The sequence below is a fragment of the Euleptes europaea genome, chromosome 9 (genome assembly GCF_029931775.1).
Source record: "Euleptes europaea isolate rEulEur1 chromosome 9, rEulEur1.hap1, whole genome shotgun sequence".
Classification (NCBI taxonomy): Eukaryota; Metazoa; Chordata; class Lepidosauria; order Squamata; family Sphaerodactylidae; genus Euleptes; species Euleptes europaea.
In genome coordinates this window covers 72,228,745-72,300,833 of record NC_079320.1, presented here as the reverse complement: position 1 = coordinate 72,300,833, position 72,089 = coordinate 72,228,745, and the positions used below count along the sequence as shown (strand labels likewise).

General features: G+C 43.1%; 2 protein-coding genes across 2 annotated transcripts; one reads left to right on the top strand and one right to left on the bottom strand.

The window, feature by feature from the left end:
• Positions 1-4,046: 4,046 nt before the first annotated feature.
• LOC130482389 (toll-like receptor 6) lies at positions 4,047-6,395 on the bottom strand. The gene has a single exon (XM_056855097.1). It carries the CDS (start codon positions 6,393-6,395, stop codon positions 4,047-4,049), a length of 2,349 nt encoding a protein of 782 aa, XP_056711075.1.
• An 8,342-nt stretch (positions 6,396-14,737) lies between these two features.
• FAM114A1 (family with sequence similarity 114 member A1) lies at positions 14,738-55,776 on the top strand. The gene is made up of 13 exons (XM_056855543.1): positions 14,738-14,857; positions 20,081-20,167; positions 26,737-26,847; positions 27,478-27,587; positions 29,110-29,244; positions 30,936-31,088; positions 34,272-34,395; positions 35,230-35,324; positions 35,703-35,873; positions 39,371-39,510; positions 41,089-41,161; positions 52,490-52,543; positions 55,650-55,776. Exons 2-13 carry the CDS (start codon positions 20,110-20,112, stop codon positions 55,737-55,739), a joined length of 1,314 nt encoding a protein of 437 aa, XP_056711521.1. The 5' UTR covers positions 14,738-14,857; positions 20,081-20,109; the 3' UTR covers positions 55,740-55,776.
• Positions 55,777-72,089: the final 16,313 nt, after the last annotated feature.

Sequence of the window (72,089 nt, the reverse complement as noted above, 5' to 3'; positions counted from 1 at the left end):
GTTTACAGTCTCTTTGACTGTGCCAATCTGTGTATGTGCATTGTGCATATCTCACAGAGTACAGAGAGTCTCCTTTCCCTTCTCTGGTCTCTTGCTCTGAGGAGGTTCAGAAGTCCCTCTGTTAAGTAGAGGACGTTCTGACACAATCTCAGAGGTCTAGCTATTAGCCCAGTATTCAGGATGCTTCTTAGCATTGGTAAGCCAAATAGGCTTAGTTTGTAAGAATCCATAAATCTGATGGACTCTCAGTGTTCCAATACATGGAAAGATCACTGCACTTAGATTCCTATTCAAAGAATAGGAATTCTAAGGGTCTCTATCCTCTTCTAGGAATAGAGCAGTCTCACAAGAAGACTGTAAGATATGTTGAAATATCCAGATCTTGATACTTCAAGATATCTGAGAACTACTGTCCACGCAAGAACAGAGTTTCAATGTTTTACATCTCAAGCCTTTTGAGATGGAGAAGTGTTACTTCAGACAGCTGCAGTCTGTCAGTCATAACACTCTAAAAGTGCTAGCTGTTCTGCAGCTGTATTTATGCTGTTTCTAGACCCATTAAGAGTGTTCCTTTATCCCCTCTTCCTTATCCTTCAAAAGGGTACCTTTATTCTCTTTAGTGGCATCTGCTCCTGTCCTCTGATATCTTATTGTCCAGATATGGACATCCTTCCCTTTCACTCCTCTGTGCTTAAAGTATAAACCCTCATTTCTGAGGTACATGATCACGTTACATATTTAATTTCTATACCATCCTCTTCGTTAGGACTATACACATTAAATGAGACTACTTAGAAATCTGTAGCACAACGTTTAACTATATAACTCATGAAACACAATTATAGCTGACACTGTCACTTGCAAAGTGTCATTTGTTTACATTTGGCTGCATAGCCTTCAGAAGGCAAGAAAGCATATTACTCTTATCTTTGAGAGAACTTTAATGCCTCAATAGCACAGTTTCAGCTATTGAGACCTTGAAAAGGCCTTTGAGATTCTGACATCTGGCAGCTGAGTCAGAAAGGTGACTTTACGCTGCCCCTTCAAGGGAAGGTGCTCAGCTCTGCCCCTTCAAGGACAAATCAGGGTAACTTTAGTAGTTAGCTTTGATAGAGCTAACCTTGAGCTAGCCTGTCAGCATGACACAGACATTCATTATACATTACACAATCCTCTATAGTGGCTCAGTTTGCATGATGTGTTTAAGCTCTATATGGAATTAATTCTGCACATGTTCACAAAATACCATGATCATGTCAGAGACTGCTACAGTATATTCACCCAAGCCTCTGTACCAAACACTCTTAAATGCTTTAAAGAGGGATTTCTATTGTACAATGCCTTATAGGGAATATTGTTAATGCTGGAGGTCCAAAGTCTATTAATCAAATAACAAGCCACCTTGATGCCTTCCCCCCAGAACCTGGGTTTTAGATTAGCATCCTCTATCAAAGCTTGCAACATTGACTTTAGATAACCAATCCTCCTCTCAGCCACAGCATTCTCCTGAGGAACACAGGGATTAGCCAATCTGTGCTCAATTCCCTTGCTCTCCAACCACTGGGTAAATGCACTAGAGACAAATTCACCGCCTCTGTCAGATTGTATACTGGATACCTTGAGGTCTAGCTGCCTTTCCACCTTTTTAATCCAATACTTGATGGTTTGACATGCCTCACTTTTCTGCTTCAGCAGATACACCCAGCCATAACGAGTAAAATCATCCACAACACATAAAGCGTACCGGTTCTTAGACACACTCTCAGGAAATGGACCACAGAGATCTAAATGAGCAATTTGTAGAGGTCTGGTTGCCACCCTTTGGCTTACCTTAGCGACTGGACTACGTCTGCTCTTAACAGATTTGCAGACAGTGCAATCTAGGGAAGAATTACACTCATTTAACTTAATCCTTCCCTAATACACTCAGGGTCTTCTTTAGAATGGAAAAGGAGGCATGCCCAAAGCGCCTATGTAGAAGGTGTATGCACTCATTATGTGGATTTTTATTCACAGACTCCACTACCATAGAAGATTCTCCTGTTCTTCTATGCGCCACATAGACATCCTTTTGCAAGTGCCCTTCTAATATTACAACCTCCCCCTGGCTTATCTGGCAGGTGTTTCCTTCAAACTGCACCTTAAAGCCAGTCTTAGCCAGCACAGAAACACTTAGCAAACTATGCTGTAACTCAGGCACACAAAGTACATTTTGAAACTTATGATTTAACTCTGGGAAAAACACCTCCCCTTCAGAGTGTACCTTTAAGTGTCTCCCATCTGCCAGACTTACATGAGACTTAGCAGACTGCTTTTGGTTTACTAACATGGAAGCTTTGTTAACAAAACATTTACTTGCCCCACTGTCCAAAAGCCAAATGTCCTCTTTGTCTCCAGCCTCTGCCAGCACAACAGCAGTGTAAGTTCCATTCACTGACTGTCTCTTTGATTGCTTTTTCCTGGCCAACTGGGGACAATTTCTTTTCAAATGTTGTGAGGACCCACAGAGAAAACACTTTCTGACGAACATCACACATTCCTCCTCTTGCTTGTAGCTCTTACTCTTCCGGTCTCCCTCACGTGCTGGCGTCTGAGCCATCTGCGCAGAGTAGAACGCTGCCCTTCTTCCTGGGTTGTATCCCTCCTGGTGGGCTGATGTCATCGGCATTGACTGTGAATTGCCTCTCTGCCTGGGTTGATTTACACCGAACTGCACACCACTTGATTCCCGTGACGACTCTGACGTTCCTCTCGGGTGAACTATAAACTCCTGGGCTGCAGTCATCTGCTTACGTCCTTCCTCCCGTCGTTCCTCGTCCTCCAGAATCCGTCCCGTCACGTATTCATAGGTTAGTTGCCCTGCTGCCAGGCTCTCCAGCGAGGTTACAAAAACATCAAAGCTCGCATCCAGAGAACTCAAAAGCAAATACACCCGGTCCTCCGCAGATATAGCCTTTCCCCTCAACTCCAGCTGTCTAAACAACTCTGCCAGAGTCTTCAAGTGGGCTGCGGCCGGCGTGTGTAGTGATTTATGGCATCTATAAAGCCGCCTCATTAGTGCTAGCAGCGTGCCTGCTGAGTCCGAGATTCACTGCTCGCAGACTATCCCATGCCAACTTTGCATGCTCTTTGCCCACAACAAAAATAAGCTGGTCATCTCCCACCGTCAAGGTGATATTGGCAAGGGCTTTTATGTCCTTGGCAATCTCGGCTGCTGTAGTAGGGAGTCTTTCCACAGCATCCCATAAATCTTCCCTTTTCAGATATTGCTCCAACCTCACAGACCAAACGTGGTAATTCTCTGAGGTGAGTTTATCCACCGGGATAAAAGATTGTTGTGCCATTACTCACACAGCCGTCACTTCTCTAGTGGCTTCTGAAAATCCTGGACTCTGCTTATCTACCACCACACATAAACCTGCGCAGTGTAGCAGAAACACTCCTGTAACGTAGAGGAGCTGGGCCCAGAGCCCTGACGCGGAAGCCAAGCGGATTAGCAGTCTTGTCCAGGATACCCATCAGAAAGTCCATGGCCACATAGAAAAAGTGTAGTTTATTTGTACAGTGCAGAAATATATACAGATACTCCTTTCACGCTCTCCACTCATAACATCCCGCATAGAACTGCGGTTTCACTTCAATTTATACACCTGGTGGTTGCAGCCACCAATCACAGTAGATACCTAATTATCCTGGCATTGCTACTGCATTGCATCAGCCACCTGGCTATAGCTGGATCAGGCCAGCTTTCTCTAGCTCCCCAGGTACTTTCCAGGCTGATTACATCATCCTTAGATCTCACTGATCTATCCTGAACCTGTCAAACTAACTGACAGACTTGTAATCTTGACACTGCCTAAGGATTCCTGAGACTGCATGCAAAGTCTGCAGTAATGCTGGTCAGCTACCTCAGACATGATCTTAGAATGCTGGTCACTGTGTTTGAGGTTGTTTTCCCAACTGGTAGGTGCATATAGGACACCTGCTTGCTTTAATCTTTATATCATTTCATAGAAATCAGAAAAGAACTCTCATATAAAACATATTCATGTCTCTGGAAGCCTAATATGAACAGCAGCCCTAAGATTCGCCCAGAAAAGTCCATGCTTGCTCTTCTCTGCTGGCCACTCCATGTAGGTTCTCTTTGCCATGAGAGCTTTTAGTTTGTAATACTTTGCAGGAATGATGTAGGGTGGGATTGGTTCTAGCAAGAGGAGGATCAGACTACTGGTGTTTTCCCTGAATAGCTTGTGATGGGCAAAGTACAGCTCATAATGACACCATTCACTCTGAACAAAATTGGGAGACAACACAAAGATGGATCGGTAACTTTTCTCAATGCAGTCTATGATATTCTCTACAATGCTCTTGCCCGCAATGAAGTTCCTTTCATGTTGGCAGATCCGTATGGAACCATCCTCCTTCTCCAAGTTTGGAATCAAGACATTCTTCACCCAGTCGGAATCATGCTCACTGTATGAGATAAAGGCATGGAATTCTATATTATCAAGAAAGTCTTCAGGATTATTTTTCCAAATCCGGTGTTTCACTTGAGTCCACTGCCACATCATCTTCAAATACCAAGGGATGTCCAAATAGATGCACAGGAAGCAAACGATAGCCACAAAGACCACTGTAATAACTAGAACGACGGCAACCAAAAGTGTTGAGTTGCAGACAAGTTCAGAGTCATGAAAATCCTCTAACCGGATTCCTCTTACGTCTTCTGGGTATTCACATTGATAAGACTCAGGCCAGCCAACCAATACCACTAATCCTTGTTTTCTAAGATCAATGAACTCTCTTATTTCACAGGAACACCTGAATGGGTTGTGCTCTGCTTTTACTTCTCTGATGCTCGGACAGGTATGGTAGAATTTGGAAGATGGTGTCACTATTGAATTCATTTCTGTATTCAGTAATCTCAGACTTGTAAACTGACCACATCCAGGCAGATCAGTTAGCCTATTAAAAGCCAAATTCAGTTCTTCCAAAGCTTTGAGCTCAACAATCTCTTTGGGGATACTTGAAATTTGGTTGTTTTGAAGATCAAGCTTTTGGATGTTGACTGGCAAACAGTGAAAGACAGAATTGGACAACTGGTTCGATGACAAATTCAGTTCAGCCAGATTTTCACCCCAGTGGCACCCCTTCTCATGGTCTTCGTGTTGCAATAAATTCTGGCTCACGTCCAAATATTTCAGAGACTTCATGTGGCTGGTCATTAAACTCATTTTTATTAGATGTCTAAGCTGATTTCCCGGTAGAATTAGAGTTTCAAGGAGGGTCAAATTATTGCAGCTTTCAAACACTGCATCTGTTAAAAGGTTATAAGAAAAACATAGGTAGGTAAAATGACTGGGTTTGGAAGGGCAAAGCATGTGTATCACCTTTGCACCAGAAATGGTCAATGCTGTGATGTTCATGTCTGAAAATATCCTATACATGTATTGTGGATGAGATTCAACTGAAGTGATTATAGTCTGTTTAATTACTAATGTTTTTAGAGATGTTTCAGTATAATTAAAATTGTTTGCTTCAGTTGTATCCATCGTAGCGGCCTCAGAGATAACTAAATGTTCAACAGTTGTTTCCCGTGCAGCCTGCAGAATGCTGAGTAACTCTTCCCAGGAACACTGCATATTGTTCAGTGTTAGGTTTAGTAATCTTCCACTTCTGCTGAGCAAGAACATTCTCAACTCATTGACTTGCGTATCATGGATGTTGAACAATTCTAAACTTTCTGTAGCGTTGAGTTCTAGATCTGTGAGAATACGGAAATCTTTGTGGGGGTGTAATACAAGCTGAATGGTCTTTGTGTTGAACACTGGAATACTTTTCGCTTTATATTCAGAGAGGTCTTCTAGGCTCAGGAAGAGAGTATCCAGTAGTAAATGAGCAACTGCACTGAAATCTGATCCGAGTATCCTTTTAGCACCGAGACCAAGATATTGCAGTTTCGGCATATCAATCTCCGGGCATATGGGCATGTCTGTGTAGTTATTGAAAGTGAGATTCAGATGCTGGAGACTTAGAGCAGGATGACAGGAGAGAGTCCGTAAAACGTTGTGTGATAAATCCAGGTGTTCTAAGTCTTCATTGTATTGGAAGACACTGAAGTCAAGCTCTTGGATGATATTATGAGACAGGTTTAATACCTGCAATCTCAAAATATACCTAAACTCTGATATCTGTAGCTGAGAGATATTATTGTGTGATAAATCCAGCACTGTTGTCTCTGCTGGAAGGTTCTTAGGAAACTGATTAAGAAATCTGTTTGAATAGATGGCAGAGAATCCACTTTCCTCAAAAGGCTGAGTATTATTCCAGAAGGCTGTTATAAAAATGAAAACAGTACAGGAGTTCCTGGTAACTGGTCTTCTTGCTTTAGCCATAATGCATAAGAGTTCTTTAAATAAGCTTCGTGGTGACTGTGATCTCTCCATATCAGCCACTGTGAACAGAATTTGAATTTGAATATTGTTATAAGCACTTTTAAAGTTTAAGAAGAATCCGCACCTATTACTTCTAAATGCTGTAAACATTTATTTTCTATTTCAGTGGGGGGCTTTTTGCCATCAAATCACATCTGACTTATGGCAATCCCTGGTGAGGTTTTCAAGGAAAGGGATGTTCAGAGGGGGTTTGCCACAACCTGCTCCACGTCAGAACCCTGGTATTCCTTGGAGGTCCCCCATCCAAATACTTGCCAGGGTCAACCCTGCTTAGCTTCTGAGATTTGATGAGACCAGGCTTGCCTGGGCTGAAGGAAATGTTCTTCGAAAAATTATTTTCATTACTCTCATCTTCTAGTGTGTGTGTGGGGGACTTCCTGCCTTTTCAGATGGCAGACAGCAATGATCTGACAGACTGGCAGGCAGAACAAATCACTGTCAATAACATCTGTAGCGTTAAACTTGCAGGCGCCAGTAATGTGGCGGTGGTGTGTGCATAGGGTGGGGAGCCTGTATATGGCATGGCCTCTGGGGAAATAAATGCATATTTGCATTCTGTTTAAAGATCTAGTTTCCGCCTTCTCATGCACCCAGTGGTGGGTGTTGCAGTGATGTTTTGCTTATACTACAGCCTTGTCTACTAGTTGAGAAGCTGAGTGCACAACCTCTGTGGGGGTGGGGGGGAGACATGGAAGACAGAAAACTTCAGTTAATCTTTTAAAATCAGGGTTCGTTATTAGTGAAAGAAACCTGCCTGCCATGTAGGTAAAGGTCCCCTGTGCAAGCACCGGGTCATACCTGACCCATGGGGTGGCACCACATCCCAACGTTTCCTAGGCAGACTTTGTTTAGGGGGGGAGGGGGTTTGCCAGTGCCTTCCCCAGTCATCTTCCCTTTACCCCCAGCAAGCTGGGTGCTCATTTCACCGACCTCGGAAGGATGGAAGGCCAAGTCAACCTTGAGCCAGCTACCTGAAACCGACTTCAGTCGGGATCAAACTAAGGTCGTGAGCAGAGCTTGGGACTGCAGTACTGCAGCTTACCACTCTGCGCCACGGGGCCTCTGTCACGTACATAGCATATATGCAAATAAGGGAGCTAAGTGCACAAGTGTCCATTGTTGAGATCTGAGGATCCGGGTGGGGGGAAATGTGCATCTCGAGAGCGGCAACCCCAAGGCAAAGACTCCCAAGCACAAATGGCCTCGTGGCGCGCCGCTTCCTCCATTTATGCACGGAGAGGTTTTGCTTTGGATTTGCCGCTCTCTAGATGCACATTTGCCCTGACCTGGATGGCCCAGGCTAGCCTGATCTCTTCAGATCTCAGCTGCTAAGCAGGGTCGGCCCTGGTTAGTATTTGGATGGGAGACCACCAAGGAATACCAGGGTTTCTGTGCAGAGGAAGGCACTGGCAAACCACCTCTGTTAGTCTCTTGCCATGAAAACCCCAAAAGGGGTCGCCATAAGTCAGCTGCGACTTGAGGGCACTTTACACACACACACACACACACACACACACACACACACACACACGGATGCACGTTTCCCCCATCCAAATTCTCAAAACTCTGCACGGGGGAGGAGAGGTGGCTTACTGTTGAGTTTTGAGATTTTGCTTTAAAAAAAAAATATTTTCTTCCACTTAAATCGCATTTAGTTTCATCATTCAATTAACATATTCGTACAACATAAACAATCTTTGTCTAATCGCTACAAATAATTCTATCTTATTGACTTCCCCTCTCGCCTCCTCAATCTATATTATATATCTGTGGTTCCCTTTGTAATTAATTTCTAATTCATTATAATAGTTCATATATGAGTTTAACTATATAGCACACTGTCTTATAACCTAAATTATAACAGTAATATTTTTTTTTCCTACTTAGATCATTCGAATCAGACCAAAACACAACCTGTAATACCTCCCAAGTTAAATTCATTAACGCAGTTCTGGGGTCCGTGCCTCCCATTCTCCCACAAATCCGAGTTTTGAGACTCTGGATGAGGGGAAAAGGAGCCTCTGGAGAGCGGCGGAGCCGAAGCAAAACCTCCCCGCGCGTGAACGGCCTTTGTCCCCGGCCATGGGGGACGCGAGGCCCAAAGGTCCTTTCCCCGCGCTTCCCGCCCTTTCCCTCCACCCGCAGCCAAGCCGGCAATAAACACTCACGGGGCGGGCGGGAGGCTGCGCGGCCCGGCCGCTCCGGGCGGGAAGAAGGCCTGAGGCGAGGGGCCGGGCGTGAAGCGCCGGAGCCCGGCCCCCTCTGGCCGCCTCCCTTCCCCGCCCCGCGAGCCCTCTCCCAGCCTGTGCCGACGTGGCCGGGCGGAGAGAGGAGGCGAGCGCCGGGGCCGCGGCGGGGCAGGGGAAGGGGCGCGGGCTCCTCGGCGGTAATGTGGCTGCTGCTTCTTCTTCTTCTTCTTGCGCTTCTTCTTCTTCTCCCTCACGCTTCTGGCCTGCGAGAGCGGCTCTCGCTCCCTTCCCCTGCGGCGCCTCAGCCGGCCAAGAGGGGGCCTTTTTCGCTTGCCCGTCCCAGCCGCCTCAGAGCCGGGCAAAGCTGTTGCTTCCCCCCCCTCCCCCCCTTTTAGGCGTGTCAGCTGAAGTTGGAGTCAGTCACGATAATAATACTTCACAGTGGGTCGCCGTGTTAGTCTGTCTGCAGTGGTAGAAAAGGGCGAGAGTCCAGTAGCACCTTAAAGACTAACAGAAACATTTTCTGTAGTACAAAAGGGCAAGAGTCTAGTAGCACCTTAAAGACTAACAGAAATATTTTCTGTAGTACAAAAGGGCAAGAGTCTAGTAGCACCTTAAAGACTAACAGAAATATTTTCTGTAGTAGAAAAGGGCAAGAGTCTAGTAGCACCTTAAAAGACTAACAGAAATATTTTCTGTAGTAGAAAAGGGTAAGAGTCTAGTAGCACCTTAAAGACTAACAAAAACATTTTCTGTAGTAGAAAAGGGCAAGAGTCTAGTAGCACCTTAAAAGACTAACAGAAATATTTTCTGTAGTAGAAAAGGGTAAGAGTCTAGTAGCACCTTAAAGACTAACAAAAACATTTTCTGTAGTAGAAAAGGGCAAGAGTCTAGTAGCACCTTAAAGACTAACAGAAATATTTTCTGTAGTACAAAAGGGCAAGAGTCCAGTAGCACCTTAAAGACTAACAGAAACATTTTCTGTAGTAGAAAAGGGCAAGAGTCCAGTAGCACCTTAAAGACTAACAGAAACATTTTCTGGCAGGGTAGGAGCTTTCTGAAGAGCTATCTGAAGAAGTGAGCTGTGGCTCACGAAAGCTCCTACCCTGCCAGAAAATATTTCTGTTAGTCTTTAAGGTGCTACTGGACTCTTGCCCTTTTCTACTACTAATGATAATAATAATGATAATTCCGTTTGCTTCCCTTCTCCGGCCGCCTCCTCCAAAAAGGGAAGGGTGTGTGTGTGTGTTCCTAGCTGTTGTTTATGCTGGGGGGGGGGGACATTCCTTGTGGGAGGGTTGGCAGGTCCGCCGTCGGGTTGCAACCCTGGGCAGAATTGTGTATGTAAAGTGCGGTCAAGTCGTAGCCGACTTATGGCGACCCCTTTGGGGGGGGGGGTTTTCATGGCAAGAGACTTAACCGAGGTGGTTTGGCCAGCGCCTTTCTCTGCACAGCAACCCTGGACTTCCTTGGTGGTCTCCCATCCAAATACTAACCAGGGCCGACCAATCCGTGCATAAGAATAATTTGCCAACCGATTGAATAAGGAATGTGCTCCCAGGTTATTTCTGCCTCCCGAGGACGCTTCCCGTGAGACTGAGTCCATTTATGCCCTGGGAGGTTTTGCTTTGGATAAGCTGCTCTACTAGGATTGATAACTGCACACATCGTATATGACAGACATATACAAACCAGTATTACAACTAGAACCAATCTGACCAGATGTTTGAGTAATTGGTAATAGATTTTACAACCTATACACATGCCTGGTTTGATTTGAACTGTTGGTATATGTATTTATTTATTTCTGTGAATGTGTGCAGGCTTAACATGGGTTTTAATTGACCACTGATGAAGGCCCAATAGGCTGAAACGCGTTTGGTATGTGATAAAGATATCAACCCTAGGAAATGCCATTGTGCTATTTTAATGTTTTTAAATATTTTTAACCTTTACATATCGCTTCAAATTTTAAATATATATATTTAAAATATTACACACACACACACACTTTGGGTACCCAGCTTCTGTTTTTAGGTTTGGTTCTATTCCCCTCTTCTTTCTTCCACATCGTCAGAGTTCACCAACTTAAAAGTTCTAACTTGTGAGAGAGGCAGAGAATAATACTTTGAAGAACGTGTGTACTGATGTAGAGGGTTTGCACAGGAGGAATAGGTCTGGGGTCCCTGCCACGTGTATACATTTCTTTTGACCAAGATCACGTTCTCAATGTGTATGTATCGGATATCGCTGTTGAGGAACAGATGAAATTTGGAAGAAATTTATTTTAAGGCCTAGCTGCGTCAGCAGATGTCACTCTAATCCAAGGAGTTGAGTTTATTGATTTACATTTCTTCAGAAATATATGCCCAAAGGTCATGTCTGTAAATATGTTTGGTTTTGTTATTTAACCGTTTTCTTGCTGGAAGATAAGAACAGGATACAATATATGAGTTTTCTTGGTGTCATTTTTTAAAAATTTTGTGAATTGAGGTGGGATGATAAATAATAATAATTTAAAAATAGTATTCGAATGAATATGTCACCAATCTCAAAGACTTCTCTTTTGAAGCATGCAGAATTTAAAATTGCTGTTTAATAACTTTTCTGCCCAAATAATTGCTGTTATCTTTATTCGTGACAGAGCATACAGGATGGCCCAGGCTAGTCTGATCTCGTCAGATCTCAGAAGCTATGCTGGGTCAGCCCTGGTTAGTATTTGGATGGGAGACCACCAAGGAATACCAGGGTTGCTGTGCAGAGGAAGGCACTGGCAAACCACCTCTGTTAGTCTCTTGCCATTAAAACCCAAAAAGGGGTCACCATAAGTTGGCTGCGACTTGACGGCACTTTACACACACGCATACAGGTGGAGTATCCCTTTTCTGGACATTCAATATCCGGACTGATCCGAAAACCAGACCTTTTGAGCCGGCATGCAGGCCTTACTCACAGGCCCTCAGCGGTGTCATCAATGGTTCAATGTACACAAAATTATTAAAAATATTGTTTAAAATTACATTCAAGCTATGTGTATAACATATATATAAAACACAAATGAATGTCATGTTTAGTCTTGAGTCCCATCCCCAAGATATCTCATTATGTATATGCAAAAATTCCAAAATATGGAACGATCCAAAATACTGACCTCTTCTAGTCCCAAGCGGTCCGGATAAGGGATACTCAACCTGTACTAGATAGATGCACTGTATAGAATCTATTTCAGTTTACATCATTTGTGTTCATATTTCTCAAACCTATGCTATGCTATTTTGTTTGCTTGTTTGCTGTTGAAGATAATGAAAACACTAGATACAATGTTCTAACAGGAACATTGAGAAATACAATTAATTTGTCAGGTGACATCATGATCCCCGTGTATGCTTAAAGCTCCTCAGTTATCGTCTGTAACATTTACAGCGCTGATTTTCAAGTCACATTCTGCAACTGTATATAGAAAACTAAATTGATTATTCTAAGCACAGTTGCCTTTTGGTAACTAACCGCTAACTTCCCCTGAATCAGAACAGAAAAGTAGACCAAGTTCTATCGACAGGTCATCTCATTAATAAATATCTGTCAAATGGCTACTGTAACCATGGCCGAAATATCTACACAGGGAAAGGCAAAATTATATGGTGTTTCTGTGGTAATTGACAACTGAATGTGTGAAAAATTAAGCAGGAGTCCAGTCACACCTTAAAAACTAACACAATTTGTTTCAACAAAGAGCTTACTTCATCAGATGCATTTGATGATGTGAGCTTGTACCGGGATAAATTTTGTTAACATTTTAAGGCGCTGCTGGATTCCTGTTTAATTTTGCTGCAATAGAGTAACACAGCTACCTCTCTGACTTTATGAACCACCTCTTTGGAAAAGAGTATTCTATCATGTTAATTCTGTATCGCTGGATGCAATCATCAAATGATAAAAATGCATATGTGAACCAGACCTGTGACAACTCTTTATCTAATTAATACCTAAAGCCTGTGAAATTTCACAGATAAGGAGCAGGTGTAACGTTCTGAGTGAAGAAGACTTTCCCCTATCAAGAACCTTTATCCAGGCTGTAAAAGTAAAGGTAAAGGTCCCCTGTGCAAGCACTGGGTCATTCCTGACCCATGGAGTGACGTCAGATCCCAACATTTACCAGGCAGACTTTACGGGGTGGTTTGCCACTGCCTTCCCCAGTCATCTTCCCTTTACCCCCAGCAAGCTGGGTACTCATTTTACCAACCTCGGAAGGATGGAAGGCTGAGTCAACCTTGAGCCGGCTACCTGAAACCAACTTCCGTCAGGATTGAACTCGGGACGTGAGCAGAGCTTGGACTGCAGTACTGCAGTTTACCACTCTGCGCCACGGGGCTGTACTCTTAATTATTTCCATGCTGTGTGCTGAAAGTAAATAATAAAAGGTTCCTCTGAGCATCAATCCAACAAAGAGGCTGAATGGAACTATTCACAATTCACTACTCTGGCCTTGCCCCCCCTTCTAATCAGACTTCTTTGGTGCTGGAGAAATAATTTGATCATTAAATTAGTGTCAATACAGAGACATGACCAAATTCCCTGAGACTTCCAGTTGTGATTTACAAAACTCTGGTACTTTGGGGATGGGTGTGTGAAAGAGAAGTGTGCATCCAGCGTGGGGAACACTGGCCTGTTCCAGTCTCATCTCTTATTTTATTTATTTATTTGCTGCATTTCTGGGCCTCTTTCTCGCTGAGACTCAGGGCAGTTAACAACTCAAAACAATGCCGTAAGAACTCCCTTTCCTCAGGCCCACATCTTACTGTTCAAGTTCTGAGCATGACAGGATCAGAGAGTGACAAAGAGCCAGTTTTCAACATATGCAGAAGGTGTTATTCCAGGGGTACCCAACCTTTTTGAGCCTGTGGGCACATCTGGAATTTTGACACGGCGTGGTAGGCGCAGCAACAAAATGGCAGCCACGAAATGATTGCCACAGCTTAACTTCAGTATCACAGTGTAGATCCTTGTGCTGTAGCAGCTGCTGCCAAAGCAACATTTAAAAAAAAAAATCTGCACAGCTTATTATATTTCCAATAGTTAAAAGCCCTACCTAGCCCCACCCAACTTTCTAAAAACACTTGGCAGGCGCCAGAAAAGGTGTTGGTGGGCAACATGGCACCCACGGGTACTACATTGGAGACTCCTGTGTTATTCAGTGTAATAATGCAACTTTGTAGCCCTTTTCAGTTGTTAAAGTTTAGGCACTCCTACCTTGCATACCGCCCTGACCTGGATGGCCCAGGCTAGCCTGATCTCGTCAGATCTCAGAAGCTAAGCAGGGTCAGCCCTGGTTAGCATTTGGATGGGAGACCACCAAGGAATGCCAGGGTTGCTGTGCAGAGGAAGGCACTGGCAAACCACCTCTGTTCGTCTCTTGCCATGAAAACCCCAAAAGGGGTCGCCATAAGTCGGTTGTGACTTGAAGGCACTTTACACACACACACACACACACACACCTTGCATACCAAGTGATCCTGTGGATAACAACGTTTGCCATTTTGTGCGAATTGGGAAATGCACGTATTTTCCAGCTTCAGTACACACAATCAGAAACCCAGCTTACTGAGATACACATTCATATGTTCCAAAGTTGGAAAATATACACGTTGCCTCTGTTCACACAAATTGTTAATGTGCATGTTGAGAGGATTGCATGTAGCACACTCTCCTGGTAAGCAAGGCAGGAGCGGCAAAACCATAACAAGTGAAAAGGGTTTGTATGATTTTTGAAATGTTCTCTTTCAGCCTGAGGTAGTAAAGTACAAAGTGGGTTCCAGTAACCTTCAGTCATGAGGGGGGAAATGTTCATCTTCCTATGTTTACAGTTGCATCTTACATTACTTTATTTCTTGTTCTTACACAGAATTAAAAAAAATGTCTGGTGGCACTCATGATGAAGAAAACTCAGAAATATTAGAACCAAGGAGTAACGTTTCAGTCTCTGTCACAGAGATATACAGTGAACCGGTAGAACTTGGACCATCACAGCATGTGAAGGAAGTTTCTGAATGCTCAGGCCACGGGCAAGAAGGGGACCTGGCCACATCAGGCTATCCTTTGAATGAGGAGCATTGTAGCAGAGACCTAGCTGCGATTGTCCCTGGTGAATGCAGTGAGACTGTGAGCCTCAACCCAGAACCTGGATCTGAAATACCGAATGAACCGAGTAGCCCAGTAAGAAACACTCTTCACTTTCTTTCAAATAGATTTCCCCTATTAATTATATGTCTGCTCCATAACATAGTCAAAGGAGTATCTTAAATAGGGTATGTTTGCATATTCCTTAAGGTGATGGCATCGTGTTGAGTTTTTACCCGTACACATTACAGAGGGAGAGAATTTGGCATAGGATTTCTGTTTCCAGCAGCATTTCACATGTAGAAGAAGAAGAGTTGGTTTTTATATGCCGACTTTCTTTGCCACTTAAGGGAGAATCAAACCGGCTTACATTCACCTTCCCTTCCCCTCTCCACAACAGACACCCTGTGAGGTAGGTGAGGCTGAGAGAGAATGACTGGACAAGGTCACCCAGCTGGCTTTGTGTGTGGGAGTGGGGAAACAAATCCAGTTCACCAGATTAGCCTCCACCGCTCATGTGGAGGAGTGGGGAATCAAACCCGGTTCTCCAGTTCAGAGTCCACCGCTCCAAACTACCGTTCTTAACCACTATACCACACTGGCTCTCTAGGGTTGCCAGGTCCCTCTTTGCCACTGGAAGGAGGTTTTTGGGGCGGAGCCTGAGGAGGGTGGGGTTTGGGGAGGGGAGGGACTTCAATGCCATAGAGTCCAATTTCCAAAGCAGCCATTTTCTCCGGGGGAACTGATCTGTATCTGCTGGAGATCAGTTGTAATAGCGGGAGATCTCCAGCTAGTACCTGGAAATTGGCAACTCTAAGTTCCACTCTTATGTATCAGTGCCTGCCTCCGATCTTCTTTGCCTGATGCTCGCAGGATACAGAAAGATGTGCATGCAAAGCATATTACCAGTGTTCCTGTTGAAGTGGGCTCTTCGCCACATATGCTTATGCCACAGTAAATGTTATTCTTTACAGTGCCGCAGACTCCTTGGATTTGCTGTAACACACTTAACATGGCTACTCATTTGGAATATGTTACAGCCCCTCCTCTGACCATTTTTGATGCCTGCACACCCACATCTTTGGGTACAGAAAGGAACAGCACTATATAGCATGTTAAAGGAATGTGCAATGCCATCTTTTAGTGAGAGCGGCATTATTAAAAAAAAGAAGTTCAAATGGAAACAAACTTTGCTTTTGTTCTTACAGTATGTGTTCACATAATATTGCATTCTTCTAAGCGTGGGGTATTGTATGCTTTTGGTTTCTATTCAGAAACAAATGTTTGGGAGTATGCAATAGCTGCTATTTTTGCCTGTCAGCATTCAAGTATTGCTTTGTTAAGGGTGAGGGGAAAATACATCAAAAACTGCCCTTTTTCGTGTTCATTGTCATATGAGTGCAGAACTCAAGGAGACTTTGAGAACCACCCAGGAATGCATTCCCAAAATCTAGACATACACTAGCATACGTTAGTCAAAAAGGGCAAGAGTCCAGTAGCACCTTAAAGACTAACAAAAATATTTTCTGGTAGGGTATGAGCTTTCGTGAGCCACAGCTCACTAGCATACGTTATAACATGAACAGATTCTACTATTATTTGGGTGGCAGGGAGACAGATTAGTCTGAAGCAAAAGCCAAGACCAAACAAAATAGCATATTTTTATTTTGTTTGGTCTTAATAAAAATTGAGAAGGGTGTAACACTGTTTAAGACTGCACTGTTAATCATTTCGAATTCACACCCAACAGACAAATCAATTTCTAAACCTAAGTCTGCTCATCACTGCCAACAGCACAAATATTTTTATAGTAGCAAAGTATGCTCAGGATAACAAGCATGAGGTAAAGATCCCTGAGTACGGAAGTGAGGCACACTTAGCATGCTCTGAACTAGTGATCCCTAATGTGGTACCTGTGGGCATAGTGTCCACCAATGGTTTTCCTGACACAAATTTGTCAACGCAAATGGCCTATCCTGGCTTTCCTCTACCTCCTTATAGCAGGAGGTACTTCAGAAGAACCCAGAATTCTTTGTGTCTGTAACAAACACCCATTCAGAAACGGCTGCCTCCTTTATAGGTTGCTTGGATTGCAGCCTCCCAAAATTTGGCAGTTGGCTCCAGCATTCCATGGCAGCCATTTTGTTAGGGCCTCCTGTGGCAGCCTTTTTGTGGTTGTACCCAGTCCCCATTCCGAACATTGCAAAAGTTGCCCACAGGCTCAACTGGATTGGGGACCCATGCTCCAAACAAAGATCTACATGGACTGTCCTTTCCCATTGGATGGGTCCATTTTACCAGAGACTGCTGCACCAGAGGGAAAAGGCACCTTTCTTTTCCCTCATGATTTGGCATATTCTAGGGGTGGGGAGGGAGAAACCCATTGAAAAGGGAGAGCAGTGCTCTACTGGGGAGAGCAAACATTCTCAGCTGCATCTGCACATCACTGGATATTGTGCTATCATTGTGCTTCCACCGTCATTTGCAACTGGATTGGCAACAGTTGAGTTGTAAATTATTGCCTCAGCCTAACGGTAGCGCAGTATTCTGTGAGATAGGAATGCAGTTCTTACCTTTTGTTGCTGTGATCTGAGGAGGCAGATCAGACAGGAAAGGATGTGGAGGCTTGCTGTTATTTTTGGTGGAGCCAGTGTGTTTCTCTGTACACAAAAATGCACTACCTCTGCCACTCTTGACTGCACAGTTTTTTTGCTTTGTATCTAAATATATATGCCCCCCCGCCCCCGAGAGCAGGTGTGTGGGATACAATTTAAACCAAGAGCAGCCAAAAGATGAAAGGTAAGACTTGGCTTTTATATAGATGATTAAACTGGCCTTGGTGTTAAAAGTTCCATGAGACTTTGAATTTGGCCCCAGGTGAAAGCATATAACTGATACCATCATTATTGCTTGTGCCTATAATAAATAATAAAACCATACTAGCGGTTGCTGCTTTTTTTTACCAGTCAGCAAAATGAAATAAATGTTCAGTAATACTGCATCCAGATAATTCTCCATGTTAGAATGTAAGCTGAAAAGATGCCTGATTGATTTTCAGGCAAAGGAGATATGGGACAATAACTGGAAAAGAAAATGATTTATTCTGTCCCTCTGACAGCAGATGAAGAGAAACATACACATAAATAATTAATTTTTTTCTAATGGGCTGTCTTCAGGACAAAATGCCCAATACATTGTGTAGCTGAGTTCATAAAGTAGATGAAGGTTGAAAAGGGCAGCAGAATTTTTTAACCCAATATATTGGTTTTAATGTCTTAATGCAGCAGTTTCTGGACTTCGTCCCATCAGATAACACTTTCCACATTGATTTGTCTGCCAGGGATTCTTGGTGCATTTCAGGGCTCTCCAAGGAACATGTTTAGTTGACGAAGGCCATCCTCCAAGTCAGCTGGGCCTTACCATTGCCCCACATGTCCTAGATCAGTGATCCCCAGTGTGGTGAACAGCTGAGTGTTTCTTGGTGTCATGTTGCTTTTTCCCCAAAACCATTTCTTCCCCAAAGCAAAAAACCAGTCCTGGCTTACCACCACCTCACTAGAGGAGGTGCTTCATAAGACCTCCCAGGAGGCATCCCCTTTGAGTCTGCAGGGAGCATTCCTTGGGAAACAGCTGCCCCCATCCTTGGAGAGCTAGATTCATGTCTAGTAGCACTAGCTCTTCTACTGCAGACCAACATGGGTATCCATCTGAACCCATCCTTGGAGGATGCTTGGCTTAGAACCTCCCAGCATTTTCTAATTGCCCCCCATGCAGCCATTTATGGGTGGTACTTGTCAAAGCCCCTTGTCCCACAAGCAGGCTTTGGGGTGACGGTCAAGAAGAAAAGACAGTACTGGAGAGTGAGAGACCATCTCCAGTCCTGTGTGTGTTAAGTGTCATCAAGTTGCTTCTGACTCATGGTGACCATATGAATCAGTATCCTCCAAAATGTCCTATCATTAACAGCCTTGCTCAGGTCTTGCAAACTGAGGGCCATGGCTTTCTTTATCCATCTCATATTGGGTCTTCCTCTTTTCCTGATGCCATTGACTTTTCCTAGCATGATTGTCTTTTCCAGTGACTCTTGTCTTCTCATAATGTAACCAAAGTGCGATAGCCTCAGTTTACTCATTTTAGCTTCTAGGGACAGTTCAGGCTTGATTTGATCTAGAACCCATTTATTTGTCTTTTTGGTAGTCCATGGTATCCATAAAACTCCTCCAACACCACATTCTGAAGGAATTGACTTTCTTCCTGTCAGCTTTCTTCATTGTCCAACTTTCACACCCATATATAGTAATAGGGAATACGATGGCATGAATTAACTTGATCTTGGTTGCCAGTGACACATTCTTACACTTAAGAATCTTTTCTAGCTCCTTCATAGCTGTGTGTGTGTGTATGGCGACCCCTTTTTGGGGTTTTTAAGGCAAGAGACTAACAGGTGGTTTGCCAGTGCCTTCTGCACAGCAACCCTGGTATTCCTTGGTCTCCCATACAAATACTAACCAGGGCTGACCCTGCTTAGCTTCTGAAATCTGACAAGATCAGGCTAGCTTGGGCCATCCAGGTCAGGGCCCTTCATAGCTACCCTCTGATTAAATTCTGACAAATCCCAGAGTTCTCTGGAACACCGTTTGAAGTACTGTTATGATGTGGAGCTGGATAATTATCAAAGCACTTAAGATACAAGAAGTGTAGCCCAATATCCTAAAGCTATCTTTTCCCAATAATTTGCTTGTGGTAGCATATGCTTTCAACATGTAGATAATGTTCCATTCAAAGTGAACTTCACACCATAATACAGTGTAAAATCTTATATAGTACTATGATTGCTGCCATTGCTAATATATGCAGTTAAAAGAACAGAAAATAAAAATTCTCATATCTCCAGTTACATCCCTTTACTCAGGGGGCGTTTGTGTGTATTTTTCTTACAAGGATAACATAGGCCAGAAGTGTTGCAGCTTTGGCCTGTATATGAATAGAAAATGGAAACAACCCACAGGAGAAAGTTAAGAAGTGTCAATTTCCAAATTAACAAGCTGCGATAAATGATGGATTTCAGCAAACTGACCTTTCTCCTCATATCCAAAACTGGACCATGTATCTGATGATGCAAAATTGCCAGATACAAAACCTTAAGCCATAAGAAATTGGTTGGTTTCTATGGCATTACAGCTTGTTTCGTTTCTACACTGAATTCTATTTCTCCAAGCATAATGATTTTAAACTAATAAGTTTCTCCAGATTTCAGTAGCTATTATCTGTATAATGTGATTTGACTGACAGTGTCCTGCATATCTTTTTTTCCTGTAGGATGTGGATTCGCCGCCTAAAGGGAGTAGATGGACAACTTGGGGATCGTGGGGCAAATCCCTGCTTTCGACAGCATCTGCCACAGTTGTTAAGTATTCAGACCAGCAAAGCTGATATATAAAAAATGATTGAAAGTAATTGCTTTGACTTTCTGCATGGCATGAACAAACCCTTGGTGCAGAGGATCTTGATCCACACACGTGGTGCTGTTGTATACTGTTCCCATACCTTGTCTGGCAAGCTAATGGCCAAAGTAGACTGTGGAAGACACATGTATGGGGTGTGTGTGTTAAGTGCCATCAAGTCACTTCTGCCTCATGACGACCCTATGAATAAATGTCCTCCAAAACATCCTATCCTTAACAGCCATGCTCAGATCTTGCAAATTGAAGGCCGTGGCTTCCTTTATAGAGTCAATCCATCTCTGGTTGGGTCTTCCTCTTTTCCTGCTGCTTTCCACTTTTCCTAGCATGATTGTCTTTTCCAGTGAGTCTTGTCTTCTCATAATGTGACCAAAATATGACAGCCTCAGTTTAGTCATTTTAGCTTCTAGGGTCAGTTCAGGCTTGATTTGATCTATAACCCACTGATTTGGTTTTTTTTGGCAGTCCACGGTATCCGTAACACTCTCCTCCAACACCACATTTCAAAGGGGGGGCATTAAATGGCTAATTCACTGACCCAAGTTGGCTGATTTGATGATGGAGAAGCATAGATGGGAGGAGAGGGTGTTTAACCCATACCTCTTCCATGATTTGAAACGCTTCTCCAAAGCTGCTGCAATTGTCACTTCCGGGAAAATAGATCACTTGGGAGCCTGAATCCATATATTTTCCCATGAGAGCCAGCTGCATCTTTGGAAAGGCATTTTAAATTCTCAAAGAGGTTAACAGGAGGATAGGGTTAAATAACCTCTCCTTCTTTAAAACTGCCACCTTGGACTACAAATTAACTTACTAAAAACTGCAGAAATCCCAATAAGCGAGGTATCAGGTCTGGTTTGGTCCCTGAACACCATTAGGCCATTGGTCTATCAAGGTAATTATTGTCTATTCTGATTGGAATTGGCTCTCCAGAGTTTCAGGCCTTTGGGGAGAGGCCGTGGCTCAGTGGTAGATCATCTGCTTGGCATGCAGAAGGTCCCAGGTTCAATCCCCAGCATCTCCAGTTAAAGGGACCAGGCAAATAGGTGATGTGAAAGACCCCTGCCTGAGACCCTGGAAAGCCACTGCCAGTCTGAGTAGACAATACTGACTTTGATGGACCAAGGGTCTGATTCAGTATAAGGCAGCTTCATGTGTGTTTATGTTCTTCACCTACTACCTGGTCCTTTTTGTTAAACTGGAGATGCCGGGGATTGAACCTGGGATCTTTTTGCATACAAAGCAGATGTTCCACCCCTGATCCTTGGCCCCTTCCCTTAAACGTTACCATGTAGCCCTGTGTAACATTTTCCTTTGAGACTTCCCCTTCCAAGCTGCATTTCCCTCTGTAGGGTTTCCAACCAATATTTGCAAAATAAATACTGTTCTGCTAATATGCAGGGAACTTCAGATGGAGTTGGGGGGGGGAATGGTTTGGAAAGGGTTAAAATGAGAACCAGTGTGGTATAGTGGTTAAGAGCAGTGGAATCTAATCTGGAGAATTGGGTTTGATCATTCCTCCACATGGATGGCAGACTCTAATCTGGTGAACCGGGTTGGTTTCCCCACTCCTCAGGAAGCCTGCTGGGTGACCTTGGGCTAGTCACAGTTCTCTCTGAAATCTCTCAGCCTCACCTACCTCACAAGGTGCCTGTTGTGGGGAAGGAAAGGTGATTGTAAGCTGCGTTGAGACTCCTTAGGTAGAGAAAATTGGGGTATACAAACCAACTCCCCCAACCCCTTCTCTGCTGTAAATCACTCATTTCCAAGGGTGCTTTGCTTGGAACAAATTGCAGACAGGTTAATGTTATGAGATGCTGTGTTGTAATGTTTAGTTTGGCACTAAAGCAAAGCAAAGGAGAGAAGCATAGTACAGCAGCTGTTTATCAATCAAGCTACTGTACACATTTTATTTATTTGTTTTGTTGTTGTTGTTGTTGTTTGTTTATGCACCCCTTTCTCCCCAGTGGGGACCTGAAGTGGCTTAGATTATTCTCCACACACCAATTTTATTCTCATAACAACCCTGTGAGGTAGGTTGGGTTGAGAGTGTGTGACTGGCCCAAGGTCACACAGCAAGTTTCATGGCTGACTCAGGATTCAAACCTGGGTCTCCCAGATCCTAGTCAACCACTCTAACCACTGTACTACACTGGTGTGGTGTACATGAGTCAGTAATGTATCACACTGGTGACTTTCAATTAAAATGTGTGAACTACTTCTGTTGAAGAACATGTGTTCTAGATAACACCAGGTCTGTAGTACTTAATCTGTGGTGTAGTTATTCATTTGACATTGCGGTCCCACACATGAAAGAGAAAGAGGTTTAGACAGGTTCATCTAGCAGCACAAAGCCTTAACAGGGAAGAGAATCAAAGGCCCATGTTATGCTTGTTCTGTTGCAAAGCTCATAACAGACATGGAGTCACAATCATCTACTGTAAGCGTTCTCACCTTCTCACAATCTGATCCATAAACCAATATGCCAGAGTAAAGTGTGTGTGTATATATGTAAAGTGCCGTCAAGTTGCAGCCAACCCCAGCATGGGGTTCTCAAGGCAAGTGATTAAGCAGAGCTGGTTTGCCATTGCTGCCTCAGCAGAGTCTTCCAAGTACTGGCCTTCCTTAGCTTCCAAGATATGACAAGATTGGGCTATACTATGCCATTCCACAAGGCCAGTCTAAAGTAGCTGGGTTTAAACTGGCTTAAACAAGTTTGTGGATCAGCTCTTTGGTAGTTTTAATCAGTACAGCCACTAGAACTGGGAACAGAGCCTCAAGTTCTTTGCCTCTCCTATTTCTTATTAATCACATTTCTGCTTATTTCTTATTAATCACAATGTTGTCACTTGCTGAGTTGAGCATCAGTTTGCTTTTTGTTGCTTTATTTGTCCCATATCGCATGTAGTAAAAGTGATCAAAACATTTAATTTCAACAAGGCCATTCTTAAACTCCTGTTCAACCCTCTTATGCTCGATTTTTACCTCTTATGCAGATTGTTAATGAAATGATACTCAAACTGCATAAATACCAATGTGTTCAAGCAATGGCTTAGATATTGTGGAGCGTTTCTGTTGAGAGAAGGATTTCTCTCAGAGGGGCACAACTTCTTTGTCTCCTAGACTCCCACTGCAGCCCAAAATGTGCCCAGAAGCAGCAGCGTGGGGGGGATTTTGGTTGCAGCCAGGGTTGCCAGCCTCCAGGTGGTGGCTGGACATCTCCCACTATTACCACTGATCTCCTGGTGACAGAGATCAGTTCCCCTGGAGAAAATGGCCACTTTGGCAATTGGACTGTATGGCATTGAAGTCCCTCCCCTCTGCAAACCCCGCCCTCCTCAGGCTTCACCCCCAAAATCTCCAGGTATTTCCCACGCCAGAGCTGGCAACCCTAATTGCAGCTAGGGCTGCCATTTTCATTTTGGGAAATCCCTGGAGATTTGGGGGCAGTATTTGAGGGTGATGGAGTTTGGGGAGGGGAGTAAACTCAGCAGGGATGTGATGGCATAGGTGTTTTTCAAACAGCCTTGATGTTCTGGTTTCATTTCCCTCTGTTACCGGTTTTTTCTCTTGCTTCCACACAGCTTCATTGCCAATCCCTTGCTGGCCTGGTTTTTCAGTGTTTTTCTCTCGCTCTTTCTGAAACCCAGGAGAAAACGTGGAATGTGGAAAAACGAGGACAGCAAGGGATTGCTCACCAAGCTGAGTGGAAATGAGGGGGAGAAATGGTAATAAAGGGAAATGGAATTGGAACATTAAGGCTGTCTGGACACGCCATAGAGTCCACTCTCTAAAGCTGCTCCAGGATAACTGATTTCTATAGTCTGGAGATCAGCGACAGACCCTACCTGGAGGCAAGTTACCCCAGCTGCAGCCTAGGTAAGCAAGTGTGGGGAAGCAAGCAAATTGCATTCTGCTGACAGAAATCAATCTGTCAGCCGACACCATCGGTGAGATCTATCCCGAGTAATTTGTATTCTTCTAGCTATCTTTCTCTACTTAAATATCATTATGCACAGCAAACAAATTATTCTTTCTCGGTAGAGGGAGGGGGAGTTTTTCTACAATATTGTCTTGCAGATTTAGATACATGCTTCTGAAATTGCTGAAGGGTCAGAAAATTGAATTGCTTGGGCATAATGCATCATCCACACATATTTGTTGATAATCAGCTTACCAGCAAATATGCACATACGTGCATATTTTCCTTGAAAATAAAAGTATACCTGGAAAGTTTAGAACCAAAAAAACCTTTGGAGACAGAAGGGGAAGGTTGGAGATAACCTTTTTTTTCTAGAAGGAAACCCTCAAGGAAAAGACCTGCCTCTATTAGCATTTTGGATGGCTTTTGTTTTTGCCCTGGAGAGTACACCATGTTTGCAGCTAGGAGTTTATTGTATAGGAAATCCAAAGTTGTATCAACAATGAGGAACCATGTGTGTGTGAGTCCTGTGATTAATTAAGGATTTGTGATTTTTCTAATTACATATTGATTTGTCTGTAATACATTGTCAGAATCTCAACAATTTTTAAAGAAAGGGTACGGTTCACTGGAAACAAGTAATTGAAATTGCTATTAGATTATCTTTCCAAAACATATTCAAAAATGCAGAATGGGAGCAATAGATATGAAATTAAGAGCTCAGAACTATCCGTTAGCTAAATTAAGACCCACAAAGCAGGTCAGCGCAAGCAATAAAATGATTATGAATTTGCCAAGGTTAATTAGAAGCAATTAAATCACTAGGAGGCTATCCCAAAGATCTGAAAGAAGCGAAGCGGTGTCTTTTGTAGAAGATAGAAAACATTTCATGATAATTAAGTGTTAAGCATACTGATGGAATTCAAAAGGATTTAATAAGACAGGAGAGCAGGCAATACCCTTTGGGGAAGAGATGTATTTCAGTGGCGGATCACAGACTTTGCATTCAAAAGGCCTAGAATTTAATTTCTCCAGTTAAAAAAATCTTAAATATCAGGGCCGGGGAAGACTTTTCTCTCCCTGAGATCCTCACACCCAAAGCCGACTATATTTTTTCCTTGTGGTGACTATGTGTCCACGAGTATTAGCGTTAGGTCAGCAATACGTACTGCCAGTTACAGCGGTGGCACGGCACTGGCATAAACATACTACTCCAGTTTAGCTCCTCTTGCTGCAAATGAATTTAGTAGCAATTCTATCTCTGCCCAGTGGTCACAAGTCAGGGACAGGATTGCACAGTCAGTATAGTAGCACGTTAATTTCAAGCTTTGAGTCATTTACGAGTCTGCCTCTTCAGAGGCTTGTCAACTTGGCTGATTTTTGTTTTTCCCTGAGATACATTTCTGTTCTTCCGTGTAATTTCTCAGCGGTGCTGTTTCACACTACTGGGATATCTTATGCAACTTTATGGTACCTAGCAAATTATTATTATTGAATTTATAGAGTGTCTTATGAGTACTTTAGCTAGCAATCGCAGAACCTTGAAATGGAACCTTCCTTCTCATCCATAGTCCCTTGTTTGCCTCTTACTCTAATTTGATATCCCTGAAGGATAAAAAATATAAATAGTTTGTTCCAGGTAATAACAATATGTTTTACCACAGTGGCAGTAATTCATGAAATACTTATTTATATTTTGATTTATAAGCTTCACTCAATTACCTACATCTTGCTGATAACCACAAAAAGTGTAATCTAGCCAAATTCAGGCTTTAAGAGATTTACAAAATACAATATACGAACAATTGGTAAGGGTGGTATTGATAATGTCCCCTTAGTTGCTGCACCCCTGGCAATGTGATTCACTGGCCAGTAATGCTTAAGTAGCAACCAGTCAAGAAAAGCATTTGTACAGTGCTTTATAAAGATATCTATGAATAAAGATCATGATTTCTGGGTCTGTTCAAATACTGGTAACCACATTTGATGAATATGCCGTGCAATGCATCAAATCATGCAACAAACCGTTAAAAAGCTCCACAGCATAAGACAAGCCAGAGGCATAAGAAACATCATTAAGAAATGGTCAGCATCTTAAAAGGATATTCCTAAAAGGGTCCTCAAAAGATAGTACCCCTCAGCTTTACCCTGGGTAAATAGAAAAGTTTTCAACTGGCATCTAAAGAAGACTATGGTACAAACAGGCAAACTTTAGGGGGGGGCATAACAGAGTCAGGGTGCCATTATTTTAAAAATCCCTGTTTCTGGTTGCTGCCCACCTCTCTTCTGAAGGCAGTGTACTTGAGAACAGGCAGGTTCTCTTCTTGGACAGAAAAGTTTAATCAGAAAAGTTCTGATTAAAATATTAATACCCTTCCCACCATCAAAGAGTGCTTTAAAGCAGATTACAAACAGCATGTAAAGAAGAATCAGCGCAGTACAAAAACAGTTAAAACCAAGATAGTAAAATCACAGCCGCAATAAGAAATGATATCTCCTAAATAATAGACACCACATCACCTGTTTTCTTTGTCTCATATTTTCTCTTAAGAAATATATATGGAACTGTTGGTTACATTATTCTACTGCAGGGCAAGGATTTATAGCGGTTAAGGAAAAAGCAGCTACCCTCGGACTTCATGGCCCTTCTTCCGACCCCTCAGAAGAGCCTCCTCTTGACACAGATGAAAGCTCCATCACAGGTAGTAGGTGATGCTACTTCACAATCACAGCGGCAGACATTTTATTTATTTATTCATTTTAAAATTTATGTCCCACTCTATCCCAGCCAAAACCGGGCTCAGAGCGGCTTACCTCATAAAAACATCCATTTCAATGCAATAATTAGCTTACAAAATATAATTTACAATTAAAACCATAATTCCAGAAATTCCATAAACTCTAAAATCTACATGGCGCCCAATTCATGGAAACACAGTTCAGCAGCCAGCCTGGAGAAGAGACAGTCAGGATCCCCGAATCAAATCAACCCAGATAAAATGGGGAGAAGGGGAAAGGAGACCAGCTACAATGAAAACCATTGCTGCCTTCAGCCATAGGCCTGGTGGAACATCTCTGTCTTACAGGCCCTGCGGAACTGTGCCAGATCCCGCAGGGCCCTGGTGTCTCTGGACAAAGCTCCACCAGGGCCAGGTCCAAGAATGCCCTTCTCGGGCCGGGGAGTGCCAGCAAGTTGTTGTTTGGTGAATGTAGGGCTCTTTGGGGGGCATACCGGGAGAGACAGCTGCACAGATAGGATAAAGAGTTGTTCCGGTATATTAATTTAATGTATTTTTGCATTTGGCTTGGATGTTGTTTGTTTTGCTTTTAAGACTCTGAGGAGATTATACAGGAAACCTCTTTAGACAACACACCTTTGTCTTCGTCTCCTTTGGGATCACGTGGAGTGTTTTCTACCCTTTCTAGTGCAGTGCAGAATACTGTAAGTAGCTCGAATTAAAGGGGGGGCAATATACCCAGGAAAATGCAAAGAAGTGTTCTAGGGGAATTTTGTGAGCCACAGCTCACTTCTTCAGATACAGCTAGAATGTGAGTCCATCTATCCTTAAGTAGACTCTTCTCTGCTTAAGGATAGATGGACTCACATTCTAGCTGTATCTGAAGTGAGCTGTGGCTCACAAAAGCTCATACCCTGCCAGAAATATTGTTAGTCTTTAAGGTGCTACTGGACTCTTGCTCTTTTCTCTGCCTAAGTTTCCTTATAGGGTTGTTGTGAGAATAAAATGAAGAAGAGAAAAATGTTATAAGCTATTTTGGGTCCCTAATGGGGAGAATGTGTGTTGTGTGTTAAGTGCCATCAAGTCGCTTCTGACTCATGGCGACCCTATGAATGAAAGTCCTCCAAAATGTCCTGTCTTTGACAGCCTTGCTCAGATCTTGCAAATTGAGGGCTGTGGCTTCCTTTATTGAGTCAATCCATCTCTTGTTGGGTCTTCCTCTTTTCCTGCTGCCCTCAACTTTTCCTAGCATGACTGTCTTTTCCAGTGACTCTTGTCGTCTCATGACGTGACCAAAATACGATAGCCTCAGTCTAGTCATTTTAGCTTCTGGGGTCAGTTCAGGCTATAACCTGCTGATTTGTTTTTTTGGCAGTCCACGGAATCTGTAACACTCTCCTCCAACACCACATTTCAAAGGAATCTATTTTCTTCCTATCCGTGGGATATAAATAAATAAACAGTGCTGTTTACGGCAGCAGAAACCAGTATTTGTAGAAGTGGTTTGTTGTTATTATGACACCATGCATTTTATATGGTTAGGAAGTGACAACTTAACTTCTGGCTTCAGAGCAATCTTTTTACAGCAACTCCAACCTATCTTATGGTCAACTTTGGAGTGCAGTCACATTCAGGCTGATCTGGCTCTCTTACGCAAAGCGTCAGCTGGTGGAGCTCTGTCGTGATTGATTATGTGCTATGATGGCTTCGGGCTCACCCAGAGATTCATAACTCCCAAAGCCTGTGAGCAGCAATACAAGCTGTCAGGCCTGACAGTAATTCAGATGCTTGTATAGCACCTTCTGACATTACGTGTATTCAAGGCAGGTGAGTAACCATCCTTGCAACCTAAGGGCCAATGCAAGCAGTTTATTCTACAGGGCAACTGCCTGCCCACAGATTTCTCCCGCACCAGCTATGATTATTTATGATCACGACATTTACTTAGTGCTGTGCCAGTGAGCCAGATTCAAAGGTGGCACGGTGTCTCCCTCGCTTCTAAACTCTTCATGGCTTTCTGCAAGTCTTAACTTAAAGAGATCCTGAATGCGGTTTTTAAAAAATTGATTTCTTCTCACTACACTCTATTACAGTGAATGCTACGAAGTGGTGTAGTGCAGAGAGATTAAAACAAGTTGAGAAACAAACAGGATTTTCTTATTGCAGTGTAAATGTGTTTGAGGTTGTGATGCTAGTTGCTAAGAATATTGTTCTCATTTTGTGCAGGGTAAGAGTGTCTTAACTGGTGGACTTGGTGCTTTGGAATTCATTGGCAAGAAAACGATGAATGTCCTGGCAGAAAGTGATCCTGGATTTAAGAAGACCAAAACGCTGATGGAAAGAACAGTTTCCTTATCTCAGGTGATAGCGCAGCCATAGAAAGTAACTAGGTTTATTAAAATAAGTACACCCAGCCTTTCCCTTCTGGCTCAAGGCAGCTTATGATTCCAAGATCAAAAACAGGCAAAATGCAATAAAACCCCATTAACACTCCTCTTCCCGAAAACTCCTGCCGTTTAAATCCCATTAAAAGCCCCTGCAAATAGAATGGACATGCAAGGCCTTCTATAACCTAAAGATGCCACCCCTTCTCCGGGAGCCTGTTCCAAAAGGTGGGAGTTACTGACAAAAAGAAACACTCCAGTAGATGCCAGGCAGTAGGCGATGTAAAAAACCTCAGCCCAGACTTTGGACAGCCATTGCCAGTCTGAGTAGACAGTACTGAGCTTGATGGTCCAATGGTCTGATTCAGTATAAGGCAGCTTGAAGTGTGTGGAAGGCTATTATTCTCCGCGAGTCCCCCTTTTTTTTGACGTCACAGTTACAAATCATTCTGAGAATGGGCCAACAGGAAGCAGCAGAAGAAGAGTTGGCTTTTATATGCCGACTTTCTCTACCACTTAAGGAAGAATCAAGCCAGCTTACAATCACCTTCCCTTCCCCTCCCCACAACATACACCATGTGAGGTAGGTGGGGCTGAGAGAGCTTGAACAGAACTGTGACTAGCTCAAGGTCACCCAGCTGGCTTTATGTGCAGGTGTGGGGATACCAACCCGGTTCACTAGATTAGTGTCCACCACTCATGGGGAGGAGTGGAGAATCAAACCCGGTTCTCTAGATTAGAGTCCACTGCTCCAAACCACCGCTCTTAACCACTACACCATGCTGGCTCTGTAGCAACCATGTAGTTGAGGTAAGAGTGGATATACCACTATCCAGAATGAAACTTTTGAAGCAGACAAGCCTTTCAAAAAAGAGTAAAGCAAGTCTCCACTCAGGAATTGGAATAATGTGCAGTTCTACAACAGAAAGCAGAAACACATGAAAGAATCCAATTTTCCATTTGCTGTAGTGCAGCTGTTCTTTATTCCAAATTAAAGAGTGAGCAAGCAAAGACAGGAATCCTTGGCTTGGATCCTACCAGACGGATTTCCATCTGTGAAGTGCAGCTTCCCTTTCCTTCCCCATCCCGTGCAGCCAAAATATCCCTCCCCTAGAATTCTACTCCTGGGGGACAGGGGAGCAGCATGAGGAGTAGTCAGAGCTCTGTAGCGGAAGGGGGGCATTCACCATCTCAGCCAGTTGGAGGCCTTGGTATGATGATGTACCTGTAGTTAAAACTGGGGTTCAAAATCCTTGTTTTAAAGAACAGTCTTCCAAGAAGGTCTCCTGCCCAAATGTCATTGAAGTAAAAATGCATACACTTATTACCATGCATTCAACGCTTTTATTTTTTTCTTCCTTGTAACTAGAAGTTTAAATTTGTGATCTATGCCTAATGCTGTAATTGACAGTACAAGCAGCTTTACAAACCAAGCCAGCTTATATAGCCAGCACTATGGAGGAAAACCATACAGAGAGAATCCAGCTTAAAATGTGTTGCTGGAACTGTTTTAGCCAAAAATGATGAAGCATTTTCACCTCTGCTGGTACGAGCTACCCTCCCCAATTTTATTATTATTGCCTAGCGGAGTCAAGTCTGATGGTTATAAAATCTGTCAAATCTGCTGTGCAGCCAATAAACCAGCAACCGTGATCTATGTTTCCGCAGCTGTTGCGGGAAGCGAAAGAGAAAGAGAAGCAGAGACTGGCCCAGCAAGTCACATTTGAACGGACAGCGCACTACGGGCTGCTTTTTGATGAGTTTCAAGGTCTGTCTCATCTGGAAGCTCTGGAAATTCTGTCTAATGAAAGTGAAGGCAAGGTACAGTATATAGACTGCATAAATCTAGGCAACGAGAAGGATTACTGGAACATATTTTTCAGGAATTGCTCCCTATATGGTAGAAATCCTGTCTCTAGGAACCTCCCTTATACCACAGAGAGGCCAGGGATTTCCATTTATTTATTTAATTTGACTTTGCATTCTGCCCTAGCCTGTAGACTTATGGTACTGTAAAATTTATCCACTGTGTCCCATGCCAACCACTGAAAGGGAGCTGATACCCATATTTCAACTCTTTCCCACCCTGCTTATTCCTTCTGTGAGCAGATTCTTTTTTTTAACAAAATTAAAACATCCCAATGAAATACCCTGCCTTCCACCCAAATCAATAGTTCCCGCCCTCCAACCCTACACATGCAATCCTGTTTCCACTTGCTCGCCCAAAATTTTCCTAACTACCTTCTAACACACTCTAGGCTGTTCATTTGTCCGTTTGGTATTAAACATGTAAAACGTCTCCCCCACTCAATATCCTCATCCCTTCAGACATTCTGAAAGAGATGAAGAAACAAGGAAAGAAAATATACATCAGCCCTGCCCTCCAGGTGTGTTTCCTAACCAATACACTTTGATGTTTCCATTTTCCAGTTGTCCACATGGCACTTCCAGGTAAAACAGCTCTTGGATGGGGTGCTCTTGAACTCATCCTGAGTGTGCACCATTCCCATGTGCTTCTTTTTTAAAATGCAAACTAGTAATGCAGAGGAGCTAGTAGATTATAGCAATAGTTTGCTAGATCAATACCATGCAATAACATTTGAACAATTACCAACTTTTTTTTTAAAGCCCTCCACTAGTGTGTGTGTTGGGGGAGGGGGGAGAAAGCAGCCTCAAGACAAGGTAAATGGTCCCAATGTGGGGAGGGCATTCAGAACTATTCACCTTCCCACCCACACTGCAAGCAAAGGTGCTTTGCGATCTTTCCAGAAATATAGTATCTAACCAAGTTTGGGAAAGATGGATTAAAGCAGGTGGGAAGTGGATGATTAGAGGATGACATTGTATGGCTGCTCACCCCCTCTAAAAAAAAACCTTGCTCCAGTTTGGATGTGAAACATGAGCAAATCCTCAGCAGAAACAAACAAACAGCAACCTGTGTTATTTATCTGCATCTCAATGTGAAAGGTGTGTTTCCCTTTTCCTGTCATATTTTTAAAGGCTGTAAATGCTTTAGTCGCTCCAAACAACGCATAAAGGTTTGTATTTATGAAGCAATAAGACTTTTTTTAAAATCCCATTTCAGAAAAATAACTAAAAGCAGGCACATTTCAGTAAATTTTGAGGCAATTCATTCCAGCTGAACCCAGCAGTACTAATTCATTTCCGACCTAAGAATTCTGCCTTAACTAAATCGCAGCCTTCAGGTTCAATCCTTTGGGTTTTTGCTCTAGTGAGTTTAGATTCCAGTGGGTATGGATGAAGCAGGCACTGCTGGATGCGATACTGCCATTTTATTTATGTTATGTTATTTATAGTCTGCCTTTCTCACAGAGAATCAAGGCGGATTACACAGTATAGATAAACGCAATCACTAGGATGAGACTTCTAATAAGCAATGTAGTAAGACTGGGATTTGGAGAAATCTGAAACAAAGCAGAAATCTGAACAAAGGATAAATAATAAATGTGACAAGTTAAGCTGTAAATGGTATTACATACAGCATAACACTGTTCCCAAGCACAGAAATGGGCAGAGACATGTTGTTAACAGGGAAGAACAGCTGATCTATGCAGCATCATAAAAGGCTTTTCAGCCAGTTCAGATCCAGAAAATGTGGTGGAAAGTGATGTCAAGTCGGAGTTGACTTATACCATAGGTTTTTCAAGGCAAGAGACATTCAGAGGTGATTTGCATTGCCTGCCTCTGCGTAGCGACCCTGGTATTCCTTGGTGGTATCCCATCCAAATACTAACCAGAGCCAAGCCTGCTTAGCTTCTGAGATCTGACAAAATCAGGCTAGCCTGGGTCATCCAGGTCCGGGTTAAAATAAAGTTGCAGCTAACTAACAGTAGGGTTTTTCAAGGCAAGAGACATTCAGCGGTGCTTTGCCATTTCCTGCCTCTGTGTAGCGACTCTGGACTTCCTTTGTAGTCTCCATCCAAGTACTAACCAGGGCTGACCTTGCTTAGCTTCCAGATCTGATAATACTGAGCTAGCCCTGGGTTATTCAGATCAGATCCAGAGTATAGATGGAAGGAAATAACAAAATTCTGCCGGATTTACATATAAGCTAAACAAGCTATAGCTTAGGGCCCCACTCTCTTGGGGGCCCCCCAAAAATTTAAAGGAAATAATAATTATTTCACTATTAATATACTTCTTCTTAATTGTATTTCAGTTCAACAATACTTTGATAAAATACGTATTTTGTTATGTGCAAATGGCTTTAGATACCTATTAGGTCCATAAATTACCATGTAGCATATAGTCAACACAAAAAACAGCGACAATTTGTTGTTGACAAAGGACAGCTGGACATATAAAGGGCCCCATTGCCTTCAATAGCTTAGGGCCTTATCAAACCTAAATCCGGCCCTGATTTCTGCCACTGAAGGTAAAGAAGGTCTGGCACTGTAAGCTGTTTGATTGGGAATCACAGATATGCCCCTGTTAAGTTCTTTGGAGGAAAGTAGGCTGGGACAAAATGAAATATTTACATTGACACAAATGCACCACAATTAATAATGCGGTAATAATGCCTTAAGAGCCCCGTGGCGCAGAGTGGTAAGCTGCAGTACTGCAGTCAAAAGCTCTGCTTACGACCTGAATTTGATCCCGATGGGAGTTGGTTTCCGGTAGCCGGCTCAAGGCTGACTCAGCCTTCCATCCTTCCGAGGTCGGTAAAATGAGTACCCAGCTTGCTGGGGGTAAAGGGACGATGACTGAGGAAGGCACTGGCAAACCAACCCGTAAACAAAGTCTGCCTAGGAAACATTGGGATGTGGCGCCACCCCATGGGTCAAGAATGACCCGGTGCTTGCACAGGGGACCTTTACCTTTTTAATAATGCCTTACAACTGGTCTGTAATCAGCTCTAGATTAAAGTGGGGCAGACCAGCCTAATTTTTCTCAGAAAGGACACCACCATACATGTCTTGGTACGTTTTGTCACAATTAGCCACATGTTGGTTTAGTAAGAATAGTAATTCTTTCTTATTGCAGATACAGTCGTATTTAGCATCACTTGAACAGGAGGAATTGGAAACAGCCAAAAATGCCTTGATTGCTATTAAGGCCATCTTCCTTCCCCAAGAACCAAATGATGAAGATGATAAAACAGAAACAGGTATTTGCATTATTACTGATGCATCATGTGTGTACAGCATAAAGAGATCTACATGTGTAATTAAAACCAACAGTGTAGTCCTGTGCAGAACTACTCCAGTGTAAGCCTACTGGTTTCATTTCTGCATAGGATTGCAATGTGAGTCACTTGGCATCTTAGTATCAAATAGTAAAGGGGTTTACATGGGTGTACCAGTATTTAAGTAGAATAAGTTGGAATCAAGAGATTAGGTAGGGAACCAGGTTTCGAAATCACAAAGTTATTGGTAATAGTTTAGATTAGAGATGGCCCACACAGATCACATCTGGCCTTCCTCGGTTTTGTCTGTCCCTGTCTGTGCCTCCCAACCCAGAGGGTAATAAGACGCCACCCCCGGAGCCTGCATATCATCATCATGATGGTAATAAAATGTTAAAGAGAGCTAGCGCGGTGTAGTGGTTAAGAGCGGTGGTTTGGAGCGGTGGACTCTGATATGGAGAACCGGGTTTGATTCCCCACTCCTCCACATGAGCGGCGGAGGCTAATCTGGTGAACTTGATTTGTTTCCCCTCATGAAGCCAGCTGGGTGACCTTGTGCTAGTTGCACTCTCTCAGCCCCACTTACCTCACAGGGTGTCTGTTGTAGGGAAGGGAAGGTGATTGTAAGCCAGTTTGATTCTCCCTTAAGTGGTAGAGAAAGTCAGCATATAAAAACCAACTCTTCTTCCTCTAAAATGGGACTGCAATTTGTATTTCACTACAGAGGATAGGATGGGATGAGTTCTGTGATCAATTGTGCCACTGATACTATTATGAAATTTTTATTTATTTATATATTTGTTTGTTTGTTTGCAGCTGCAGCAGAAGACATGGGAGATGAGTTCGTAACCAAACTTACAGAACTGTTATTTGAGCTACATATTGCAGCCACTCCTGACAAGCTTAACAAGGTGGGTGACTTTGTTTCATAGCTTGATGCAGATGTTGAGAGCACAATTGATAAAGAAGAGCTAGAACAGTAAACTAAAGAAGCATTTGTTGAAATGAGCTCTGGACTCATGAAAGCTTATGCTGGAATAAATTCTGTTCACCTCTAAGGTACCACTGGTTTCACTTTTTTCATACAACACACCAGCACAAAGTGTAAAATTGGTGCTACATACAGAAATACACTTTTTTGATCTGATTCACTATCCAGAACATAGAAAAACTCAGTGAAGGTTTGGGGGAAGGGCTCCAGGTACATATTTCTAATGTATTTTTGGAAAGAACATGTCACTCCTCATGCCCGAATAATAAGGTTACTTTTCATGGTGGTTGTCATGCAGGCTAGAAAGAAAGCATATAATTGCTTAGAAGAAGCCAGTCTCCCCACCTCCACAGAAATGCAGGAGCATCCAGAAGAGAAAACTAAAGGGGAAGGAGAAAAAGAAAGTGAAGAAGAGCCTCAAATAGAAGAATCTGAAAATGGAGAAGGGAAAAAACCCAAAACTATAGAGGCAAGAAATTACTGAATTTCTGTTTCATAACCTTTCATAATATTTTGCTATTGCATGTATATAATTTCATTTCTTAAGTTAGTTAAACAATATTTATGTATTTTGGCAAAGCGTTTGATTATTTTTAAGTGATAACTACCTCTTACCACCTAAGCACAATAGTTCAAATTGGATACATGAAGCTGTCTTATAGTGAATTAGCCCATCACGGTGAGTATTGTCTATGCAGAATGGCAACAGGTCTCCAGAGTCTCTGGTAGAGGCCTTTCACATCAACTACTACCTCATTCATTAAACTGGAAATGTCAGGGATTGAACCTGGGACCTTCTCCATGCCAAGCAGATACTCTGTCGCTGAGCCAACATGGGGGCTTAACGCACGGCCAATTTGTCTCGCTTTTGTGCCTTAATAGTAGCGAATCTCCATGGTCCACACGCACGACCATCCAAGGGCTGCGCATCGGACCCACCTTAGTCGCGAATTAAGGCAAAAAAACCTGGGTTAATCAATCCCTGGTTTATAGCGATCTTTTCGGTTCTAATCCGCTACTTTTTTTTAATTCCGCTACATTACCGGAACGCCGACGTGCGTGTAATTACTCGGCTAGCTCGCTACTAATGCTCCTTACCGGTCTCCTCCGTCCCGCCCCCTTCCCTGCGCGAGCAATTGCCGCTTCCCGTCCCCCGTCCCGCCCCCTTTCCTGTGCGAGCAATTGCTGCTTCCGGTCTCCAGTCCCGCCTTTTTTTAATTGACAGGTTGAGACGATGGTATACCGGAACGCTGGCGTTCAAAGAAAAAAAAAGGGGGAGAATCGCCCTTTGATTGGATAACTCCTCAGCCAATCCTTGGGCGATGTCACTCCCCTGCTATCCCGCACTGCGAACTATCCCACATTATATGGTTGGTTCAAACGCACGGGGAGCCTCCAGCAGCTACTTGTTTCAGAATTAATGTGGGATAGGCTGGCGTCATGCGTTTGATTATCCAGACTTAAATATTGTGGGATTAAAATATTGTGGGATAACAGAGGAGCGAACCAGGAACATTCTGCCCATGCGTTAATGCCCATGGTGTAGTGGTTAAGAGTGGTGGTTTGGAGCAGTGGATTCTGATCTGGAGAACCGGGTTTGATTCCCCACTCCTCCACATGAGCAGCGGGCGCTAATCTGGTGAACTGGATTTGTTTCCCACTCCTACACATGAAGCCAGCTGGGCTAGTCACACTCTCTCATCCCCACCTACCTCACAGGGTACCTGTTGTGGGGAGGGGAAGGGAAGGTGTTTGTAAGCCGGTTTGATTCTTCCTTAAGTGGTAGAGAAAGTCAGCATATAAAAACCATCTTCTTCTCCCCTTTAATCAGGTCTTTGCGTGTTTTTTTAAGTGGAAATAGTATGTCCCTTACAGATTCAGGTCAGGAAGCTGCAAGAATACCAAGATGTTCTCCCCAAACCAACAAAGGAGATCCATGTACAACATGCTTTCTACATGTACAGATCAGATTTAGATGTGTGTGCAGTAAGCATCTACATTGCAATGTGAATGAAATTAGACGCACATCACCATATGCACTGCATAATGTTAGTGGGGATGCACATTGCTTTTATACATGATATTTCAGATGGAAATTCACATGGCAGACCATGATGTCTCCCTTTATAAAAGGAAGACCTCTCTACCTGAGAACTGCTGCCTGTCAGAATAGACAAGAATGAGCTTGGTGGACCTGTGGTGTGATTAATCAGAAGGTAGCTTCAGTATTAAATTTGATCCCATTTTTTCCGGATCAAATAGACTCCCTAGCCCACATTGTTTTAGCATGTCCACAAAATAATATTGCACAAAATAAATATATCACTCCCTTGATAAAACAGCTAAACTCTGAGAAATGGATACTGTGTTATCTGCTGTCAAATAGATCGGTCAATTGCATGAGAGATGTGGCAACTTTTCTCTTTATGGTGTCAAGGAAAAATTAAATTTAATCTCCCCTTTTTAAAGTGTGAAGTGGTTAGATGGATAGCCAGTGGCTGTTAAATATGGGGAAAGGAAATCTAAAGAAGGTTGCTTCATATGTTCATATGGTGTCTCATGCAGCTATTCGCATGCAATGCTTTCTTGCAATACAACTATTGTAGGATTATTTATTTAAAACCTTTTCCCTGACTTTCTACCCAATTAGGGCCCTCAAGGCAGTAAACAGTTAGAAAACATTAAAACATATACACACATACAACACAAACATAAATATATAAACAACCATTAGAAATATAAATCATCCACATACTAGTGACAGTCCAGCCCAAATCTCCAGAGGACTTCACCCAGTGGTCCCATGTGGACATTAAAAAGCAGGGTGGGGGGACATAAAACCTTGCAGGACTCCAGAGGCTTAGGAGCTGAGCAATGGTTACCCCCAGCACATGAAACCTACCTTCTAGGTAGGGCCAAAAGCACCACAAAGCAGTGCCTCCCAGTCCCAACTCCAAAAGGCGGTCTCCGAAGGATATCACGATCAATTGTGACCATTCATCCCAGACTGATACCTCAGATGTTCATTATTTACTGAATACTGGCAGTTTCTAAGATGCCTAAAATAAAGATTAAAATTAAAGACCGGTAGCACCTTAAAGACCAACAAAAGCTTTTCAGTCTCTAAGGTGCTACTGAATTTGAATTTTGTTCCACTAGTTAAATTGTGGAACTCACTGCCCCAGGATGTGGTGATGGCTGCCAGCTTGGAAGTCTTTAAGAGGGGACATGTTTATGGAGGAGAGGGCTATTCATTAGTAAAAATGGATACTAGTCATGATGCATACCTATTCTCTCCAGGATCAGAGGAGCATGCCTATTATATTAGGTGCTGTGCAACACAGGCAGGATAATGCTTCTGCAGTCGTCTTGTTTGGGGGCTTCCTAGAGGCACCTGGTTGGCCACTGTGTGAACAGACTGCTGGAATTGATGGACCTTGGTCTGATCCAGCATGGCCTTTCTTATGTTCTTACATGGTTACCCACATGAAACTGTAATAAAGAGTCTGTGAGCCATTAAGGAAATTTTGATGGATGCTGGCTTGATCCTGGAACAACATAGCATTTGAGTGATTGGGCTGGAAGGGCTCAGAAATGTGAAGCAACATAATCTTTTTATTAAAAGGGATTTTCGAAGAGGGCAGGACTTGTCCGTTTGCACTTGCTATCTCTTGTACTTCATTGTTTAGCTGATGTATGAAGTGAAACATAAAATCACTGTTATTGTCTGTTCGAAGGGGTGATTTTACTTTTGAAAAAACAAACCTAACCTGAAAAAAAATGTCCTTCGCTACTTCTGTCAGAATTGATAAGGAGCTCTGAGGTTTTGTTCGCTTTTATTAAGTTATAAGCATGTGTATAACCAATTATATTTTCAGGACACGCTTGCACTGATCATTCCTGTTGTGCTCCATTTTGGTTAAACACCAGCATTTATTACTGTTGTCCTTTTGCTTTCCAATCCAGGAAATGTACATGTTGTCTATCGAAAGTCTGGCTGAGGTGACCGCCCGTTGCATTGAGCAACTCCACAAGCTAGCTGAGTTAATCCTTCACGGCCAAGAAGTGGAAAAGCCCGCGTTGGATCAGGCAAAAGTTCTAACAAAGTGAGTATAATTTTGTTCTCATTCTTTCCATCCTTGCGTAAGTGAGTGTGTAATCCTTCCCTCGGGAAGGTCCATTGCAGACGCTGCTTGAGGACCTGAACACTTTCTCTTGAACACTGAAGAAGAGTTTGGTTTTTATACCCCGCTTTTCTCTACCATTAAGCAATCTCAAAGCGGCTTACAGTCAACATTCCCTTCCTCTCCTTACAACAGGCACCTTGCGAAGTAGGTGGAGCTGAGAGAGTTTGGAGAGAACTGTGACTAGCCCAAGGTCACTCAGCAGGCTTCATGTAGAGGAGTGGGGAAACAAACGCGGTTCTTATTTATTTATTTACATTTCTACCCCGCTCTCTCCAATCTGGTTAGGCTCAGAGCAGCTTACACAATCTAAAATACAATAAAACAATAACCCATTTAAAAATATAATTTAAAATAGCCCAATAATGCCCCTCAACGGTGCTAAAATTCCAAAAATAGCAATCTGCAGGCGGCAGATGAATCTAACCACCCCCTAAGGTGGTATAGAAGGGGTGGTGCTCAGCGGCAGGGAAGGGTGGGGGAGTACTAGGGAGGCCAGTAATTCTCCAGATTAGAGTCTGCCACTCTTAACCACTACACCACAAGAGGACAAGAGCCCAGCATGGTGTGGTGGTTAAGAGCGGAGGTTTGGAGCGGTGGACTCTGATCTGGAGAACCAGGTTTGATTCTCCACTCCTCCACTTGAGTGGTGGAGGCTAATCTGGTGAACTGGATTTGTTTCCCCACTCCTAAACATGAAGCCAGCTGGGTGACCTTGGGCTAATCACAGCTCTCTTAGAGCTCTCTCAGCCCCACCTACCACACAGTGTGTCTGTTGCAGGGAGGGGAAGGGAAGGCGATTGTAAGCCGGTTTGATTCTTCCTTAAGTGGTAGAGAAAGTCGGCATATAAAAACCAACTCTTCTTCTTCTTTGAAGGAGAGGAAGGCCTATCTTGGGGGGCGGTGACTGCTAGGGAGCGAGCGGTCATCTGACCCTCCCTCCCACACAGCACAACAGGTCTTTGAATCACAAACCTGTCCTAGGCCCTATCTGTACTGCAAACGTACATCAGGTGTGTTTCCTGATCCATCCAAAGAATTGTATTTTAGCGAGATGCTAAATTTTTTGCTAGGGATTCTCCAGCCCCTCTCTCAAAGACCTACCCTTCCCAAGAGCCATGAGCCCACTTTGTGTCTGTATTATGGACTTGCCCAGCGTTCAACATGTGCTTTTATGCAAACTGCCTTTCGTTTCGGTGAGGCTTGTGCAGAAATTCTCAATTAAATAGGACCCAGTGTCGCATTTCTTTTGTGACAAAGGTGACTTTTTTAGTGTTTCTATGCTACCGGATTCCATTGCAGTAATACATTGCTTGTGTTCTGCTGCATGCCCTTGAGACTTATAAAAATGCAGCATGTGGTACATGTTGATTAAAAGAGTAGCAGGTAATTTGTATTTAAGTTTTAGTGGAATGAGTACATGAGTAAAAATATTCAACATCTGCTAGCAAAAGTGGGCAAAGAAATATTTTAATGATGTTCCCATTCTTTCTCGAACAGTTTAACAAGTGCCATGTGCAATGAAGTGTTATCCTTATCAACAAAATTTTCCGATTTTTTAACTGCAGCTGGGGTAAGTTATTGTGCAGTTTCTTTTATCTGCATTTTTTCGTTTTACTGTGAAAGCCTCATTGCTCTGCTGAGTGAAAGAACCAGCAATCAGGGAAATTGCAATAAAATCCCAAGCAGAGTTATGTTTAGGATTGCACTGTTGGAATACTGCATCTGTTGAGAAGCCAATATAAAGAAACATATTTCACTACAAACCATAAAGCATAGCAATGGCCCATAATTTCCATTAGTGGTTGTAGCTCTAGGTCCTCTGCCTTCCTTAAGTGCAGATTGTGGTAAATGCAGTACATGAGATTTTCCGCGTTCATTTCCCTCTCTCCTTCCCTTTTTAAAGTGCCTTTTTCATTTTACATGCCCAACACAGCCAATATCTGCAACCATTTGCTATATTTCGTATTAATAATACCTCATTCTTATGAATTAGTTGGGTTCACAAGACTACAGAGATACAGTTGCTTTGTTATTATCGTTTGTCACGAATGGGGCGACATTTCTCTTTGAATGATCTGAACAAGGTACAAGGTGCTCCAGTTTAAAGGCTCATACATATGCTGTACTACGGAATTGTCTCTCCTCTGAAATAGCTTTGTGAAATGGAATTTACCTGTTCTGCGTTCCTTAAGGTTCTTGATGACCTTCAGGGGGAAAGACAGTCTAGAAGTACACAAAATAAATCAATATGTTGGCTCTTTTCACTTCTGTTTGTACTACAGTGGAATTTTTTTTGCAGTCCTCAAGAGCACCTTAGCAACTGTTGACATCTCCTCCAGAGCTGTGCGCATTCACGAATTATAATTTTTAACACAGTAAAGACATTGTGAAGACACCACAAGGTTATCTTAGCATGCACAGTGATGATGGCTGATATTCATCATATCACAACAAAATACTGAACACCAGCGTACAGTCAGGGAGTGAAGATAGTCTTTACCTGTGCTGCTTGCTTCCTACCCCAGAGCAGAAGTAGATGTTGCTGTGAGCCTTGAGAAGAGAACCTGGCTTTAGCACAAATCCGCTGCCACGCTTTTAGAGAACTGATGAGGATCCCTGTGGTTTATGGCAAGGGTTGACTCTCTCTTACAGATGAGTCGCACAAGGCTGCCTTATACTGAGTCAGACCGTTGGTCTACCAAGGTCGGTAGGGTCACCTCTGGCTGGCAGCAGAGTCTCAGGGTCTCAGCAGGGTTTCACATTATCTTGCTACCTGTTCCTTTCAGTCGGAAATATTAAGGATTAAAACTGGAAGTGTCCACATGCAAAGCAGGTGCTCTGAGCAGACTGTTGGTCTATCAGTGTTAGCATTCTCTGTTCTCGTTCTTGTTGGAGGTCATCTTGAAACTCACTGGTATTACCATCACGTGCCCAGGGTAGGCAGGACCAAAAAATTTTTATTCTACTTCCTGCCGCCTGGGCAGAAACTTCCACTCTCAATCTCTTCAAGCCCTGGAGGATACCTCCTCAGTGGCTTCAAATTTAGAAAGCAGAGAAGAAGGGGAATTTGACTCCGATGAGGACGTTCCAATTCTCATTGAAGAACAACATCGCCGTCTATTTTCAGCAGAGGGTTTTCAGGGACTCCTAAGCAAGCCTCTGGTAGCCCTAGACCTCAATGAGGATCCAGACCCTGTAGCCGACCCCACTCCTAACCCAGAAAAAAAGGAGCCAAGGAATTCTTCCCAAGTACCAAACCTCACATCTGGGAGATCCCATTCCCAGAATTTTTTGAAAACCAGGTACAGGCTGAATTTGACAAACCCTTAGTCAATAGACAGTTCTCTGCCAACACAAAGAGACTGTATACCATGGTTCCCCAGGCCATGTCTCTTTTCCAACTTCCCCTGATTGACGCCCCTGTAGCGGCAGTCCACTCACCTGATCTACCATCTGAAGATGGAATGGGGACAATTAGAGATCCACTGGATAGGAAAGCAGAGATTCTCTCCAAAAAGGTTCATGAGGCTTCTGCCCTGGCAGTTCAAGCCTCGGCGGCAACCTCCATTATGGCCAGAGCCTCCATCATGTGGCTCAGGAAAATTATTCAACTATATGCAGGGGAAAACCGTAAGATTTCAGAGGGCCTTAACAGACTTCTGAAGGCCTCCGCGTTCATGGCAGATGCATCTCTTGATGCCATGTCCTTTGCAGCTCGTGCCACTTCCTCCAACATAGCCATCAGAAGAGCACTTTGGATTCCCCCCTGGCAAAATGAGCTCAGAACCAAAACACTGACTATGTCCTACCCCTACACTGGGGGAAGACTCTTCGGGGAAAGACTAGATAAAATCCTTGTGGAGAACAAGGACAAGAAAAAGGTTCTTCCAAAATCCTACAAGAAGGAGGGGAGACATTCCTCCTCCTATCCCAGTTTCAGATCTTCCCACTCTCTGGCACCCTTCAGGCCAGAACAGCGCAGGGGTTCCTGGAATAATAATAGGGGCTCCTTTCGCAGAGGAGTAAACAGATTTTTTCGTCCCCCCCAGGGACAACATCAGTTCTCGGGCAACAAGGGAGACAAGTTCCTCAAAGCCCCTTAAACAGTGACGCCAAGTCATAGCCGGTGGGGGGGAGACTCTTGCAATTCCACCACAAATGAGAAAGATCCTACACAGATGCATGGGTTTCTCAGGTGTTATCAACAGGTTACCTAATAGAATTCACGTCCCTTCCAAGAGACAAATTTGTGAATTCCCCAAAATCCTTTTGCAGGGAAAAGCATCAGTGAACCCTGGACGCCATTTCCCACCTACACCAAATTCAAGCCATAGAACCAGTTCCTCACCCCGAAATTGGTAACGGGGTATATTCCATCTTCTTTACAGTTCCCAAGAAAAATGGGGACTGGAGGGCTACCTTGGACCTAAAACATTTAAACAAAAGGGTCAGATACAGGAAATTCCGTATGGAGACCTTCCGATCCATTATGGAAGCCCTCCAGGTGGGCCAGTTCCTAACCTCCTTGGACCTGAAAGAGGCATACCTTCACGTCCCAATACACCCCTGCCACAGGAGGTTTCTCAGATTTTGCTATGCCAAGAGACGTTACCAATTCAGGGCACTTCCCTTCGGTCTGGCATCTGCTCCCCGAGTCTTCACCAAAATCCTGGTGACGCTGGTGGCATTGCTTCAACAGGAGGGAATAACAATCATCCCCTATCTAGACGACATCCTTATTTGCTCCAAGTCCAAGGAAGAGTCCTTGACACACACGTCCAAGGTAGTTCAGATTCTCACCAACCACGGGTTTCTTGTCAATCTAGAGAAGAGCCAACTGATACCAACACAGAGGTTGGAACATCTGGGGGTCATTATAGACCCTTACAAGAACCTGATATGTCTTCCACAAGACAAAATCACCAAGATCCAGTCCATGACTCAGTCAGTAATCAGTTCCAGCCACGGCAGGATCATGTTCCTCGCCAAATTACTGAGGGAAATGGTAGCATGCCTCTGCTCGGTCCCGTGGGCCAGGTTCCACTCGAGACCGCTTCAGGGAATCCTACAACCCTATCAGAACCTCATCACGCAGAGCAGGGACAAGTTCATCCCTCTGCCCCGGAAATTCCGCCAATCCCTTCTTTGGTGGTGCCAAAGCAACAATCTCAACAAAGGGGTACATTTTGTCATAGAGAACCAGATACAGGTCTACACAGATGCCAGCCTAGAGGGTTGGGGAGCTACCTGCCAGAGCCAAATGGCTCAGGGCCAGTGGTCGCTAAGAGAAAAGAGGTTACACATAAACATACTAGAACTAAGAGCCATTCGATTGGCTCTACAACACTTCAGGAGCCTCCTACGTCGCAGGCACATTCTGATCCGCATGGACAACGTGTCCGCCAAAGCTTATCTCAACAAGCGGGGGCGGGGGGGGGTCCAAAATCTTCCAAACTCCATCAGGAAGCCGAGATCATTCTCTCCTGGGCAGAAATGAATCTTCTGTCTCTTTCAGCCGAACATGTCAGAGGAGCTCTCAATCTCCAAGCCGACTGGCTCAGCCATCAGGTTCTATACGAAGGGGAATGGTCTCTCAACAGGATAGTTTTCAGTCAGATTGTGGAGAAATTCAGCCAGCCCAAGGTGGACCTGTTTGCTTCAGCGAGCAATCACCTTCTTCCATGTTTCTTTACACGTTATTTCCACCAGGAGGCGGAGAGCATGGATGCTCTCCTGGCCCCATGGCCGAAGGAACTACTATTTGCCTTCCCCCCATTCTCATACTACCAAGGGTAATAAGAAATATCAGGAAGGAGGGAGCAAACATCATTCTCATTGCTCCTCTATGGCCGAGAAGGCCCTGGTTTCCCAGCCTGAGGGAACTATCCGTCCAGATGCCTTGGGAACTCCCAAACATCCCAGACCTGCTTCATCAGGGTCCCTTATTCCACCCAGAACCCCAATGGCTTCACTTAACCACCTGGAAATTGAAAGAAAGTCCCTCTTAGAGGAGGGATACAGTGCAGTGGTGGTTGATACTATGATAGAAGCTAGAAGGATTTATAACACCTCCTGGAGAGCCTTCGTTCTGTGGTGTAGGCGCAAACACACTGACCCACTTTCACCAGGGATTCCCAAGATCCTAGAGTTCCTCCATGATGGAGTTGAACAGGGTCTCAAGGCTTCCACGCTGCGCAGACAGGTGGCAGCCATGTCCACCGTTCTTACCGTCACCAAGGGTTTCCCTCTTTCCAGGCATCCCCACATTCTGACATTTCTAAAGGGAGTGGTTCAAGTGAAGCCTCCGGTAATCCATCGCTTCCCCACGTGGCGCCTCAATATGGTTCTCACAGCATTGATGCATCCTCCCTTTGAGCCCATCAGGGATATTCCCTTACGGATGCTGAGGATGAAAACCATCTTCCTCATAGCAGAGACTTCAGCCCGGCGTGTCTCCGAGCTTAGGGCACTCTCAGCGCGTGAAGGACTCTGTATCTTTCACAGAGACAATGTGGTCCTCAGGCCGGACCCCACCTTTATGCCAAAGGTGAATTCCATCTTTCACCGTTCGCAGGAGATTCATCTACCGTCATTCTGTACCAATCCGGTTCATCCCAGGGAAAAAGAGTGGCATCATTTAGACTTAAGACGACTACTCAAGGTTTACCTTAGTCATACGGAACCTATCAGACACTCAGATGCCTTATTTATTTCATTAACCAACCCATCTAAAGGTCAGAAAATGTCTAACGCCGCCATCAGTTGCGTGGTGAGACAGTGCATTACTGAGGCATATAAGGCCAGTAAGATTTCTCCTCCTGCCGGCATCACCACACATTCAGTGCGCAGTGCAGCCACGGCAGCCTTTGATAGGCAGGCCTCCTTAGACGAGATATGTAGGGTGGCCACTTGGTCTACAGCATCTGCATTCATAAACATTACAAGATTGATGCCAGGGCCTCTGCTGATGCAGCCTTCGGTAGAAGGGTCCTGCAGCACGTCTTGGATAAGCCTTACTTCCCACCCAGACAAACAGCTCTTGGATATCCCGCGAGTTTCAAGATGACCTCCAACCAGAACGAGAACGGAGCCTTGTTTACTCACCGTGAAGGCTCCTTCTGTTCTGGATTGGAGGTCATCTTGCCCGCCCAAAGGTCATAATGGTATAAATATATCCAAGACTTAGCTCCTCTTGTCCAACGAAGTATCTAAAGGTTGTGGTTGCCTATTTTAGAGGCATAATACAGAGTGCTCTTTTTGTCCACCATCTTCCTGAATCAAATAGATTCTACTTACCTGTTTTTTCCTTATATGTTGATGTTTGTAGGAGTTCATGTTCTATGTTTGTAAGGCACACTGTTTGTTGTTTGTTTGGCCTTTGCACTTACCTGTCTCCTTTAGCTCGGCAAGTCCGAAAACTGGAGTTCCCGCCCAGGCGGCAGGAAGTAGAATAAAAAATTTTTGGTCCTGCCTACCCTGGGCACGTGATGGTAATACCCGTGAGTTTCAAGATGACCTCCAATCCAGAACAGAAGGAGCCTTCACGATGAGTAAACAAGGCTCCGTTCTGACTCGAGTGGCTCTCCAATGTCTCAGGTCAAGGTGTTTCACATGCCTACTACTGGAGTTGCCGGGGATCGAACCTGGGACTTTCTGTATGTGAACTGGACAGCCACAGCTCCTCATGAGTCCCAGGAGGAAGGAGGTGGAGCAAGATTTATTTTGATCATATTGCAAATTTGGCAAAATGGCCATGAAAATAGTTCAGTGTTATGTGGTGTGAGATTCCTGTATTTAATTTTAGAGAGGAGGGAAACTTGTAATAGAGTTACTTGGCAAGCGGGTCCGACTTCAAAAGGTTTGAGAACCCCTGCTATACAGGGAAATGTAGCTGAGGTGCTGTGAATTCATAAGTTTCTGTTAGATCCCCTAAGAACAAGGGACTTAATTAGAAAATAGTATGAGGAAAGATGTGGTCCTATGTCCCTTGTTCAGCGTAGATCGTTAGGCAATGCAGTGTGGTAGCAGGAGACTTCTTCATCAAAGTGAAATCCTGCTGGCTAGGCAGTCAGCATCGACTGGTGCTCCTGGCTTGTTTTCCTGCCTTTCATATTTCCAGACTGCTACTGCAGGATGTCATAAAGTTGAGTTACTCCATAATGGGCATGCCCAGTTAATGTTGGTGTTGGGTTGTTGAACAGAGCTGTTTCCTGGCATAGTGCTTTACTTCGTCACATGTAGCTGCCTTATACTGAATCAGACCCTTGGTCTATCAAAGTCAGTACTGTCTACTCTGTCCAGCAGTGGCTCTCCAAGGTCTCAGGCTGAGGTCTTTCACATCATCTACTTGCCTAGTCTCTTTAACTGGAGATGCTGGGGATTGAACCTGGGACCTTCTGCATGCCAAGCAGATCCTCTGCCACTGAGCTACTTGTTCAGTTGCTTGCCTGTGCAACTGAACAAGAAGCACCTTCCATGTAGTAGATTTACATCCTTTTTTGCCTGATGACTCAGGTATTTTGCCTGATGACTCAGTCTTTACCTGTGCTGCTTGCTTCCCGCTCCAGAGCAGAAGTAGATGTTGCTGTGAGCCTTGAGAACGGAACTTGACTTTAGCGCAAATCTGTTGCCACAGTTTTGGAGAACTGATAAGAATCCCTGTGGTTTATGGCAAGAGTTGACTCTTTTACAGATAATTCACACAAGGCTGCCTTTTATACTGAGTCGGAGCATTGGTCTACCAAGGTCGGTAGGGTCACCTCTGGCTGGCAGCAGGGTCTCAGGCTGAGGTCTTTCACATTATCTGCTACCTGTTCCTTTCAATCGGAGATTTGACAGTAAGTCTTTACCGCCCAAGGATGCATTCAAATGACAAATTTAGAGTCTGTCATTATTCTATATTAATTTAATAGATTATATTTGCTTGTTTTAATATACCCTATGTACTCGCGTATAAGCCGAGTTTTTCAGCCCAGAAAAAGGGCTGAGAAAGCCCAACTCGGCTTATACGCGGGTCAATACGGTACTTAGAAGGGAGGGGGGACTTACCGCCGCTGCCTGCCCGCGCGCCTTCCCTGTGGCCTGGGAGCGGCAAGCAGAACTGGTGTGATAACATTACCTAGCAAAGTAAAATTTGGGCCTTGTTGAGAAAATTGGGTTATTCAACAGTTGCTGAGAATAAGGAGGCAGGACCTGCACTGGTTTGAAGAAAGGGCAAGTCAAGCTAGAGTGGAAAAGCTGTAGGATTTTCAAAACCTACGTGGGAAATCTAGATAGATCAAGACCGGATCTTGTAGTGTCAGGATCAAAATGTATTTATTTATTCAATTCATTGGTACCCTGCCTTTCTCCCCAGTGGGGACCCAAAGCGATTTACATAATTGTACTGTACCATTTATCCTCTCTACCATTTATCCTCACAACAACCCTGTGAGGTAGGTGGCTGAGAGAGAGTGACTGGCCCCAAGGTCACCCAGCGAGCTTCCATAGTACTAGTGGAGATCAGAACCTGGGACTCCCAGACGCTAGTTAGACATTCTTAATCACTGCACCACAGTGGCTCTCAAATTAATGCTTCCCATGAAATATGGGATGTCCCCAGAAAACATGCAAAGTGGAGCAGTAAAAATTATCAAAAGCAATATTTCCAGTGTGAAATTTCAGCTTGCTTCATTTCTGCTGAATGATGGAATTTTAAACTCGGTTCTGGTGGGCCTTTCTATCTCCCTTGCCTCGCTGGCCATCTTTTTGGAGTTATTTCAAAGTGTCCAATTTAATCACACTGCTGTCGCTTTAAATAATTTATGTTGGCAGCAAGCTATAGGAATTTGTCTATTTCTGCATTTCCTCAGCATCTGTTATCATATTTCTCTGAGGCAGTCTTGATAAATATTTATATCAAACCCAAAATTTCACTGTGAAATATTAATCTGATCCAACTTCAAAACGAAGCATCTTCCATGAATGTAGGTTTTGACCTTGGGTGCTTCTGCATTTCATCAGTTTTGCTTGATATTATCATATAGAATTTAAACTAGTCAGCTGTGACATAGTATGGTCATAAGCAAACAAGTCTATTCCCAGCTATAATCAGGACTGGAAACAGCTGAGAACAGGTGGATTTTTACAGTGCAGTCCTAAGCAGAGTTACACACTTCTAAGCCCATTGAGTTCTGTGGACTTCGAAGAGTATAACTGTGCTTCAGGAGCAGTCCCAAGCCGGACAAGTCAAAATCTTCCTCAGAGCTACTCGATGGGCCTTACTTTCAGGAAAGCATTATTAAGATTCCACTGTGAGTTGTTTCCTTGTCCTGTAAATGTGTCTTCCGAAGTCAAGTTATCTGTTATACAGCAGTACCCATAGGAAGCAAACCTAAGCAGATCTACTCAGAAGTAAGTCCCATTGACTAAAATAGGACTTACTTCTGAGTAGATCTGCTTAGGTTAGTTCCCTATGGGTACTGCTGTATAACAGATAACCTGACTTCAGAAGACACACTCCCAGGAATGGGTTGTACTGTTCTTTGGGTTGTACTGTTCGAGTTGAAATGTTGATAGGGCTTCTGAAAAACACATAGTAATATATTTGTAGCAGATATTCCTATGTTTCTAAGTTGAGTGCCTGTACCTGAGTACAAAATATAAAATGAGGATAATCCCTCAGTCCTGTTGAAGTCATTGGCCTTACCGCATTCTCGTATGGGCTGAGTCTAATTAATTTTTTTCCAGGTGTACAATTAATTTATTTTAAGACTGATAATAAGGGCAAAGAATAGATGTAAGAGGACTATATTAAACTGGTAGATTTGCAGGGCAATCCTGTGTAGAGTTACTCTAAGACAATTAAAATGAATGGGCTTAGACTGGAGTGACTCTCCTTAGGATTGTCCCATTAGAGTAGATGAGGTTCCACAGATTAATAGCATCTCTACAGAAGTGCTACACAGTTCAAATATTTAATAACTACCTTGTAACTCTGGCCTTGTCAGGCAAGTCAGCAGTTATTCAGGGACAGTGAGCATCTCTTCTCTTTATGGCTATAGATTTCCTTCACACTGTGAGCACTAAGCATTGATTCTTTCAGTCAATATTGTTTAATAGGCAATCATTTCTTTTTTTTGTTTTGGAGGTTTATATGCACCAGAATAAAAATAGGGACATTTACTAGATTTTATTAATTATTATTGACTTGGAAGCAATGCTGCTGCTTCTATTATCACCGCCTACTTTCCTTTCGCCCTTACTTCCATATCTGTTTTACAATCTCTCAACTTCAGGGCTGGGTTAATAATTGGTATCATTTATTTATTTCTATGATGCCCTCAGGGTGAATGGTTCTTTACTGAGTAACAACAGAAAGGCAGGCTCCTGCCCCCAGAAGCTTACAGTCATAAAATCTGACACAGGAGAAGCAATAGAAGGATGGGAGGAAAGAGAAGGAGAACATAAACAGAGGAAGAATGTAATTCAGTTCAGTCACAAGGAACATGTGTATGTGGCCTCTTTACACATTACAGCAGGTGTCCCCACGTGGCACCCATGGGCGCCATGGCACCCGCTGACACCTTTCCTGGCACCAATCCAGTGTTTTTAGAAAGTGGCCAGGGCTAGGTGGGGCGTTCGCCCATCAGGGTTTTTGACTGACCCCTAGAGATTTGATTAACATCCTGTTAAACAGCGCTTCTGCCTGAAATGTTGTAGAGTTACTATTATGGTCCTGCATAACCTCACTCCCTGTAACAGGCCTACATGAGTTATGGGTTCTGCTCACTTCTCAGGTGTGTGACGCCTGATTCAGACCACAGCTGTGGAGCGTGGGGAGAAGGGGCTTCAACTTCCCTCCCTATGCCATTTTCTCAACCTGAAACATTCCATTGTTTGGCCCATTGGTCTTCAAAGGGAGAGGTTTAGATCAGGAAAATGATACGGGACAAGATGGGGAGAATGGTTAAAGTTTTCCCTAGAATCAAGCTCCAATGCATTGGGAAAGCAGAGAAAATGGGCTAAGAGCTGAGGTCAGGAGTTGAGGGATTAGCTGAAGCCACCGATTCTAAAGACAGGCAGAAACAACGAAAGAAGCAACAACATTTCTGAGAAAAGCCACTGCAACAACGGACTGCAAGTCATACTATAATTGCTGGCCTCCCTACCCCCACCCCCACCCCTTATGTGTTTTGCCGGTTCTATCTGGGGAGGTATCTGCCTACCTGCTTGGCCAGTGTGATATGCTATTGAGCGCCATCTTGGGACTTTGCTGAATTTTAATTGGGTTTTACTGTTTAAGTTTTAATACTATTGATGAAAATTTTTAAATGTTGTAACCCGCCCTGAGCCTGGCTTTGGCCAGGAGGGCTAGAAATCTCTAAATAAATAAATGAATGAATGAATAGTAAGAACAAGAGGCACAGAACAAGTAGAGACAGGGGGGTGCCTGCAGTGCTGGGGGAGGAATCATACAACGTTCATGTTCACAGTCCAGAAGTATCAGCAAAATTTAAATCTTGCCAACTTTCTTCTGGTTGTGCCCAGCAGCCAGAAAGTAGGGGAAGTTTGTTGGGTCTGTTGAAAGCTATTGTATCTGTTGAAATCAATGGAACTTTAGTTGCAGCTAAAATTTCCCATTCATTTCAACTCTAGACTGGACCCCAGTGTGTTAGAAAGCATCTTTGACTCCCTCCCCCCGCTTTCTTAGAAAATGATTCTTTTTTTTAAGAGCCTGTCACGTTGTTGTTTTTTACTTTTTCCAGTACTAATAAAAATAGTATTTTATGTTTCACCTTGAACATGTGTGTTTGATTGCTGCATTGCCTTGAGAACATCAGTAGTCCAGTCTGGCATATTGTTATTTTCTCAGCACAGTTCCAGGATTAAACCTTGTCCATGTTTTCATTTTGAACAGAGCAACAGAAAAGCGGAGGTCCTTAACCCAATGGTCAATAGTGTACTATTAGAGGTAAGCGCAGAGCTACTTTATATGAGGAATCACTTTGCAGTCATTTTCAAACGAGGCTACACATGCATTTATCTGTCTATAAAGTGCCATAAAACCAAATGGTTATGTCAGTGTAATTCTGGGCTATTTCATAAACAGCATTCCTTCTCATGTCTGTCAGCCATCTGCAAAAGTTTAGTCATAGTGCTCTTGTTACATTTTCTGAGGCTTCTTAGGAACGTTTCTGAAAAGTGAAATGCATCTTCTCAGCTGCTTACAATACATGAAAGAGGAAAGGTGAATTAACCATTTACATTAAATTCAGCAAGTTTGCTTAGCTTTCTTGTTCAAAAAATACATAGCACTAATGCTGGTATTAAATAATGTTTCCCTGTTCCTAAAAAAATCTGATCTTTCCTCTGAACTGTTATTTCCAGCTTACAATTCCTTCAAACAGCTAACTGTACTTTCTTTCCTTTCCGAATTAAATATTCATATGAGCTCTTGTGAAAGTCCCCTGATTTTATTCCTTACATTTATTTATTTATAGGATTTATTGGTTCTTGTAGGTTATCCGGGCTGTGTAACCGTGGTCTTGGAATTTTCTTTCCTGACGTTTCGCCAGCAACTGTGGCAGGCATCTTCAGAGTAGTAACACTGAAGGACAGTGTCTCTCAGTGTCAAGGGTGTAGGAAGAGTAATATATAGTCAGAAAGGGGTTGGGTTTGAGCTGAGTGTTGTCCTGCAAAAGTATACTTTTGCAGGACAACACTCAGCTCAAACCCAACCCCTTTCTGACTATATATTACTCTTCCTACACCCTTGACACTGAGAGACACTGTCCTTCAGTGTTACTACTCTGAAGATGCCTGCCACAGTTGCTGGCGAAACGTCAGGAAAGAAAATTCCAAGACCACGGTTACACAGCCCGGATAACCTACAAGAACCAATGAACTCTGACCGTGAAAGCCTTCGACAATATTATAGGATTTATATTCCACCTTTCTGCCTAATCAGGGCCACAAAGGCAGCTAACAATTAAACGCAGAACATTGTAATACAATCACACAACAAATTTAAAATCAGAAGTCAAGTACATATACAAAACACAGATTTCAATGCAGACTGCACAGGAAATGATGCTGGTGGTGTAGAAGCTGGGCCCAAGCTATCATGTTCACACACTCACTCCATTCTTTTTTCATCTCGAAACCTGTAGTTTTTCACTTCAGTTTATAGGATTCCCAACAACACTTGAATTAGCAAACCCATTGCAACAGCAGCAAAACCAGTCTACCACTTGTATGCTTTGGAAACTGCATTTTCTCAGCAATCAACCACAGTCTGAAGTTGCTGGGGAAATGTCCTATATCCAGTTACTTTGAGCGCAATCCTGAAGGGGGGGTGGTATATTCACAGCGGCCAGGAGAAGCGGAGCCGCACTGCCTTCTCAGAGGCTTCCCGGCCACAGTGCACACACACACAAAAAACGTTTTAAAAATAAAATTAGAGGACAAGGGGAGAGAGTCCCCATTCCAAACAGCAAAACTGCACCACCAAAAATGGTGGCGCAGCAGCACTGTTGCGTTAGGGACCGTTCCCAGCGTGAACGGGGTTAGGAAGCTGCCTAATGGCAGCTCTGCCCCCCAAAACACCTCAGGAACACCTCCCGGGACACCAGCGCGGAAACCTGTGCTGGGAGAACACCAACGGGGCTGCGCCGGCATCCATGGTCCGCACTGCTGCCACAGTCCAGGGGGGCAGCATAAGTGGCCCTACGCTGGCGTCCATGTCACTTTGCACAGGGCAAGTGGCACGAATGCCAGCATAGAGGTCACGCTGGCTCCTAAGAGCATTCAGCCCCCCCTTTCAGGATTGCACAGTTTGTCACTTGCAGAAGCGTCTGCACTGTGTAATGTGTTTCTGCAAGTTTCCCTTGAAACCCCTGATCTCAAACAATGCAATCCTTCCTCCCTTCTTGACGCTGCAATATTTTGAACACTTCTGTTCATTTGTTCCGGATTTATTTTTCCCTTCAACTTCAAGGTTGATTGCTGCTGTCTTGCTCTAATAGGAGTGCTGGTTTTCATCTTGCTTTAATATTTTTAGCACCCCAGTAAACACTAACAAGACTACCTTCTATAGCATTGTCTTCTTACCATATTTTCAGGCCTGGGCTGTGTGCTTCCTGTCTCTAGTAGCCAAGCAGCAAACATACCCAGCCTAAATAAAAATAAAAAAATTCTGGTGGAACAGATGATACCTCTGCAACTCAGATACTGTTTTCTGAACTGTGGCTACTTGCATCTCCTTCTGTCACGTAGCGCAAGAAATGTATGCTTCTAGACCCAAATGGGGTAGTGTTATTTCAGTACAGTCTTGAACCGCTAACAGATAATTCCAGATTTCAACCTCGGTAATTCCCGTAAATGATTTGCATGTAACTACAGTATAATGTTTATGCATGAATGCACTTTACTTGTCTCTTCAATGTCAGTTCATGGTTAGAATTGAAAATGTTTGCAGAAATTTAAGCTTCTTCTGTGTCTTCTGGCACCTTAAAGATTAACGTACGTGTCATGACATAATCTTTTGTGACCCTGTTTGCATGAAGCGGTAACCTGGACTGGCAGATAAATGTATATATAACAGTATAAAAATGGCTCATCTTTCTGTCGCTAGTCATAGCATCAATTACAGCAGTATTTCACTAGATATTTTAATATTTTGTGAATACGTAAGCTAATATGACGGCATTCAGCCTATATCACAATATCAGATTTATGCCTCAAATTTAAGAACCCTTTTTCTTCAATTTACCAATGATGATTGCTGCAGAAAATACCAGCAGTTCTCTCAGCAAACATGTAGCATATACATGGCTATTTATGTGGACACATATATGCATGGATACTTAGATATATGTCTATGTGTGTGGAAACTCTGTCCCAACCAGGGTCATCAGTCAAGCATGAAATAGGATCTGTGTTTGTTGTGTTTCTCACAGTAATTTTAATTAGTGGTGCTACCCTAATTTGAAAGCAGGTTCCATATATTTCAAGATAAGCAGTTAGACCTTTAATGAGATGAGAATGACAATAATACATGTATTTTCTTTTCCCTTTAGGGCTGCAACAGCACCACTTACATTCAGGATGCTTTCCAGTTATTGCTTCCAGTTCTCCAAATGTCCCATATCCAGACTAACTGTTTGTAATTAGAACAGTGACCATCTCCCATTTAAAAGAACCATCAGCCTAATTGCTTGGTTGTGTTTATACTCCAAAAATAAAGCTGTTAGGCCATTAAAGAGCTATTTAGGAACACTAAATGCAATTTTGCACATGGAATACCAGATAACACTTTTGTATTTAGCTAGAACTCTTTAAATGTATTATTACTACATTTTTTTCAATTCCTTGCATTAATTTAAGGTAAAATCGTGTTTATTACAGTTGTGTATTTACTTTAGTTGTTGCTATAGTAAATAACTTATATTCTAATTTGAAAATTTGCACTGGCCTGTTTGCTTGCAACACCAGAAAGATATTTCCTGCTGCAAAATCAGCATCACACACTGGTCCATAGTTGGGTTCTGTTCACATGAAGCATTTTCTTTCTGCTGGCAGAATCTGAGGATTGAGGAGGCGGTAAAGGAAGTCAACTGGAAAAAACAGAGTGGGGCAGTTTTAACTATCTTCTGCATGCAAAAATGTGTGCATGCAGGTGAGAATATTGCAGGTTACTGGATTCCCCCTCCCCCCCGAGAAGTTCAAAAGCGCTATTCCTTCTTTTTAGACCTAAACATTTTCACTTCAACTCGAATACATGAAGTTCCTGTAGAGATCACTGAATAGAATCACTGAATAAATCACTGGTCTATCAAGGTCAGTATTGTCTTCTCTTAGGTACAATCTTTCCCATCACCTGCTACCCGATCCTTTTATCTGGAGATGCCGGGGATCGTACCTGGGACCTTTTGCATGCAAAGCAGATGTTCTGCCATCCCTAAGTTATGGCCCTACACAAAATATAAGCACAAATGTAACCGAACAGTTTCTTCGTTTCACAATGTCATGAATGGTCACATTGTTTCTTTTGTAGGTGCCAGTCTGCAAGGAAAAGCTGTAAATTATGTATGTTGTCCAGAGACTATCATAAATCAGTGATGTCATTGGGCCATGCCCCTCCCACTGATCTCTGAGGATCAATGCAAGTGCACCACAACAGCATCTGCACTGCCTGGTTTGGTTCACGTTTGTGCACTATTGCCACCTAATGGCAATTGACAGTATGCCAGTGGCCACCAAGGGACGCACTCAACTTATCCCCACACATACTTCCTTGACTACTCTCCACTTCAGGGATTTGATGTGGGAAACATTGGTGTAGACACAGCCAAGGGTGTATGCTGCCTATAGGGTAGTGCTGTTCTCATACGCCTTTAAAATTAGTATTTTGCCCACTCATTTATTTATATCAGATAGTTGTAGTTCTAGTTTCAGGAAGAGATTCTAGTTTCAGGAAAATGAAATGGCTTCAAGGCATCACATAATATTTTTAAAAAATATTTTTTATTTCATGTCAACATAAACCTTCAAATATAGAAACAAATATCACAAAATACGCACATACAATTCATTCTCAATACATTACATACCCAAACAACACAATACACACAAAATCTAATAAAATATACTTTAACTGAGTGGACATTAAAAAAAATTCTTAGATTCCCTTTCGCTGTCTTTCCAGAACATACTATCATAACTTTGTAATATTAAATCTATTGATTTATAACATTAAATCTACTGCTTTTTAGTCAATCTCTCTTATGAAAAAAAAACCTTGAAATTGCATCAGAGTTAACCCTTCTTAAATCATTCTAGCAACTTATATATATTCAGTAAATTCTATTATATATTTTTCTATTATAGCATTAAAACTAATCATTTTTGTTCCCAGTATTACATAGTTTACTAGACATATAACTTCCAGTTTTTCTGGAACTCTTCAATAGATCCTTGATTCACGTAATTGGACAATTTGGCCATCATAGCTTCATATAATATTAAGCCTTTCATTAATCTCACTTAATAAGAGCTATCATTTAGTTAAAATATAAAATAGAATTGTTGTGCGTAAAGGTATCACAAGTAGGCTTTGGCTACTAAATTAATCATATTGCCCATATCTGGGAAATAATCCCCTATGATTTTATGAGCTCCTCCAGCATACAGCATAGTGAGTTAATCCTTTGAAGGAACTACCAGAAGAGAGTGAAGAAAATGGATTGCCTTAATAGAGGTGATCTTTTAACTAAAGGTTTTGCAGGAATATGTAAGCCTTGGGGGATATTTTAAAGAGATGCTAAGAGAATCATTTAAAACTGGATTGCTTACTTGATGCAGTTATTACTACCGATTTTGCCAAAATGGCTTAAATTATGCATGTAATGGGCTACTATTTTGTCCTTTAGATAAATTAGTAAGTAAGCTGCTACTAAACAAAATGTAGAGCAAACTCTCTCACCATTTGATACCTAAAACATAATTTCTGTTATTCAGTGAACTATACAATCTAGATAATGGATATGTATTAAAATCAACCACTCATCTTTGGATTGTTGTGTTTTTGTTGTGCTATAGCGGCCATTCACAACTGGGCTGTTGTACCAACCAGCAACAAAAGCACAGTGTCCAATGATATGTGACGCCCTGGTTTGACAAGTCACATGAAACTGTGTATTCTGAGAAAGGAAGCATCAAACCCACGGTCCACTGCAGATCCCTGGACCCTAGTTTATTGTATGGCTGTATTGAGTCAAAAACATCATTTGGCTGATAGGTACAATGCATAAAACTTTAAGGTAATTAGAAAATTTCCATTTGTGTGAATAATTGGGGGAAGGGTAATTCTGCTTTTCCTTACTATCCCAAACTTAGGCCTTTTATGCAGGGATGTTTCCCCGCAGTCACCCCCGCCAACTGCTTCGGGGCTTCCTTTTCATTATGTATGCCTTTCCTCCCATCAGAGGTCATCTCGCTCTCCCCACTCATTTTGCCTGCATTTTCCAGATTCTGGCTAAAGCAGCATCTGGAGAATGTGGGAAAAATGCACGGGGAGAGCAAGACGACCCCTGATGGGCGGAAAAGGCATGCATAATCAAAAGGAATCCTCTAAGCAGTTTGAGATGACTGCCGGGAAACATCGCTGCATAAAAGGCCTTAGTCTTTTGATTTTAGCCTTTGTTCATGGCTTATTCCTTGAGGACTGGTCTACTAAAGCTGTATTGGAAGACACTATGCTCATTTTCTGTTCGCTTGTCCCAACTATTTCATTTAGAAAATCTTCCTTTGTGAAAGCAATTTTGAACTTGTTTTATGGGAAACCAGGTTTTTGCTTATTAACTAATGTTTTGTTTGGGATCTAATTTTTCCTACTGACAAGGTCCAGAGCTGTTCTTACACATCTCCTTTTCACTTTCATAGAGAATCTGCAGAAGAAGGTTCCAGTAGGTTTTGTCCTTGGTTTGCTTTGCTCTTTTAACACGTTAATTGGCTTGCTCTCCACATACAGAAGAAATATTAAAGGATACTTGCAAACGTACAGGAATCGTCGGGCTGGCCTTAATGTTAAATAATGCTACCTGGCTGTCTCAGGTAGGAGATTTAGGGAATGCAAGAAGAGAGTACATCTAGATGCCTCTGGGGCTGGCGGGTAAGGGTATCTGTGTCCAACTGGATTCAAGCCAAAAGAAGTTGGATGGCAGGACTACCCTACTGGGCAGCTGGTGAAGCAGATGCAGATGAAAAAAGGGACAGGTTGCTGAACAGTATGAGTTACAAAGCTTGCATGGTGTGTGATGCAGGTTGTATGAAGGGCTGTAAAATAGCCACAGTGAAGGAATGTTTGAGAGACTGATGAGTGGAGGAGATAATTTGGCTACTGAGGACTACTTCAAAGTGGTGGATGGCAGCCCTTTCTTCTGCATATTCTATGCCGCTGGTGCTGGATGAGTGCTATAAAATCTCATTTTCTTGCAGTCTTCAGCCAGAAAAAAGTCAAGTGGGAAATGAAGGCATTCTTCAGTAAACCCAGATACTGTCTCCAGAGAGGTTTTTGCTGCTGTAGTAGGTGGAAAGGACTGCCCAAGTTTTCTGCCACTTGTAAACAACAGGGGTTGTGGAAGCGACTGAGAGTTTGTGGAGGGTGGAGGGAATTAAATGTAAGACCCAACAATTGTAGAGGTGGCTGTCAGAGATCACATGACATCCTTGGGCCACAAGTTAGGTATGAATGAGTGAGTAAGAGAAACCAGTTTGGAACCAGGGAATTAGGCACATTTATAAATGTTGCAGGGAGAGTCATGGAGCAGATGAAGAAAATAGAAAGAGGGAGGTCTGCTCCAAATGTAACAAGTCAGGATGGTTATGAACAAGGGCCAAACTATACAATGCGGTTTTTAACAGGTCAGAGGAATTATTAGAAGCCATATTGTTCGTGATTTATTATTTTAAAAATGCTGTTTTCAAATTAGTTTTCCAGAGCTGAAACAAAGCGGAATGAAAAGCTCTGCCCATGGTGGTTTTCGTTCAGGAAAATGGTGTCTCTCCCCCTCCCCACCCTGTGCCATCATCCTGAGCCATTCCCCACAGCTGCTATGTGGCTACAGGGAAAGGAAGTCGGATGCAACTCGTTAAAAGTTATATCATGTAGTTTGATTGTAAACCACAGGATATGTTATACCCAGGAACTCCAGCATCCAAAGAAGGTGCTATAATACCTTGCCTAGGGATTCTACACTCCTGCTGCTAAATCCCTATGCAACCCCATCGATTTCAGAAAGGTATTAGGATAAGTTACATGCATATCACTCATTTTGTAAAGAAGATTTAACTTATTTGTGTTTCTTTTATTATTTACCTTATTCATATAAAAAAGCTCTCCTTTGTGCCTTACACCTATCACACTACAGTACAGACGATTTATAAGAATTTTTTAAAGGGAATTCGCATTACCTAAGACACAGATCAGTGAGCCCCGTGGCGAAGAGTGGTAAGCTACCAAACCAAATAATTAAATGCCATCTAGTCGCAGACAATTCATGGTGACTTTTCATGGGGCTTTCAAGGCAAAAGACAAGCAGAGGTAGTTTTTCATTGCTTTCCTCTGCATGGCAGCCTGAGTCATCTTTGCTGATCTCCCATCCAACTACTGTCCAGGGCCAATTCAGCCTAACTTCCAAGCTGTAGACAGGCTCAGGGTAATGTGAGCTATTCAGTTTCAGGCTGCTGCCAAATCAGATGGTGGAGGAGATACCTTTGTTATTAGGAACTTGAAGAACCAAGCAGCCCCCTTTCTAGACTCTTTTTTTAATTTTATTTTTATTTTCAAATTAGTAGCCCACCCTCCCCAGCAAGCTGGCTCAGGGCGTAGGGTTGCCAGGTCCCTCTTTGCAACCGGTGGGAGGTTTTTGGGGCGGAGCCTGAGGAGGGTGGGGTTTGGGGAGGGGAGGGACTTCAATGCCATAGAGTCCAATGGCCAAAGCGGCCATTTTCTCCAGGTGAACAGATCTCTATCGGCTGGAGATCAGTTATAATAGTGGGAGATCTCCAACTACTTCCTGGAGGTTGGCAACCCTCCTATCAGGGCAGGTAACATCACTTAAAACCCAACTATAGCATAATAATCACAATAAAACCAACAAATTTAAACCTTAAAACCACTAATCAAAGATGGCACATAAATCCTATTATACTGTAAGAGCCCCCACAGGCGGTTGCCCCTCAACCATATCATTCCATACATATGAAGGTGGGAGAGGTGGGGAAGCCAGTACAGATGGTCAGTTCAGTTTCAGTCACCTTTATTGGCATGATAATAATATTAACAAGAGTGCATACATCAGTACAGATGGTATTTGCGGTTGCCCTCAGTTATAGGCCTGGTGGAAAAGCTCTGTCTTGCAAGCCCTGCAGAACTCCTTTAAGTACCGCAGGGCCCTTGTGTTACCAGGAAGAGCATTCCACCAGGCCGGAGCCAGGGCCGAGAAAGCCCTGGCTCTTGTCGAGGACAGCCGCACGCTCTTAGGGCCAGGGACCACCTGATTACTGTTACAAACCATTGTACCATCCTAAAGAGATCCTAGATGCATTGGTTACCCCAGAGCAGGGGTGTCAAATATAAGGCCCGTGGGTCGAATCTGGCCCCTTGAGAGGTCTTATCCGGCCCCCGAGGCAGCCGCCCCCTCCACTCTCGAGCTGGGCTGGGGAGGCTCAGCTCGGTCCCCACCAAGTGACATTTATGCCATATCTGGCCCTTGTAACAAATGAGTACGGCGGCCCTGCCTTAGAGCATGAATGCGGAATTAAAATATGAACAGCAAGAAAACCAGTATATAAGGAAGTATATTTACTCTCATGGCAGCCTAATGAGAAAGAGATTTTGAAAGGACTTGCATTCTATAGCCCATAAAAACTAAATATCTAATTACCTCCAGATGACCTGTTTCTGGGGCAAAGTAAACCTAAGCATTCAAAGGAGGCAATATTTGGAACATTCAAGTGAATAAAACAAAGGGAAGCGACAGAATTGGTGGTTTGAATCTTTGGCTAAAGCTGGTCTAATAATTATTAGCATGTCCACTTTTTGCCTTATTTGCTTAAGATCTTCTATTTCACAACTCAGGGATGTACTAAACACGACATTTCCCATCTTCCACCTTACCCTGACCGCACTAGTTTGCAATCTTTGAAAGAAACGAGCCCTTTTTCATCGATACTATTTTGCCATTCTGCATGCAAGGAGAGATTGTTCTGCCTGCAATCTTCTCAATACATGTGGCTGCCATTCTGAATAAATAGGACAGTTTGTTCATTTTCCAGTTTCAGTACACACAATCAGATACACAGATTTATCAAGGGTACATGTTTGAATGCCCCAAAGGTGAAAACATAGCAAACTGCCTTATTCACACAAAATGGCAACTGTATATCAGGTAGGGTTGCCAACCTCCAATTAGTAACTGGAGATCTCCTGCTATTACGGCTGATCTCCAGCAGATAGAGATCAGTTGCCGCTTTGGCAATTGGACTCTATGGCATTGAAGTCCCTTCCCCAAACCACGCCCTCCTCAGGCTCCACCCCAAAAACCTCCCACCGGTGGCAAAAAAGGACCTGGCAAACCTAGTATCAGGAGGGACATGCATTATGCAATTTTTGCACAGTCTGACTGACAAAGGCTACAGTTTTTATCAGAGTTATGTACGGCAGCGTCATAACTAGTTTTGGTTCCAGAGCGATGGTCATCATTCAGTTAGCCACGGGGAAATCTCTGTATGCCTACCCAGCAGGGTTCTGCTCCTCAGGTTGGAAAGCAAACCAGTTTTGGAATACAGGGGAATTTCAAAAGAAGGCCAGCTTCAGAAGGAAGTGAGCACTTCTTAGGATCCAAAGGCTCACAAAGGGGCTTTCCACACTATCTTTATTTTCATGACTCATCTGAGAAATTCGGAGGCCATAGGAATTAATTCTCAGCTTTCATGGTCTGAATCTTCCAGGTAAAAGATCCCAAAACTCCTCAAAATTGTGGTGCCAGTATTGTTTCAAAGGCAGCTTATGATGTAGGCTAGATCAGCAGTTCCCATGGAGCACTTTTCAGGAGAGAAATTCGTCATGAAACACTAATTTTAACCTAGAACCTATATACTAAACTGAATGACAGTAGTATTTTTCTTTTCAATATCTTCATGGAGCACTAGGAGATGTTTCGCGTAGCACCAAGTGATCCGTGGAGAACGTTTTAGGAACCACTGGCTTAGATAATGTTTCTGTCCTAAGTAAAAACATCTGGGGTCGGATCCAACCAACTTTTCATTTGGTGAAAAGGGAGGCTGGGGTCTGCTTTCACTACCAAAAAGCTCTGCTAGGGATTGTGAGGTCTTCACGGATAAGGCCATGTGGGACAGGGGACTGTAGTGAAGAGGGAAGCTGTCCAGCATAGAACGAAAAAGTTGGTTGGATCCAATCCTAGAGGGTATGCATGGAAGCTCTTACAAGTACCTAATAAGCTTTCTCAGCTGTGGCCAGTAACAAAACATAAGAATGCCATCCAAAAGCTTCCCCACTGTTTTCATAAGAAAATGAAAATGCAGAAACAACAATTCAAATTTTCCCATAGATTTAATGAATATGTTAAAACCTTTTTAAAAACTGAATTTTCACCACGCTTCTTATGAAATTTTTAATGGATGGAGATGGGATATACAGGAACGAGAGAAGCAATTTTCAAAGCTGGAAGGAAAAGCCATATAAATGGAAAGGACTGATGTTATGAAGTATTAACAGGATGCTAAATTGCTACATATCAAATTTGCAATGGGCAGTTTACAATCTGTTCGCCCTGATGGATTTAGCACAGGGGAGTCTGAAGCCCTAGCTCGGCAATTTCTGTCTGCTGCTGGTAATTTATGGTGAAAATGTATCCACAAATAATGTGTCAGCACAGAATGAATTTGGGACCCAGCTCTGCCCAAACAGCTCCATTATGTACTCAGGAGCAGTAATGAATCGAAAGCAAGGGAAAGTTGCAGTTGAGATAATGAGTTTGAATACTAATGGCTTCGGGGAGCGTAAAAATAGGATTGCAATTTATCAGGCATTACCAAATCCATTTGGTGTCTCTAAGGAGCTTTTTTTAAAAAAAATAAAAATAAAGATTTTGTAGTTTTACAGCCAAATTGGTGTAGTGCTGCATTTTACCCTAACATTCTAAGACCTGCATGCAACAATTTGAATGGGGAAAGCAGAATGGCCATATGAAGCTGCCTTATACCGAAGTGGACCATTGGTCTATCTAGGACAGCATTATCTAGTGACTGGCTGCAGCTTTCAGGTGAGGATCGTCTTTCTCAACACAGATCCAATAACTGGAGATTCCAGGAACTGAACCTGGGACCTTCTGCAAGTGCTCTTCCAGTGAGCTACAGCCCCTCTCCAGATGTGGTGGAACTGCCTCACCTTGAGTCCAATCCAGAGACCCTCAGACAATGCAGCAAACTGCAGCGCTAGTAATGTTTGGGGATCAGAGTACCGATAGTGTATCCTCTCAAACAGATTATTAGATCAATGCACGAAGTAAGGGTTACTCCCCATAGCACAATTCACATGTCAAAGTCTATGCCCATGGAGACTGAGCTCCAAAGCTTGATTATGGTGACAACTTTCTATTTATTTTTCTACCGCTGTACAGTTTTAGGGACCATCACTTTAATGCAGGATTGAACACACTGTGGACTGCCTCTTGTACACATCACTCAATGTCCCTGATCACTGTCAGAGTTACAAGTTGATCATAATAATCTGACAGAGACAGCTGACAGATAGCTGTCAGATCTGGGACATCTAAGCTGATGCAAGAGGCAGCAATAGCCTTGCAGGTCCCAGAGTGCACCAGAGCAAACCAGATTGAAGCAGTAAGCTGATGCAATACTGTGGCCAGGTCTACAGGTGGCCTAATTGGTTTCAGGTGCTGGTGTATATTCAGGTGTATATAAGTCTGTGTGATTATAACTCTGTGTTGGGAAGTTTGGTGGAGAGAAGTGTACATGACGGTTTGTCTTTTGTATCTGTGCACTGTAAATTAAACAACACTGTTTTTTATAAAGCAAGGAGTTCTGGTGGTGTGTCCTGGATAACTGCTAATCCACTTACTCCCACGTCAGTCACTTGATTGCTTCATCACTACGGCTGAATATGTGAACTAACCCCAATTTAGAAATACTGGTTCTGGGTGGCATTGGCTGACACAAAAGGTCTGTCTGTGGCGTTGGATCTGCTCTGGCTCAGGTTTAGTCTGGATCACAGGTCCCCAGGCTTTTTTCAGCTTGCAGGCATCTCTGGAATTCTGGCACAGTGTGGTGGGTGAAGCCCCAAAATGGCTGCCATAGGAGACGGAGCTAGCCACAAAACGGCTGCCAGAGCTTACCTACAGTCATACAGTATAAGATCCTTGTGCTGTGGTGGCAGCTGCTGGCAAAGCGATGTTTTTTTTAAAATCTGCACAGCCAGTCAAATCTCCAGTAGCCTATTAAAACCCTTACAGGGAAAAAAACCCCACCTGGCCCTGCCCACTTTCTAAACATACTTGGTGGATACCGGGAGAAATGTTGATATGGAAGAAGGGACATTTTGAAATTACATAGGAGTTATGTGTATTGGCTGTAAAAACGCCATCATGTAAGATCAGTTTAAGAAGACAACGCCATTTTGAGTTATAAAGTTGACATGTAAGTAAAATGGAACCATCCAGTATCCAGGCAGAAAAACAAAACAGCGTCGTGATAGGTAGAACAGAACTCCTCCGCGTGGCCTGTCATTGGCCAGAGGGGGAGAGGGCATGAGGCGGCGGGAGTATAAATAGAGCTGTGTTGCGTCACAGGCTCCAGAGACAGCACCCTGGTGCTTTCTCTCCGTGAACTGCAGTCATGTATCCTGAATAAACCGCTTGCTACTAGCTGCCTTTGTTCGACTGATCTTTGATCCATCCATAACAATGTCAGTGGGTGTCATGGGACCCTCAGGCACCATATTGAAGACCCCCTGCTCTAGACAATCCAGCCATCGGAGCCATTTCTGTTTACATGAAATATCTGTCTGTTTATAAGACTGGCATGTTGAGTTAGTAGCTTGCCATCTCAGGAATCCACCTCAATAATTCCATGATGGTCTCCCATCATCTTTTTGGCCTATAGCCAAAAAGAGCCAGCGTGGTGTAGTGGTTAAGAGCAGTGGTTTGGAGTGGTGGACTCTGATCTGGAGAACCGGGTTTGATTCCCCACTCCTCCACATGAGTGGCAGAGGCTAACCTGGTGAACTGGATTTGTTTCCCCACTCCTACACATGAAGCTAGCTGGGTGACCTTGGGCTAGACACTGTTCTCTTAGAGCTCTCCCAGCCTCACCTACCTCCCAAGTTGTCTGTTGTGGGGAGGGGAAGGGAAGGTGATGGTAAGCCGGTCTGAGTCTTCCTTAAGTGGTAGAGAAAGTCGGTTTATAAAAACCAACTCTTCTTCTAGCCAGATTCTGAATGTTAGTATTATATTCCCGGGGAAGAAGTCGTTTATTATTATCTGGCCATAGCATTCTGATTCCAAACTTTCTGGAAGGACAGGGACTATCTTAGTCATCTGTGTCCATAGTTCTTTCAACGTTTTGACATTTACCTCTTCCTCTAGGGGCCTTGCAACTGCTTTAAAAAACCTCCAAAGCACCTGGAATTTTTTTTAAAAATTTACAACATGTAATGCTGATTAACATTTGCAACAATCAATACTCATGCCAAGGTCTCTTGCCAAACATCACATTACCAGCTAAGAATATGGTAAGAATGTTGTTTAGATGAGCCATGGTTTTATGGTGCGGTCATCTAGTGATAAATACGCACATATGAGTCAGCCTTAGTCAGAGGGCATAAGCTCTTCATGGAGCTAAGATAATAGATATGTTAATATTAATGTCAACATTCCTATCAATGTGGCCCAATTAAACATACCTGATTTGCATACCCAGATATGTAGTTTTTTCCCATTACAACTGTCACATTTAAATTAAGCAGTGCCATTTAAATTAATCAAAACACAGCATGTCCTTTGAACACATAAAGAACTTCCAGCAAGGATAATTCCTCATAAGATTTAAGAATATGCAAATGCTGAATTAATTAAACTGAGATGCATGTATCATTTATCACCGTTGGAGGATATAATACAACATTGGTTTGGCCATTTTCATACGCTGATAGCATTAAGATAACATCAATGGGAACCAGTCGTGGTTAGAGTGCCAGACTACGATCTGGGAGACCCCGGTTCAAACCCCCCCACTCTGCCACTGGAAGCTCACTGGGTGACCTTGAGCCAGCCACACGCTTACAGCCTAAACTGCCTCACAGGGCTTTTGTGAGGAAAAAATGGAGGAGAGGAGAGCCATGTAAAACAGTTTGAGTTCCCACTGTGGAGAAAGGTGGGCTAAATAAAATAGGTGCACCATCAGTGTATAGTTTCAACAGCTCTGCTGGCTGAGAAGGATGGAAGGAACCCCTTAGTGACCCGTCCTCAGATGAGGAACAGATATCCTCTCACGCTGAGCATGTCCCTCCGGTGTGGGGTATCCCGGTAACAGACAATCCAATAATTAGGAACGCAAAGGTGTAGATTTGTGATGGCTGTAGTTTGGCTTGCTTGCCCGATGTAAAAGTTACAGGCCTCACGTGTTGTCTACGGTAGCACATTGCAAACTTCAACATGTACAGTGAAGGGGGAAAGTATTTGATCCCCTGCTGAATTTGCCCATTTGCCCTCTGACGAAGAAATGACCAGTCCATAATTTTAATGGTAAGTCTATTGTAGCTGTGAGAGACAGAATAACAACAGGAAAAACCCCAGAAACCCAGAAGACAAAAGTCAGAGATTGATGTGCATTATAATGAGTGAAATAAGTACTTATTTCACTCATTATAATGCACATCAGTCTCTGACTTTTGTTTTCTAGGACGGTGAAATAAAAAACGTTTTGATAAATAAATAAAATAAATTGTGGTGACACTGGGAAATGTAGTCATACAGTCCTAGAAGAAAAAAAGCTAGGTTGTTAGGCAGAAGGTTGAAGTCCAGGACCTCCCAAGTAGGATTGTCAGAAGTACCATGTGCAGGGCAAGATGGAGATAAGGGATCACAGCGCATGGGTGACCCAGTGCTGTCAGGAGGAAAGGTTTAGATTTGTTAGATGCTAGGAAAGATTTGAGGTCAAGCTCACCATGTAGAAAAGAGAAAGAGACCTTTTGTAATGAAACTTAAGCCGATTTCTGCTGACTAATGTCAAAAAGACTGTAGAGCAGCTTTTAAACCAACTCCTGGGGGAAAGGAGCTGGAGAGGGTCTGGGTTGGGAGTAGGGTTGCCAGCTCTGGGTTGGGACATACCTGGATATTTGGGGGTGGAGCTTGTGGAGGGCAGGGTTTGGGGAGGGACTTCAATGGAGTATAATGCCATAGAGTCCACCTTGCTAAGCGGTCGTTTTCTCCAGGAGAACTGATCTCTGTCGACTGGAGATCAGTTGTAATAGCAGGAGATCTCCAGCTAGTACCTGGAGGTTGGCAACCCTCATTGGGACAATTCATCCCTAAGAGACAATGAAGTCTCGAGGAGGTAAAGTGAGACATGCTAGAATTTGACGAAAGATTCAAAACACCTGGGGAACAAAGATGGAAGGAACATTGGCTGCTCTGGCTCCTGGCAGGAGCGGGAGAGAACTGACTAGACATGGGGGGCTGAGGGGCGGGCAGGCAGAGGCAAGAGTGACATGATGCTGGTGGTGGCAGAGGCTGACACCCACCCAACCTGCCCCCTGAGACCATCACCTCACCATTACAGCCCTGGAAAGAAGCATGATTTCCTCTTGCTCTCGGTTTTGTAAATGTTCTGCTATGGTCTTTCGTAATTGTGGTTTTTTTGGGGGGGGGCTGCAATTCTAAATTCTTTTTAATCATACAAAAGGCAGTTTATTTACATTGTGAACTGAAGATTTCGAACACAGCCTACATCCCCCCTCTTTCAGGGTGACTACACACATATAGAAAATTATAAATTGAGAACATTCTTCATCGAGACAGTTAAAAATCAATAATCGGGAATGAGTGAAGTAAGAGTCGTGACCCCGTGCTTAAGAAAACATGCCTGTTCTGTAACCCCAAACTAGTTCCTCTTAAAATTATCAATAGTTTTTCTGCATCCAAAAGAAATTGTTTACTATTCTGCTCACTTATGCTTAATTGGGTCTCAGAGGCACTCCTTGATTTATCACTATAGACAATGCAGATTCTGGAAAAGTAATAATAGATAGATCCATTGTGGTGTAGTGGTTAAGAGCAGTGGATTCTATACCATGCTGCCTTCCCTCCCTCGTTCAGCATAAACCCCCCCCAATCAATAACCTTTGAACTAACCTCTGATGTTGCTTATTTTATATATCACTTTATAAATAATATTGCTTAGTAATCCCAAATATCACAGCCAAGACGATAGCAGCAACCAAGACACCAAATGATAAGAGAATATTGCCAGGTCTCTGGCCCTAGCCAGTGATCCAGTAGATGTGGTATCCGAGAACTTACAAACCCTCTTGATACTTAAAGACCCTTGTGGGGGCAAGCACACCCTGGACTCTGATGTGGGGGAAAAACATACTGATGAATGTGAGCCCAAGGATCAGCAACCCTAACCACCTGGCTGGGCTGCCTGCACTGTCCAAAAAGTTTCCTCACCAATTGCCTAAGCCCCTCTATTTACCCGTTCGTCCTTGCCAACAGGACAACAGTAGGCAGAGCACTGGAAAAAAAGGTTTTTGGACTCAGCAAGAGTCACGGAGGAGTTGGACTGAAAACCATCTTTAACGTCTAACCTCCTGTACAGAGAATATATTGTATGTTGTTCAACCTTTCAGACCTGGTTTGTGACTGGTTCTGTCAGCTGTTTTTCTCCCTGTTGACGCTTTCCAGCCTCACTTGTAATTACTGATATTCAAAGATTTGGGAGCACATAAATCTCAGATGTTGAGTCGTCAATTTGCCATTGAAGGTTCTGTATCCAAACCGACCTTTTTCTAAATTCTGGCCCATACTTGGTATCATGTCCCTGTAAGCAACAAGCAACACAATGCCTCCAAGCAATCCTGAAATACTCTGGGCTAATCTACATGTTGCAAAGGCCTCATGTTTGTTGGCGGATGACACAAAAACTTTGTACTGTAATGCCTATAATCTTCATTATTATTGGAAATGTATGCTTTTATGCTCAGTCAGCATACTCGCACTTATAAGGATGCTAAGCCCAGAGTATAAGGGTTAGCATCTAGCACAATACCATGTGAGAGCACATATATGTAATCGACATGCAGCCACAGGTATAAGGGGTGAAGTATTAATCCTTGGAACAGATGCCCTAATGTGTAATCACTTAGTTAGCATGAGTCTGGCAGATGCCATTATGAGCTGCCAGAACAGAAGATGCTAGTCTTGCCTGGTACAGATAGCCCCCATAAAGGGGTCCACTAGTGATTGAGGCTACCAGGGGCGTCACTCAAGAATGTAGTTTCGATTCTGCCTGAGGCTCAAGTTGTTATCTAGATGTAACGCCTACGGTTCTCTGATAGGATATGCTAATCCAAATGTATCCATTATCGGATCTTTGTGTATCTACGCACTATATTACGTAATTGTAACACCCCTGACCAAAAGTTATAAACGTTGTTGCAATCCTTTGTTCTCGGGGTGGATGGTCCCGCGCTTTGGGGCAATTGCACCCGGCTGCTTTATTTTGGCCACAATAAACAGACCGTTAAATCTTTCAACCTCATGCTGTGTTATTATCATTGGCAACTAAATAATAATACAGAGGCATATCAGTACCAAATATATTATTGATATTCAGAGATCTACAATGATCTATATATAATGATCTATAAAATGTGTGCCCCTCCCGGGGCTCTTTTCTGCTTGTAACCTCAGCATATAGGGAAAAACAACTTCAGCCCCCCTCCCACTCTGTACTATTTTATGTCTTTAAATTGACCACAGAGCTGCTATTGGTTCTGTTACAAAATCACGTTACTTACATTGCGACACGTAATTTTCACAACACAGTCAACAGCGGCTTGCCCATCTGAAACCAAGTCCTCCTTGCAAACTGTGTTAGTCTGTTGAATCAAAATAAAAAGTTCATTGGCACCCTAATCACCCTAAACATTTATTTTGGTATGAGCTTTTATGATTGCCAGCTCACCTCTTGCCCTCATGTCCATCTCCAACACAGTGACTTTGCAATTTGTTGATTGGCCCTCAAATCAAAATAGATCTTTGCATTGCTATAAAAATATTTCGTGTGTGCCTTTTGTATCTTGTTATTGTAAATGTCGATACTATACTATAACCCTACTATGCAACACTTTAGGATTAATATCCAGCATGCCTGATAAAAAGCCGGTGGAAATATGTTTTCTTTTCCCCACATGGGCCTGCCTTTGCTGGCTCTGGATCCTTACTTCAACTTGCCCCCAGAAAGGTCGCTGTAAATTACACTGCTTCTTTCAAACAAAAGCCGACAGTTGGTGACCGGACATTTAGAAGGGCGCTTAGCAATCTATGGCTTTGAAAAGTCAAATGGCAGTGGCAAACTGGTCTATATTTATAGTTATATCTAGCATCAGGACCACAGAGTATGAAAAAACCTGTGTAGGCTGCCATTAGGAAAAATGGTCATACTACTGGTTTCCCTGCAATGTCTTCATTATGGTCTATCGTGTCATATGCAAAACTGAATCAATGCCAAACCATGTTGCAGATGGGGGCTTAAGGGCAACCTAGAAGACTGGGAAAGGGTGAGCTGTTGCAAAGCCAACTGACTGACATATCCAATTTGTAAAAGTAATGCTTCGTAGCATACAGCAACGACTATATACAGTATTTCAAACAGTGCCATAACCCAATCTCTGCAGAGTCTGACATTTTGTATTT

What these genes read in the sequence shown, in the direction of transcription:
- LOC130482389 (XM_056855097.1), bottom strand. Translation starts at nt 6,395, where the DNA reads ATGGCTAAAGCAAGAAGACCAGTTACCAGGAACTCCTGTACTGTTTTC.
- FAM114A1 (XM_056855543.1), top strand. Translation starts at nt 20,110, where the DNA reads ATGGACAACTTGGGGATCGTGGGGCAAATCCCTGCTTTCGACAGCATC. An exon ending in CGACAGCATCTGCCACAGTT is followed by an intron (nt 20,168 to 26,736) that starts GTTAAGTATTCA and finishes ATTCTACTGCAG; the next exon opens with GGCAAGGATTTATAGCGGTT. An exon ending in GAACAGTTTCCTTATCTCAG is followed by an intron (nt 29,245 to 30,935) that starts GTGATAGCGCAG and finishes ATGTTTCCGCAG; the next exon opens with CTGTTGCGGGAAGCGAAAGA.